The following is a 72,089-nucleotide window of genomic DNA, read 5'->3' as shown; positions in this document are numbered from 1 at the left end:
CCCTAGTTCATTCTTACCTCATACACCACCATATCATAGGTACGCCGTCCTTTCATCACCTGCCTGTTCATCCCCAGGCTTTTTAACGTGCACATTCCATCGAATGTGCTCATCAAATTTATTTTTTCAAGGATAGATAAGGGATTGGTCGGGTGGGCAATAGCAAAATATAAGTGTGGGAGGGGGGCTTGAGGGGTTACCTCCCCCAAAAGAATAAAAAAAAGAAACGATGAGCCCATTCGATGGAATGTGCACGTTAAAAAGCCTGGGGATGAACAGGCAGGCGATGAAATGACATGGAACCATATCCAAGAGGAGTTTGAAGGATTGCAGCAATATATTGAGTGCTGCAAGTGAACTTTTGGCCATTTCAGAAGGTTAATTGAATTAATCATTACTACCCCCAGTCAGATGTGACATAGAGTCTCGAGTTGGAGCACTCAAACAGTCCATCAAACCTTTAGTTGTCTATATTTCCTGCTCCAGGCTCACACATGCTTCAAATATAAAGAGATTTGAATCCTGTTCTACCTGTGATAGAACTTGGCCAGCGACATCAAAATCCGTAACATCTTTATTCATTTCTACTGATGACTTGCTGTCCATTGCCCCCACCTCCCTTTTGGAATGGCCTATATATACTTTGCCTACTCTTTTGTGGGATAAAAGGCTGACATTTTCTGCAAATCCTTAACAACTGTGTCCGGCCCTTGTTGTGGAATTGGGATTGCTGCATCCTCAGATGGCTTCTGCAATCTCTCACTCCTCAGGGGGTATCTTTTATTATTTCCTTGCATATTACTAAGATTTGTGATCTCCCACGAATCAAAGGGATTAACACTGCAGTCTCGGCTGTTTGCGGCAGAGTCAAATACTAGGAATGCTTGGGAAATTGCAACCGTAGACTGAGGCACCCAACAACGTTGAGTTGCAGTCCCTTCCCTCCATACGGACACCCCAGAAAGTGCAGCCTCACCTTTCCTTAGTCGTTGTACTACTTTGTGTTCTCACCTTGTACTGCTTTCGACGTGTCTTGATCTGCTTTGAAACTGCGGGGGTTACAGTCTCAGTCCACGGACTCCCGCAGACCACGCAGACCACTTTCTGCTACTTGTCCCACTCCACGTTCCGTGTTCAGGGGAGTTTTTAACTGCTGGCAGGTAGAGTGTCTGCAAGCCACACCGCCAGTGATAGTTGGGGGAAAAAAGACCAAATCACCACACAGACCACTTTCTGCCACTTGTACCGCTTGGGATGTTAGGGTTACAAGTAAAATCAAAAACCCCCAGAAATTCACCATTCATGGTAAGCTAAGCAACCACTGTGCACTGCTAAGACTAACATCCAGGACATCAAAGATGACATCAAATATGCCATTGATGAGGCTAACTTGGTGAGGATTTGTTGAATGGCACCAATGTTATAAGCCACCCAAAAAGTGTTTTTCCTATGAGTTGAGCAACTTAACCATAAATACAGGGCCACTATAGCAGGTTGTGTAATATAAACATATATGTATATTGCCCACCCCTAGATGAATCCTCACAAAACATTACAAAAGTATATGGGCCCGTCAGTTTGATTCTGAAAAGTTTGGTGAGGTTTTTTGGAGGGGGTGCAAAGTTATATGGGGGGGGTTCCCAACATTTTTGTTTTTTCCCATAGACGCAATGGAAAATAAATGTGCTCACACCTACAGCCCAAACCGCTTTAATGGATTTTCGCTAAATTTGCAGCAGGAGCGGCGGCATAAATCTAAATTTCATGCTAACGTCATATGTCTGTTATTTGGTGTTCAGAACTACATTGTGGGGAAAGTGAGCACGTTCAGAATGGTCCTGGCCTGTGCAGGAGCAGTCCAATCAGCAACTCAAGTCCTGCATCACACCATGGGCAGAATAGACATGCGTGATGGGCTCATGCTCACGCAATGGCAGCATTATTTTGGTGTAGTGCCATGGTGTGGCGAAAGCGAAGAATTACAGTGGCTTATACTTTAGGCGGGTTACAGAGAGGAAAATGAAAAGGTCACAGAGAAGTGGGATTTTGTTTCCTGCATTGGTGGAATTTTATTTTTGAAGTGAACCCAGGGGGGTGGTCATTAATGAAAACAATAAAATATGATAACCTTCCCCTTGACCAAGGATTGTTCTGAGTTGGCCCAATAGGTTCATTGACACACTTTATCCAGCTCATTGATCCCAATGAGGCTGCCTCGTTTTCAAAAAACATACCGGCCAGTGAGTTTCATTTCTTGTGCTAGCTGAATTGAATGTACCCTCCCTCAGAGATACATGAAAGAATTGTGATAAAATAGTTTATGTGCCCCAATCTGGAACTGCAAATTCAAGGTATGGTTGATTTAGAGCCCTTCCGCCCCCACACCCCACCCTTTGTGTTCCTGCTATGAGTTTGAAAGGGGGAAGATTAAGAGGATCTTTCTATGTTTTTATTGGCATTTTATAACATTAACAATCCCCTTCCCAACTCGTCCCCCTCCCGCCAACCCATCGACATCCCTCCCCTCCCCATCCCTGGATCGCTGCTAAGCACGTCTATCCTTAGGTCACATACAGCGGGTAGAAGTACTGGTCTATAGGATGTCCAACAGCCTGACATTTTGGGGGCACCATTGGTCGCGCAAGTCTTTGTGGAGGAACACCAAAACCGTGCCTTAGTCGTCCCAGAATTTGGCGCCATCTCCCTGTATGGAGTAGGTTACCCATTCAAGCAAGGTGTACTGCCAGATTTTAGCTATCCACTCGTACTCATGGGGGATCTTGGCTTGTTTCCATTTCTGAGCTATTAGGGCAGGGGTCGCCACACTCAGAACCATGTACGCTTTCCTCTGGGGTTTAGTCGGGAGTATGTCCAAAACATCACCTAGACACAACAAGGGTTTACCACTCCCCCTCCATATTTGAGGGCCAAGAATCTCTTCCATTGCCTTATTCATTAACACGGGGATCTTTTGCCACACCTTCCACCACTGTTCCTCTGAGATTGGGAGGGGTAGCGCATCTGCCCATTGTCTCATGTAGGTCCACTGGGTGTGGCCTGCTTGAGGGGAGAATAGTTTGTACAGTTTGCCTATTATCTGGCGGTCCCCTGAGTGTGTCAGCAGGTATTTTTCCAATGGGGTGAAGTCGCTAGTTATCGAGGGTTTCATACCGGGGAAAGGAGCCACTGCCTCAACTGAGCGTATCGAAATCTATCCTCCTCCTTGAGCCCCATGGTCTGTTTACATTGGTAGAAGGACTTTACCTCCTGCTCCTCCATCATATCCCTCGGCTTGAGGCAGCCTGCCTCTTCCCAGCTTGTCGAACACCCCCTTTTCCTGCCCTGGAGTGAATTGTGGGTTTCTTAGCAGAGGTGTACATGAGGAGGGGTATTAAATTATGTCTGCTTTTTTGACCATGCTGTCCCAGACTTCACCAATGAGGGCTGTTATCCGTCTCCTATACATGTTCAGGATCTGCCTCCCTGGGACGCCACAGGACTTCCTCTAAGGGCCTGCCCACCACTGCCCTGTCCATCCTCTGCCAAATCTTATCGGGGTTCCCGTTCAACCACATGTGGGTGATTCTCAATTGAGCTGCTAGATAGTGCATTAGGAAGTTCGATGCCAAATTCCCCCCACCCCTGTCGGCTCCATCATCGCTTTCCAAGTCGCCCAAGGCCTTTTCCCTTGTCAAATGAAGTTGCTAACCAGTCTGTTCAGGGTTTTAAAGAATTTTTGGGGAACCACCAGGGGGAGAGCCTGGAAGTAATAGAGCACCCTGGACAAACCACAATTTTACCACGTTAATTCGGCCCATCCAGGAGATGCTGAGGGGGCCTTTGTCTCCCAGCCAAGTCTTTATCGATTCCAGCAGAGGGGGATAGTTAGCTTGATACATGGTGCCTATGTTGTCTGTTATTGTGACCCCCAAGTACCAGAGACTTTCCTTTGCCTGTGCGAGTTGTCCCATGGGTGGTGGATCTGAGGGGGGGAGCATTTCCCCATAGTACCAGTATTTTCGATTTTTGATTATTAATCTTTAGTCCTGCTATTCTACCAAAGTCCCCCAGGAGTGAGATCCTTTTCGGGAACGAGGAGCCCAAATCCGACATTGCCACTATCAGGTCATTGGCAAAGGCCATCACCTTGTGCTCCCCCCGAACACAATCCCTTTTATGCTTGCCGCGCATCTTATCCTAGCCAAGAGGCGTTCAAGATATATCACGTATACAATTGGAGATATGGGGCAACCCTGCTTGGTGTCCCTGGTTACTGGAATGGCCTGGGATAAGTGCCCATTGATGGCCAGTCTGAAGCGCGGCATCCTATAGTTGGCCTTGACCAAGCGGAGGAAGCATGGGCCGGGCCCCATTTCCTCCATAGTACAGAACAAAAAAGACCATTCTTCACGTCGATGGCCAGTAGACCTGCCATGTGGCCTCCTTTGTTGTTTTTTTCTATCAGGTGGGATGGGCGCTGCACGTTGTCAAATGTTTGTCTCCCCCTAATAAATCCAGACTGGTCAGGGTGGATCAGCTCGGGAATTATTTTGTCCATTCTAGTTGTCAAGATTTTAGTGAAGAACTTTGCATCTAAATGTATCAAGGCAATGGGACGCTATGAGCCACATTGGGATTTGTCCTTGTTGGGTTTGGGAAAAAAGGACCACTTTCGCCTCTTCCATGGAGCTAGCTATTTTCCCAGATATGGAGAACGAATTATAGAGGGATGTCATCCTGGGGACTAGGGCATCTTTAAATGTTTTATAAAACTGTGCAGGGTACCCATCGGGGCCAGTGGCTTTAGATCTTATCGCCGCCTGAACATCGTCCTACGTGATCTCACTCTCCAGACCATCCCTCTGGCTTTGATTCAGTCTTTGTAGTGGGCAGGTTCCCAGAAAGGACTCCTGTTGTTCCCCGTCCGGACCTTCGAGGAGTACAGGGTCAAATAAAATTCTATGAAGGCTTGGAGGATTTTCCCTGACCGTGTGGTTTCATTGGCCACTTACAGTCGGATGCAATAAATTGTTCCTGCCGCCTCTTTCTTCTTTACCTGCCTAGCCAGGAGGTGATCAGCCTTGTTCGCCTGGACATACTGCCGTTGTCTCAGGTAGAGCAATTACTTTTCTGCCTGCTTGTTCTGTAGGGTGTTGAGTTGCCCTTTGAGGTGTCTATATTCCTTCCTAATTGTCACCCCCTTGTCGGTTTCCATTCTTGTCATCACCTCTGTAGGCGGTTTTCTAGTTTGGTTTGCAGGGTCCTTACCTGTTTGTTGCACAGGGCTGCTTTTGCAATTAGTTCCCCCCACAGGGTCGCCTTGAAGGCTTCCCACCTGACCTGCTCTTGTAGGGCTGGGGTGTTGTTCTTTTTTCGAAGAATTCAGAGATGAAGGACTAGATAGCCTCACTTATCACACCGTCCCTCATTAGATGTCAGGAGAATTGCCACTGCAAGAGCCCCAAGCCGCCCCTTTCCCATTGCAAGTCCAACCACAGGGGAGTGTGGTCCGAGAGGGCTATGGGACCCAGTTCCAGGCTCTTGACTTGGCCTAAGAGAGCAACGGTCACCCAGATGTAGTTGATGATTGAAAATGTTCTGTGAACGTGAGAATAGAATGTGTATCCCTTTGATCCCCCATGTAATTTGTGCTAGGTGTATACCAGGGTTAACCAATCCATACTACCCATTAGGGGCCGGGACGGGCCCTTTGACATGGGGTCTTGTCTGCACTTCTATCTTCAGTGGAGTTCCAGGCCATGTTAAAATCCCCTGTTATAATGAGCTGCCCCTTTGCAAACCAGTCTAGGTCCTCCATTACCCCCGCAGGAACCCCTCCTGGCCCGAGTTAGGGGCATATACTGTTGCTATTGTGAGTGGTTTTCCCCCCCATTGGAGTTGGACAAACATGAATCTCCCTTTCATTATCTGCTGGTGCACCTAGGTGTCATGGCCGGCCTCCACACTGTGTTGGCTGGCTCTTTGCTGCCCCTTCTCACAGGCTCCCCCCATTCTCTGGGGCCAGAGATGGGTTGTAGCACTGGGGCTTTCACTCCTGTCCCCTAAGCATGCTGCTGTGGATCCCGACCCGGGTGTTGGTCTGGGATGGGTGCCAGCAGCTGGGTTCCTTGAAGAGCCTGGTGGGCCCCTCTTCCGAGCATCTCAGAGGGGGAGCACAGGGGACAATCCATTGCAGTTGGCAGTCTGTCTTTAGGTGTCTACTGTGGCACCTAACCATTGCCAGTTTCAGCAAAAGGACAAGTAAACAGCTTTCTGTCTTCTGTTAGACAAAGTGTGAAAGGCAAATTGCCTAAAAACGCATGCAGCATTAAAAGAAACAAAGCTTCAAAGTACATCAATGATTACAATGCAATCATTGCCCTCTTGTGGAATGCAAACATAGATGTACAACATATTGTAGACAATTCCACTGCTGTTGCAAGATATATCACAGTAAAGCTGAGGAAACAGAGCCAAAAGACCTCTGGGATGACATATCGTCTGACAAAACACAGTCACAAACATTTTACAGCTTTGGCATAAAAATGCTGTCCCATAGAGAATGTGGGTGCTACTAAGTTCCAGACCATTTAACAGTGACAGTCTTATATGGCAAATCTGAACACATAGGCCCTCATTCCGAGTATGGTGGTAGTCATGGCGCTATTTGCACCATGACTGCCTCCCATACCGGTAACGACTCCGGTTTGGTTCAATGGGGACTTACCGGTCCATTCCGACCTTGGAGGGACCGGTAAGTCCCCATTTACCAAACCATTCCCCATTCCCATGTGAGCCCCTATAGGGCTCAATGGGAATGGGGAGGGCGCAAATAACGGGCCGGCATATGCTAAGCCCGTTATTATCGCGCAGGTCCCTTAACTGGTCCCGACCTTAATACCTGGTCAGACCAGGTGTTAAGGAAGGGACCCGCTAAGGGACCTCGTAGTAGGGCGGTAAGGGATTACCCGGTATCCCTTACCGCCGTACTCGGAATGAGGGCCATTGTCTGTCTAAGCCTTGGTCCAGCTGCATCTAGAAAAAGAGTGCTGAAATCCTTCCAAGACATAGGCCCTCATTCCGATTTTGGAGGTGAGTACCCTCCCTTACCGGCATGGCGCAAATGGTGTTTCCATGCTGACACCAGCCCGCTAATAAAGGAAAATTACGACTTCGCAGGCATGAGCTTTGCACCATGCCGCTAAGGGACGTAGCGCCATGCCACAAAAGGCCCCCAAAAAGCCCTTACCGGCATGAAGCTAGGCGCAGATTACACCTCTGACATAGTCCTAAGCAACATTAGCGGTGACCGTAAATAGTGGTGACCGTAATAGCGAACACCGCTATTTATTGTCACCGTTAAATAGCGGAACCGGAAATAGCGTCATCGCACATGAACGGGGAGGAGCATGGCGGCCATCTTTAAAAACACAGCCCATTGCCATCCTCAGCACACAGGACCCCTGGGACACTGGTGATCGACCGAAAAGCACATCCTACCACCCAAGAATGCCTAAAGCACTCAAGAAGGGATCTGCCCGCCTCCGAAAGGAGAGATTCAGCCAGAATGAACTGCAGATGCTCGTCAACAACTTGCATGAGCATGCAGGGACAGTGTTCAGCAGCAACCTGAGAAGGGAGGTAGTGTTGCGCAAAAAGGAGATTTGGGCTCTAGTGGGCTAGAAGGTCAGTGAAGTGGGCAACACACCCCGCATGGCGAAGGATTGCCGGAAGCGGTGGGATGATCTGCGGATGAGGGTACGGAACATACTATGGGTAAATCGTACCCAGGCCTTGGAAACCAGAGTAGGACCAAGTTCTCCCATTAAGATCACCCTGTGGGAGGAAACATGTGTGAGAATGATTGGCCCAGAATCAATAGAAGGCATAGGTGAAATGGAGTGTGGCACCACGACATCTGCTGATGGAGGTGAGTGTTCGAAGTAAAAACTGCTGAGCCAAATCTGATGAAAGTCAATGCCAATGTCTGTCCAAAGAGTGACGCCATTGGTCGGCCACACACACACTCCCTGTAAAATATGTCGAAGCAAGTGAGACACATGCCGATGCCTGGTGCTAGGCCATAACATACATGACACATACCACACAAAGGTGGAAATTCAATGAGGCACACAGCGTGCATGACCTAAATTGTGAGCATATCAGACAGCACAGTACCTGGCCAACATCAGTGACACCGACATATGTCTGCATTTACCACCCATGTATGAAATGACATGCCCTTCCCAACACAAATGCCTATTACCCACAATTATGTGAATGTGCAATCGTCCCTATGTATGTATGATGCCTATCCAAACATCACTCATGCCGTCCCTCTCTTTCACCCCCACAGGCAGTGATCATGACAGTGAAGTGCAGGACACCACCCCTGCACAGGCCAGACCCAGCAACTGTCCGTCTACATCCAGGGGAAAAGGCAGGGGGCGCTGTGTGCCAGCAAGCAAGCCACCACAGGGACACATACCACCTGCAACACCGAGGCCTGTGGAGGGCACACCGCCCCCACCCGACACTGCTCTGCCTGCAGACACCTGTCCGACAACCCGTTCGGAGGAGTCCAATGTGGCTGGGGAGGTGGCAGCCACGGCACCCCTCGCAGTTGAAGACAGCCCAGATGACATCTGGGGCACCATTGAGGATGATTCAGTGGATGTTGTCCACACCCCAACACAATTATCATCCCCCCAGGTATCCATGAGTGATACCGTTGATATCAACACCCCGGAGCTCTCAGGGACATATCAGTCCGTTATTCAGTCTCGGGGAGGATGAGCAGGCTGTGCATGCCTGCCAGATTCCCAGCACGGCCACAGGTGCAGCCGCAGGAGCACAGTGGGGTGACCTGCTCACTGCACTGATCCACAAATTCATGCAGGACAACCGTCAGGCCAGGGAGGAGTGGCGCACGGAGTTGACAGCACTGGGCAGGTCCATCACAGATAACACCAAACGCCTCTGCAAGGTGCTAGGGCGCATCGCTGATGCTTTGGAGGCAGGTCTTCCTGCCCTACAGCCTCAGCATGAGGCCACACCATCCACCAGCAGTTCGACACAAACCAGCCCGCTCTGCTGGTCGGCCCATGTGCTGTGATGACGGGACATGCCACCCCCTGGCAATGGGAGTGCTGAGTGACTGTTCTGGCAGCCTCAGGTAGGCTTTGTGGACTCTATGGGACTTGTGTGGGGGAGTTGTGGGGTGAGATGGAGGGGCGTGAGGGTGTGAGGGAGAGTTGTGGGGGAGTGGGAGAGGGTGAGGGTGTGTGGGGGAGTTGTGGGAGGAGGGGGTGAGGGTGTGTGGGGGAGTTGTGGGGGAGGCGGAGGGGGGTGAGTGTAGTGGAGGGTTTTGTCATTCACGTTAATATTGTTACTTTTAATACACCGGTTGTGTAAAAAAAATAACCAGAGTGGAAATTTATCATTGCGCATGTGTCATTTAATCTTGCACAGTGCATAGTTTACATGTACCCCCACACCCTGTGCCCTATGTCCAACCATTAAGTCACCCTCTGCTGACCTGTATGTCAGAAATATTGTGCGATCACTGACTGGTGCACAGCACGTCTCTCCTGTGCATCGCCACCGTGATGATGTCCATGCAACATCTTCATCATCCCCTTCATCATCATCAGGTGGTAGCAGTTCCATGTCCGGATGCAGGGACACGTTCCGGCGGATGCACATTGTGCAGAATTACACATGCCATGGTGATCTTGGCCATCTTCTCATGTCTGTAGAGGAGTGCCCCACTCGACCGGCTGAGGCAGCGAAATCGTGCCTTCAACAGGCCAAAGGTCTGCTCGATTACCACATGTGTACGGGTATGGGAACGATTGTAGTCCTCCTCAGGCCTGTTCTTTGGGTTTCGGACAGAGGTCAGGAGCCACAGCTTCAAGGGATAGCCACCATCACCTGCATGAGGGGGGAATGAAGGTAAATGTTCACAAATTCATGTTGGACAACTTTACTAGTCTCACAGGCCTGCAGGTAATCGGTGCCCACATGCACATGTCCATGGATGCATGGACCCCATTTCAGGTCCCTCTATGTGTCCTCTGCCATGGACTAATGGTGTTGGTTGCATCTTCAAGATGATACATGGTGTGCACTGACATCTTGTTGCACGTGCATCGTATATGCATACAGCAGTGTTGGGGTCAAATTAGTGATGTGTTGAGTTCTGTGAGATTTACTAGTAGGGAGCGTTGGCAGTAGTCTGTACAATATTGGGCATTCTGTGCTGATCATTCCCATGGTGACATGCAGCACTCCTATGGGTGTGCCGACCCGGTGACACACTGAGGAATCCCTAGTTGGTTCAGTTCAATGCACTCCCAGGGATGTTTGTCCTGTGTGGTGATATGCTGGAAACAGCAGCATAGTGCATATGCACTGCATGGTGCAGGATGGCCTTACTGTGGGTGAGGGCCACTGATGAGTGGTGCATGTGTTGTGGGATGTGGGGATGGGATGGGCTGGTTACCTGTTAGTCATGTAGTGATAGGTGTCGATCTTTCTTCATCACTATGGGAATTGGGTGTCATGTACCGTTTCTGATGCTTTGGGGCACAGTGTTTGGTGATGTGTGAATTTTGCAGTAACATCAACATTCCCACCCAGGTGGAGTATGCACCCCCCCATTCCCACCCAGGTGGAGTATGCACCCCCCCTCATTCCCACCCAGGTGGAATATGCACCCCCACCTCACAACCCCCATCCACTGCCATGGCCCAGTCAGGCAACTCACCAAGCAGCCAGGCACGTCGTCCAGCATGTCGCTCCATGAAGAGTGGTACTGTGGAGTTCTGCAGGACCATAGAGTCATGAGTTGATCCGGGATATCTTGCTGGCGTCGCATACCATCTGCACATTGATGGAGTGGTATTGCTTGCGGTTGCGATACATCAGCTCCATGGTATGCGGGACCACCAACTCCACGTGGGTGCAGTCGAGGGTACCTACACAATTTGGCATGCCTGACAGTGCATGGAAGGCAACTTTTGTATTGAATATCTCCTGGGGAGTCCATGGTAGGGATATGTAGTCCCTTGTTTGCTTGAGGAGGGTATCCAGCACTTGGTTCAGAATCCGGGAAGATAAGGGTTGTGATATGCCATGCATGTGCCCCACTGTGTGCTGGTAGGTGCCTGTGGCAAGGAAGTGGAGCACAGACACTACCTTCAGTAGAGGGGGATGGCGGTGCGTATTTCTAAGAGGCTCACTATGTCGTCGTGTATCAGGTCCACTATGGTGGTGATGGTGTCCCGGTCAAGCCGGTACAGGGTGTGGATCTGCTCAGGGGTTAGATTGAACGGACTGGCTCTGATGTGAGGGATTGTGGGCTGCTGGGGTGGTAATGGTGGCTGTACTGGTGGGGCATGCTAAGCCTGTCTCACCCTCCTTCGCCTCCTGCGTCTCCTCTGTGGTGGCGGCTGTTGTTGTTGTTGATGTTGTGGCAATGCAAGAAAGTCCTCCAGCTCCAGTAATGCTACTATTATTGGAATCATCTTGGTTTAGGAGGGGGTGTGGTGTGTGGGTGTGCTCCTTTTGTACTGGGCCTGACTCCATTGCCTCCACCTGTGCTGATTGTGTGCACCTGTGGCAGTTTGGGACACTGCTCAGGGCTTTTTACGGCATGTCGGCGATGCCTGTATTTACCCGGGCTTCATGAGGCCGTTATTTGCTTGTCCGCCTCACTTGTGATCTACTCCGGTTTACGGCATGCTGCTAATGCCGGCATGGTGGGTCGCGTGCGCACAACCACACCGCTATTAACTACATCGTACTTTACGATGCCGTTAATAGCGGTCTGGTTGGTCGAAATATGCTGTAGCACGATGCCGGTATTCCTTTACCGGCATAGTTTTTCCCTTTGCATCAACCTCGGAATGAGGGCCATAGAAACAATAGCCAGAAATGATCCCAATAGCCAGGACATTTTTAAAAAAACAATTTCTTAGACACATGCTACCCAAACAAATGTACTGCTTTGCAAAACATGTGCCTATACCACAAAGCCCAGAACTACGCCTACAAAAATAATGTGAAACAGATGAAAAAAGTGGAAAATACATGGTCTCATCTTCTGAAGAAAGCCTTGTGAAACATTCCAAACGCAGCCTAATTAATCATATAAAATTATCTTTTAAAACTCCTCAACATAGAGACCTTTGTAACATGGCCCTAATACAACTTTTTCAACCATGAGAAAAGAAGAAGATATATCAGTTAACCATGACTAATTTGAAGCTGCATTCAATGCAAATGACAGCAGTATAACAAATGTCAATTTCAAGCAATACAAACACATGTTGGACAATGAACGCCAACAAGAGGAAGAAGTTCAAGTACAACTAGATGAAGACACTCCTGAGGGCAGTCAGCCTTCTCTTACAGGAAGCCAAGAGCCACTTGGAGAGCCGCTCATTCTAAATGAAGCAGAAATAGTCATGACTGAAGTAGAAAATACAATGTATCAATATGATGGATCCTATCAATTGGGATCTGCCTCCCAGTTTCAATTTCCATTCAGTCCTTGAACACTTGCTGCATGGTCTCGCATTGGTCTTGGTCGCTTAAGCTTTCCAGTAGCACCTTAACCCTGATGTTTGACCTTCTGGAGTGATTCTCAAGGTCCTCCATTTGGAGCTCGAGGTTGTACGTGGCGACTGCAAGCTGTTAGGCTATGACACCTATCTTGCGGTTATCTTCCGTAAGTTCCTGGATGGTATTTTCATTGGTGTCTACTCTGCCTCCCAGATCTACTATTTCACCTTTGATCTCTTGAAGGGATTGGGCCAAAACTGTCCAAATTAAGCTCAGCTGAGTTTGCAGGGAGTCTCTCGTTCTGTCGCTGAGGGCCTTGAAATATTGTTGAAGTAAGTCACTTGTGACTTCTTGCCCTTGAGTGAGTCCTGGGGTTCTTACATCCCTGATTGCTCTGAGGGCATCTGTCCTCGCTAGTCACGGTTGCCCCTTCCTCCCGCCACATCTTCTCCAGTGTGCCTTCTTGTTTCTTGGAGTGCCCGGCCGCTGGGGTCCCTTCCTTGTGCTCCTTAGGTTTGTTTCGTGACATTCCCACTGTCTTGGTGGGAATGATGAGGCCCCGGTCTCTGGTCCCCTACCCGCTGATGTTGTATTTGCCTTCTATCACGACAGGAGATGGCTGCTGGTTGCGGGTACGGGGGCCTTGCTTTCTGGTCTTTATTTCTTAGTCCTGGGGGCCCTTGATTTCATCCTCTATCTGTAAATCGCGGGGGGGGGGCGTGTTGTTGAGTTTCTGTGTATTGGGGGCCTCATCTTCTGGAGGGTCTGGTTCCTTCCTTTGCTGGAATCTTGCCGGGTTGCGCATGTGTGTCGGAGTCTTTGGATGCGGGGCACTGTGGGTGCACCTAGGCTGTCATGGCTGGCCTCCGCACTGTGTTGGCTGGCTCTTTGTTGCCTCTTCTCACAGGCTCCCCCCATTCGCTGGGGCCAGAGATGGGTTGTAGCGCTGGGGCTATCACTATTGTCCCCTAAGCAGACAGCTGTGGATCCCGACCCAGGTGTTGGTCTGGGATGGGTGCCAGCAGCTGGGTTCCTTGAAGAGCCTGGTGGGCCCCTCCACTGAGCATCTGAGAGGGGGGGCACCAGGGATAATTTGTCGCAGTTGGCAGTCTGTCTTTAGGTGCCTACTGTAGCCCCTAACCATTGCCACCCTTGGCTGTTATATGGGGGTGCATCTGTCCCAGGGGCCGGTTCCAGTGTCCCTCGGGGTGCTGCCACACCCTCGTGGGCAACCTCCAGGGCTTTGTTGTTGGGGGTTTTCTTTTGTGTGCCCTGGGCCACTTCGACCTGGCCAGTCTCGGTTGCCAGGTGTCCCACTTCCTCTACATGATATAGCCCGCGGGGTCTCTCCTCCAGGCTGGGTGTTGATGGGGCCGGTCTTCAGGCGCTGCTGTGCCCGGGAACCAGGCTATTGTTGCTGTGTTGCTGATGTCCCCAAGCTGGCGGGCTGCTGGGCTGCCCGTTCTGATTTGAGGGGTGGGAGTGCCATGCCCAGGCCCTCCTCCTTATGTGTCCCATTGCCGCTCACCTCTCATTGCCTGCCGTTCTGTAGCTGGGCTCAGAGAGGATGAGCCTTCAGGTGCGGCCCACTCCACCTCCTGCCTGATGACTCTGGGCCGCATCAGGGTGGCTGAAGTGTCCGGTCTGCGCCCCACTCCTCATGGGCTATGTCAGCTGGTGCCTGCGTGCCCGGTTCGTTTGTTCCTCTTGGGGTTGCGGCAGCTGCAAGGGGTTATTTTGGGTTAGGGGTCACCACGCTCGCTCAGGGAGGTCGCCCACAGGGGGGAGGGGGAGCCTCCCTCATCCACCTTTGGCGCTGTAAGGGTAAGGCTTGCTTGCCTCTCGTGGACTGGGTTGCAAGTGGCCCTAAACTGTCCCTCACTCTGGCGCTTCTGGACGTTTGTTGTGCGCGCTGCATATCGCCTTGGGTTTCTGCTCCGGATCGCTCCTCATAGAGGTGTTGGGGGGTGGCGCGTCCCTTGGGGGTGTCAGCCACCTCTTCTGCTTTCGGGATCGGGGTTCTTTGACCCGCTTATGGCTCCTTTTTGTGGGACTGCCGGGAGGAGCGTGGTCCTTACAGTGGTGGTATCACGGCGGGCATCTTGGAATCAGCAATCTGTATTTTAAAAAGGAGAAATAATTAATGTTTAATGGCGTAATCTGAAATAAACAACATTGAATTAATTGAAGAGAAGAAGGGCTGGCTGTCTGCTGGTCAATTAAAGCAACAAAGATACAATGCAAAGGATTGCTTTTTATTTCACTTTCAACCAACAACCTTACATTTCCAGTGTTTCCACTTGTCCAGGGCCCTCTTACACCCGTTTCGATCTCAACCCTTCACAGATTTATCTTTAATTTAATTATCTGAGCTCCAAACCGAGAGGCACATACTTCCCAGTTTTGCCCTTTCTTTTTTAAAAATGCACAACTGCGATCCCACCCCTATAAAATATGAATTTGCAGAAAATGCAATCTTCTACTTTTTTCATGTTGCTGTTATAATGGCCCTGCAGAGAGTTTTTTCATCTGCTTCCTTGATGCCACTTCCGATTCATGGGATTAAAGGCAGGTCACAAAATGGAAAACAATTGGAGGCGGAAAGATGCGCACAAAATATGACAGCAGAAGGTTTTGGCTAGGAGAAATATGAAGAGCAAGGAACACAATCATGTATTCTTGTCAAAGCTTTATGTACCTTTTAAAAGCCTTGCTGTTCTGTTGCAGCTCACACATGAGCTCATTTTAACTATGCTTAACTTTGTTTCGTCCCCATTGCACATTTCAGTTACTGTTCCAGTCTGCTCAAATGCATTAAATATTCACTCTAAGAATGCTTTTTTAACACTGATCATAGGCCAGCCAGGGTCCTCTTTTTAGGAGTGTAAAAGGTCAACATGTCGATTTTAATCAATAATTCCACTTTTATTTGTATATCCCTGTGGGGCATTTAAAAGTATTTATCAAGTTTAAACACACAGTGAATTCAATGGAATTGAAATGAGAGAGCACTGTGAGAATGATTGAATTGTTCCATGTTTTGCTGGTCTCTCCCAAACACACTGAATGATGTTTCTACAGAGAGCAATCCTGCCACCCCCCACACATATGCCATTCTAGCATTACAAACATAATATTTCCCTGCTCGCCTTGCAGTCTTGCAGCAGCAGCCAAGTCACGCGTGCATGTGTGTATATATTTCTCATGCCCAATCCTATTTTTTCTTTCTGCAAATTGGTGAAAGGCATTGGCGTGTCATAGCAGCTCACACGTCTGGTCATTTGAGCTATTTTTGATTTTAATTTAAGCATACGAAAATAATCTGAGAATGTGATGATAGACGTGATGATATTGTGAGCTCTTTTACAGGATGCAGTTTGGATCTCTCATCCAACGCATTATAGAAATGCCATTTACAAGCACAAATAAGAAAACACACCCGTGTGCTCACTGTCAGTTCATGTGCCACAGCCAAGGCCATCCATATGCATATCCCCTTCAGACGCACTCTGAACTGGGAAAGAAACAAATAAATCAAATATAGTATTCATTCATATTAAATGGCTTGCAATCTTACAAGGTACTGCATGTAATTAAATGTACTACCGGTGTATCACATTTACTTTGTTTCCTTAGGTAAGTAATGTACAATTCAATAAATACATACACAGAAAAGTGAATCAATATTTTCTTTCATCCGCTGGAAAACTTGTTTAAAACATTTACTAGACCATGTGATTCGTGTGCTATGTCTTGAGCGGTTACATGCAATTGTAACTAATGAAATAATAACTAATGAAAAATAACACATACAAAATAACTAATTCCAAAATAACTAATTCATTTTTTTGTTGTTTTGGGGGGTTCCCACCCACACCCTTCCTTTTTATATTAATACTTTTCCCCCAATCCCAAAACAACTATTTCCTCTCACAAGTTTTTTCAGTTTCAGATGTAGTTATTTTGGTATTAGTTGTTTTTTCATTTGTTATTTTTTCATTAGTTGTTTTGTATTGGATATTATCACGGCATACTGCCTTGTGCAATCGATAATTGTCTCTTAAGCCACATTATAACATCCCAGTAAAACAGGAAAACAGATTGTGCCTTGTAACCACCCAACTCTTGACAATAGTGGGTACACACCAATTACCTTTGACACCACATACACCTAGATCATCATTATGAGTATGGTGGTAATGGTAAAACATGATATTTTGTGCACCTTTTATTTTTAAAATGCTATGTGCTTATGAATCGGATTCACATGGGATATTTAGGGCACTGGATACATAGAAAGTACTGGCCCTGTGCAGTACTTTCCATGCACCCCATCTGGAAAACATCCCACATGGTCCTTATTCATAATTAGGTGGTATTTTAGAAACACAGTGCTAAAAATAGCATATGATTGTACTGTTGCCACCATTATTATAATGAGGCTCACAGTATGTAAAGGCAAATTAATGCATTATTGACTGTTAGGGAGCGCAGACATGTATGAAAAAGCATCTCATCAAGTTTCTGATGCGTGATATGTAGGCACATGCCCACGTCATGCTTCAGAATTTTAAGAAATAGCTAAGATGTTAAAATCATTGGTATACAGAAGACTGATTATTTATGTATACAATTGTGGTGTAATTTTATACTGGAAAAAGAGGTTTCCCTGTTAATACTGATACCACATATTTTAAAAATAAATCTGAAATAGTTACAACAAAATGTTCAAATGTGGTAACATCTATTTTATTTGCCGTCTGTGAAGTGCAATTCCATTTTTTTATTTAAAGTGTAAGAAAAAAAATATTATACCTAGAACAACATGTTCATAAACACAAAGAAAATTATGGATTTAGGGCAAATTCCATAACCACCCTTCACAGCATCACAACAATCATAGATGGATACATTAACTGTGTCGCAATCAGTCGCAAGCAGTTTGTATTCAGTTGTAGCATTCAGTGTTGCTCTCCCACATAGGCTTGGGCCTGTCCTCTTGATCCTGATTAGCCATGGTCGCTTTCTCCCGAGTGGCCAACTTCCACATCTCCACCAGGCCATCCTCAATCTGTAGATTTTTTAAAGTCCAGATTCTTTCGATTCTTGGTAATTTAGGAGCTTGTGTTATCGGAATAAAGAGGATAATTAATGCATCTCTTTCTTCTTATCTGATAGCCTGTTAAAAGCTTTACTATCAAGAACTTGCTTCCACAAGTTCTCCCCTTTGGTACAAGCAACAAAGAGATAGGAGCAGCTTCATGTTGCTGTCCCACATTTCCAAGAAAGGTTGATGCTCAATAAGTGGAGCTTCTTCATCCTCATAGGCATCCTGTGCACGCAATAGCACATCTTCTGTTCCATCAAACGCCCACTCATAATTATGCTGGTCTTTGGTATGTCTCTGTGTTTTAATGACGAGGTTTCAGAAGATATCTTAATCCCCAGTTCATTCCACAAGCTTTACCTATTGTTGGTTAAGCACTCAATGTATGTTTGGTGTAAATTGTGTAGATCTTTCGTATCCCTTGTCTTGCAGTTCAACTTTTTAGAAAAAAACAGCTATGGTTAAGAAGCTTATATTCCTTTGTGTTATGTTTGGTAATAATACAATTTTAAGTTTATGACAATTCGAAATGTTGCTGTCCTGTAGGACATATATTGTCTTGGGTTGGGAGAAAAACACTATTTTACTTTTACAAGTTAAATAGCCTCTTCCATTTTGCATACCAGGGCTGGCCCAGAGCCTTTTTGAGCTTGCTGTTGCTCCATAATTGTGTGTGTATAGTCTCTTGAATATTCGTTCAAGTCGTTCTTATCACCAACTTCTGTATATTCTGTATCAGAATTGTTGTCTGCAAGGGCATAACTCTCTTTTTCATGATCCCATCCTGAGTATACAGCCTCACTTTGCCATCTGCCATCAATTCGTCTTCCATTTCTACCCATAAGGGCTTCTCTTTAGGATGCTGACCCAAAGAGCTCCAGCTTGAACTAGAAGAAAGCTAGCAGGGACGTCATTTCACCAAAATGCTAGGGGTAGCAGAAGTGACATCACACGGCCCTTGACCCCCTGATGACATCACAGGAAGTGATGTCATTTGACCCCGCCCCTAAGTGATATCGCGGGAAGTGATGGAACACAACCTTTCACCTGTTGATAGCACTATAATGTGATGTACATTTCATACAAGAATGGATCGCCATATGTATCGTTAAGATCAGTGTCTATAGGCCCATATTGCCAAATTACTGTGATTGCAAGCAGACGTCCATGACCAAATGATGTGTTATTATGCAGCACTTATGCTCATGCTTAAGTGCTTTATATAGAAAAAATATACACCCAATATCATCCAACCTGTGTTGGTACTCATTTATCTACCTCAGAAGGATGAAAGGCTGAGTTGAGGCGTTTAAGACCAGACTAAATCAGTGACTCACCTCCTGAAGTGCGCCTGAAATAAACCTTTAATGAGTTTAGCAATTATTGTATGGCATTCCAGAAAGACACATTATTTGGTATTCCTATTCTTTCTTATTTAGGGTCAGTGCTGAAAGTGTTAGACTTTTGGCACTCCTGTTCTTATTTTTCTTCTTTTATTTAATGGGCCTGAACAAGAAAACCAGCCACTCCAGAAGTAAAGAGTCACATGGTGCTGGCCACATCCCAGGAGCTTGCATTAAAAAAAAAAAAAGTTTTGAATTTTTTTAAACATTTTTTAGAGGTCGCAAGGGAGGGCCAAAACCCCTATTTCACACTACAGTGCTTAACCTTTTAATTGCCAGCTTTGGTTTCTGCCTGTCCCACATAAGGCCCTTGACTTCTAGCCTGCAGTGGCATCTGGATGGTACCTGTGTTAAGATGATGTTTAAAAAATATAAGATCTTTGGAAGGAATATCCTTTGTATTGGGTACATTTTTCCTACATGTTCAGTTTCAGTGCACTCCAACTTTCTACATCTATGCACATATTACCCATACATTTTTCAAAGTCCTCCTTCAGTCTTGGCTGTCAATGCCTTGCAAAGTCCATACGTAGGAATAGGATATGTTTCTTGGCTTAACTGAAAAGACAATTCTCGCTGTTCTCAGAGTCTTCTTCTTGAAGATATTCATCATCTATGACCATTCCCAATTCTTCTTGCACCTGGCAATCTTCCCCAAACCATTCATTGTATTCGAGATCACTTGTATAGCTGTGTCCAATTTTGAGGCAAGTAGGAGCATATCATTAGCCCAGGCCAAGGTTTTCTCTCACTTTCCTTCCAATTGATTCCTTTTGAAATCAGACTTTTCCCATTGGGCAATAAGGTGAATAATAATAGCGATAAAGGGCAACCTTTTTTTGTCCCTCACTCAATATTATACTTTCTGAAAAAAATGCCATTCGCTGCCACTAGGGCCCCAGAATCCTTGTATAATGACATTACTACATCTCCAAACTTCTGATCAAACTTCACATGTTTGTTCCATACACTCTTAGGGCATTCCAAATGAAGTTATCTAAGGTTTGCTCCACTTCAGCACCCGCATGTCTCAGCTTGCATGCTCGGTCATGTTTGTTAAGCTTCTCGTGTTATCGCAGCCATGCCAAGACCTGATAAATACCACCTGCTCTTTGCCAACAAGGATAGTTATTATTTCAGCCTGCTAGGTGGCCAATATAAATGACAGTAGCTTATCATCCATGTTTATTAGTGCCACTGGGCAGTAATTGTCACTGCACAGATGGTACTTACGAGGATTTGGGATCAGCAATATTTTCCGCTAAATATCATTAAATAGGTCCTTTAGCAGCAAAGCCACTGTTATCTTAGAACTCTAGTAAAATGCACATGAGAACCTATCCCGACCGTGACCCCCAAGTGTTCATCTTCCCAATTAACCTGCTTAACTCTTAACATGGCATATGCTGACAGAAAAGTTCCTTCTTGTGGCTCTGTCATTTTGATAAATTAATTGAGTTCAACGTATCCACATTTCCCTTCGTTTTTCCATTAGATCATTTTGTAGAATCCTTTAGAGCTATTTTCTATTCCAATCTCCTCTCTACTCACTTGCCTTATTTTTATTTAATGGATAGTACAAGGTTTTGGGGGTCTTACTGTTTGATTTTGTGTACAATCATTTGGCCACACTTCTCATCATGTTACCACAATTTTTGCCTAATGCAATGCAAACTCTGCTTTAGAATTTTTGAACATCATATCTCATTTTCACCAACATTGACTTCAGCAACACATTGTTAGCTGGGCGAGCAAATTCTTTTTCTTTTTTTTTTAGTTCTCTTTCTAGTTTCTCTAGGCCAGCGACTTTTTCTTTCTTCTTTCGTGAACACAGGAGATTATTTTCCCTCTGGTGTAGGCTTTGAGTTTCTGCCACAATATGCCAGTTGTAGCTTTTGATGGACTATTCAGTTCCAGGGACTCTGATATGTCCTTCCCAATTTTCTCGGCAACAATGTTTTCTCTTAGGTGTGTTTCTCTTAAGTGTGAAACATTAATTCTCCAGAAGTTAACACCCTGTGTCGAGTTTTGCATGCTCACTCCAAGCTCTACCAGTGCATGGTCATACAAGTGCCCACAACCAATCTTGCAAGGTATGTGAACTTAATTAATTAATTCCTGTGTCCAAAGGAAATAGACTATCGAAAGAAAAGCCCAACTACTGAGTAGTCTTTGTCTGTGGGTTTACCACTCTCCTGGTAGCTACCAATCCCATCTCTCTCATAAGCCTCTCGACTGACCTGTTTCTCTTGATATTAGGTCTGCCAATATTGTTCCTATCCAGGACTACATCAGATACGTGGATGAAGTCTACTGTAAGTACCACTCTCCTGTCTTTGTAGCTGGTGATCAAATACAATATGCTGCACAATATATCGTGCAGGTCTACATTCGTTAGGTTGACATTCATCAGAAGTAATCCATGACTTGCTTTTTCGCCAAAGGTTCAGGTATCTCACCTCTGTGTCTTTAATGTCATTTTATTGTTGCAGATGACGTTGCTTGTTTATATACTCAGCCCTCTGGGCAAAGTATTATTGCAGTTGTGGAACTCTCTCCAAATCCATTGTTTTTAAGAGTTCTCCGGCTTCATTCACATGTGTTTCTTGTATGAACGATATAAAATTCCTGCTTTTCTTCTAGATCAATACGCATTTATTTTGCTCGCCAGTGTTGTTCAGGCCATTCACATTCCATGCACAGCACTAGTTACATGCTCTAATTCCTTAAGCTTTAGCCTGTATGATGTGATTTCTGAGCAAGGTCGCTCCTCTGGCTTTGTTGCCCAGTTTACAGTATCCTTTGCCAGAGACTAACAGAACATGTAAAAGGTATGAACCTTTTTAAAGAAGGAATAAGAAGAAATGAAGATAACTCTAATGTTTGTCTCAGCTAAGACTCATTCTAAAATCCTAATTGGTGTCTAGTTTCTTTACTGTACTTTAAAGGGCTCCATATGTTAATATCCCTGCAAAAATATCGCCATACAAGAATGTTGCCATATTTCTGCGGTAATATTAACCCATGGAATCAGCGGGGGACAACCCCAATATTTTTTAAAAGGGAGTGGGGCACACCCCCGCATGCCCAGTCTCATTTACCCCATTAATTATCCCCACTAATAATATTGCCTATGGCCTTACCCCCCGACCATATATATGGCAGTATTATTGGTGGGGATAATAATACCTGATACCCTTTAAAATGATCTCTATAGATATTATTTAGATGTACCTCATCACTCCAATGGTGTAAGGTGTATGTGGACTTATGCATAAAGAACATTCTCGGGATTAGGTTAGAGGAGTATGTTGCAGAGGTCACTTGCCTCTCTATAAGCTCCCAAACCACTCCTTTTAGATGTTCCAGAGTTTGTGGTGTGATTGTTCACTTCCCCTCTTGTGAGCACACTATAAGTAAATGTTCGATACTGCTATTGGTCACTTTGCAGTGATTTCCTATATCCCACGTTGGATCAGGGTAATGCGCTGCACCACAGTTCTTTTGTCCGGAGAGTCATCTTCTTTCTCCCAGCATCAACATCTGATTAACAATGGGCCTCATTACAAGGTTGCCGGTCCAGTATCAATGGTACCGGTAAGCTTGCTGGTACCGTTGTTAGCGGAACGGAGACTCAAATGGGAATGGGGAGTAATTTGTACCGGCAGACAGCAAAGGAGAATTACCGGGTCTGGCGGGGTCGGAATGCCCCAGTAAATCCCCATTGCCGGGTGCCGGTAAAAAACTGACTAACGCTGCCCTTCTGAGGCCCAATGGCTCTTAATTAGGCACTGCACCAAGGTCGCAGGTCCTCCTGCTGCCACCGCACATCCTCATTGTTACTATGACTGCCATTCAGTTATGCACTTAGTTATGTGCCTATCGTGTAATGAACCCATAAAATATCATCTACTTCTCTTCCGAACACATTGTCCCTCTGAGCCCAGCTCTGCTTCCTATAGTCTCAATTGCATAAACATAGGACTTGTCCAGTCAATTTGACTCTTTTGCCCACAATCGTTCTAACAGCCTCAACTCCCTTCCTAAAGCTAGCAATGCATGTGAACTCCGGAAAGCCAACAGGAGACCTAATTGGGAGATGCATGAGTGGGGTATTTATTTATACTTATCAAAATGTGTGATTGAATTTCTCAGTAAGATATATGAGGGCCTAAGAGAGGGGAGACATTAAACAAGAGTCTAGGGAACAATAACGCGTTTCGAAGTGGGGTTATGCCTACTTAAACAACATATCCTGTCATCAATATCCTGCTTGGATTATCATCCATTATCACTTGCATGACTTCCTTAGATGATCGGGCAATCCACACACCTTTTTGCAAAAATCCTTTTAGTGCTTTTGGAGACATAAGGGTGGTCTTTTTGTTTTGTTCCTGGGATGAATTCAAACTTCATTGAATTATTTCACTGCTTTGCTTTTTCTTTTCCATAATCTTTGAAAAGGGAGAGTTCATGAACTTTCCATTTAAATCTTCCCTTCGTTTTCGCTTCCTGTAGGAGCATGTCTTTTTCATTATTGTATTTATGTATTTATTGTTTGCTTGTTGGATGCTTATACAAGAAATACATTCTGTTTCAAAGTGCCCAAAGGGCAGCAGGGAGGGAACATGGGATAGCAGTACAATAAAATACAAAAATAAATACAGTGGGAAAAGGGACAGCCAAACCTACTATGCCTTGTAAGTATTCAGAATGTGCAAGTGCAGCAAGGAAGAGGACAGTGGGGTGGGTGCTGTGGTGTCCATGCTCGAGGGTGAGCCTTCGATGAAGTGCAAGGTATGTTAATTGCTATGTGACCAGAAGCCGCGTTGTGTGGAAAGTGCAAATCTCCAGTGCGGAGGGTGAGACGAGGCAGGTGCTGAAGGTAAACAGAAGCTGGGGAGATTAGGTGTGAATGGTCAGAGGTACCGAGGATGCATAACGGTCCAAGACACAAATCACAGCAATTGTGAGATTAGCAGAGGAACGAAGAAAGGAAGGAGGAGGAAAAGAGGAGAGTCTTGAGGTGCTTTCGGAACTTATGAACGTCCTGCTCAAGAAACAGAGGGAGGGAGAGGCTGTACCAAAGGAGGGACCCAGATGAGGAAAGCGAGTGGCCTCCTGCTCTCTGTTTAGCGAAAATCTTTACACTCAGAGATTTGGTGCCAGAGGAGCATAGAGGTCTAGAAGGAGAGTATTTGGTAAGAGAGAGTTGCAGATAGTGTGGTCCCCGGCCCCAGACAACCTTGTGGATGATGCAGAGGGATTTGAATTTGATCCGTGCAGAAACCAGGAGCCAGTTTAGGCTTTTTAGGGCAGGAGAGATGCAGTCCCTGACTTAAGGCCAAGGATACGTCTTGCTGCTCTATTCTGGATTACCTGAAGGGGTTGCAGAATGGAAGATGGTAGATTGAGGAGGAGGCTGTTACAACAGTCAAGTCTAGAGAGAACCAGGGCTCTAGAAATAGTGAGCTTCTGGGGGAAAGTGAGAAAAGGGAGAATTCCTTTGAGAAGGAAGAGTTGGAAGTGGGAATTCTTGGCAATGTCCTTACGTGTGAGGGAAGAAGGATATAAAAGAGTCAAAGATGATTCCAAGGTTTCCGGCCTCAGAAGAAGGAGTAGGGGGAGAGCCCAAGCTAAGAGGCCAGAGAGAAGGGAAGAAGGAGGGAGCAGGAGTCCCAGTCGGAAGGATCTCACTTTTGCTGGCATTGAGGCAGAGATCATTGGAAGTGCATCAAGCCTGAATGGCAGACAGGCAGTCAGGGATGAAGGAAGGTGCAAGTGAGTCAGTAGGAAGTCTGAAAAAGAGTTGAGTGTCATCTGAAAAACACTGGAAGTTGGGGAGAAGGAGGAGATATGGGGTGACATCTGAGCAATGCAGATTCTAAAGATCCAGGGATAGAGGATAGTTCCCGGAGGGACACCACAGATGGAGTAGGAAGTAGGAGAGCAGAAGGTGCCCAAGATGACATGGGAAGAGTGGTCAGTTAGGAAAGAGGTCAGCCATTCCAGTGCTCGTTCCGAGATACCAAAGGTATTGTGGAGCCTTTTTGTGAGGATTGAATGTTTGACAGTGTCAAAGGCAGAAGAGAGATCAAGTAGAATTAGGACAGCTGGGGAGTCTGAGTCCAGGGATGCAAGCAGTTCGTCACGGGTGTTCAGAAGAGCAGTTTCCGTGCCTCTGGATGCTCGGAATCAAGAGTGATGATCCTTGAGACTATCGACAAGTTCAGTGTGTGAGTTGAGTTAGGGTAAGGCCAGCTTCTCCAGCAGTTTCCCCAGGAAGGGTCTGATTGAAATAGGGCAGTAGTTGGATAGACAGGTAGGGTCTGCTGAAGGCCTTTTCAATAGTGGGTGCACAAGGGAGTGAGCTTGAGGGAGGAGGGGAAAAAGCCAGTGGCGAAAGAGTGGTTGCAGAAATCAGCGAGTGCGGGTGCAAGAAAGCCAATGTTGTTATTGAAAGTTCTGGAGGAGCAGGGGGGGAACCGGTTTGCAAGAAGCCTTCATAGAGCGGACAACTCTGGTAACTTCTTCAGGTGTGACAGGGGTGAAGGAGGAGAAGGCAGAAGGAGGGGGAGTGGCCAAGGGAGGCAAGGGTGTGTGGGATGGGTTTGGTGGGTGAGTAACAAATGTGTTTTGGATGGCCTGAGTTTTGTTGGCAACGTTTGTGGCCAGTGCATTGCATGAAATCTCATTTTGTAGATCAGTATCTGTCTCAACATGGCAGCTTTGCTTCCCTTTCTCCCATCCCTGTAAACTCTGTAGATGTTAGGCTTCCCATGTAAGATATGTTAAGGAGATCAAAGAGTAGGTTTTCAGTGAATCTGTAAAGTGCATCTGTGGTCTGCTCTGCCTCCTCTACTCCATTACACGATTAACAGTCTAACAACCCCATCTCACCCCACACCAACAACACACCAAAATGGCTCACAACTCTATTACCACATCAGTCTTTCTAAAATCATAACGACTGTATTTCCAACCTCTGGTGCCATCTGATCACATTATATGGCACATACAACTTTACTATGCTAGTAAACAACCCCTTGCAACCATAAAGGTCCCCATGAATCCTTACAGACCCACTGTCAGAACCCCATGCATCATTCACAAAATCAGCCCATGCCTCATGCGTCTCGCCATACTTCTACCTCCTTGGTACAGCCCCAGGATGCCACTGCCCCAACACTCACATGACACAGAACCCCAACAATTGCCTCTCCCTAAAATTAGCCCAACACCTCTACCCCTGTGAACCTTTCTTCCCCATTGGTGCCATCTGCCTTGGAGGGTATCTAAATGGAACTCTCAGGGACTCTTATGCCCTACAATCAATTCTTTTTTTTATTTATAATGTGTATAGTTCATACAAATATTCACATATCAAAACATACATATAACCCCCGACATATTATTTAGTTATAAAATACAATACATTCAATCTATTAACACATTACACTACAATCATACAAATAACACATTACATTTCATCTATTGGCTGTCTATTTAGTTTTAAAATCTAAATTCTAATCTAATCAGGACAACACTAGTCGGTGTATTGAGCTTCCCTGTCACACCAATCCAGACATGGTAAAGTGCATAGATTTATTGTCTGTATTTAGGCAGTAGCACCAAAATGAGTCATTTTTTATGTTGGCATGATTTGTTACAAAAGCCCATAACAGCTTCATGTAAAGTAAGCCATGCTCTCTTCATTCTGTTAGAACGTGGCGTGCTGTTTCCTCATTTTCTACAACACTGCACACACGACATATCCTTGCATCTTTAGCAATAGCGAGTTCTGGGCCAATAATCGTCAAGACTGGTAGTTTATTTACCCTTAAAAGAAGAAGACATTTGCACAGCGCAGGGAATGGACATATTTTAGGGTACCTCTGAGGTCCTTTAAATTTATGGGTTCGATTTTTCATTACTGATTGGTAATTCTTCAAGTTGCCAGATGGGTATAATTAACAAGCCAATTCCATTGCTCTAATTTGATGACACATTTCTTTTGCAAAGCTTGAAGATCTTCATCCCAATTAGGGCTCCAGTCTACGGCTTCAAAAGTCTTTCTGACCAGCCATGTGAACTGGCTGTTAACGTTAGTGCTGATCTCCTTTTCCAGTATTTGGAATAGGGGGCATCTCAGGGATGATCTTGATTTTAAATATAACAGGCATCTTATTTTCAGAGCCTGAGCTACCAAAGATGTTAAGCCCATTTCCAATCTTAGTATTTCCATAGGCACACTTGGTCCTAACCCTAAGATTTTTCTTCAGAATTAACCTTCTATGTCTTTCAGGCAGGCTATGTCGACTATACATAAAGCCTCAAGACCATACAAAATAGCCGCACAGAAGCTCTGTTTGTATAACATCAGTATCCTATGCAAGCTGTATCCAGAAACTTTTCTATTGTATCTAAAGATCATTGACGTCAATGCTATGGCTTTTCTTTTCTTTTCCGTAAAAATTGCTAGATAATTGCATTTGGTTAACTCCAGGCCTAGGAATTTGAAGCACTTAACATGCTCATTATGGTTTCCCGCCACCAACATCCTTGGTATTGATATATACCCACGGGCAAAATGCATCATCATGGTTTTCTCATAGTTAATCTATAGAGCATTTGTGTTTGAAAATCTTTGCAATTCAGTCAACGATCTTTTAAGGCCTGTAAATGTGCAATCAGACAGTACGAGGTCATCAGCAAATGATATGCACACCACTTTCTCACCAGCTATGCCCGAGGGATAGTAATTGGCACACCGCAGGTGCTCAGGCAAATATGCTATATATATATATATATATATATATATATATATATATATATATATATATATATATATATATATATATATATATATATATGTCGAAGAGCAGGGGCGCCATCGCACATCCCTGTTTTACTCCTCTCCGGGTTACTATTGGCTGTCTGATGGCACCCCTACTATCCAACCTGACCTGCACGGTGGGCTTCTCATATAGGCCTGGTACGGCACGTAATAGATCTTCCGAGCAGCCAAATGTTTCTGACCACAGTCTATCTCCATCTACTGTGTCAAAGGCTGCCAGGAAATCAATCATGGCCAGATGGAGGTGGGGATTACGCTTAGTCTTTGTTTCCCTGGTGAGGGTGTCTATGAGCCAATCGCAGTGGGCCATGCCGGATCCTGCCCTGAATCCCATTTGATATGTATCCAACACATTTATGTAATAAACCCATTTCTCCAGGCGATCTAAAATTAGAGATGCAAACATTTTTCCTGATACATCAAGCATCGCAAGAAGTCTAAAGTTTGCAGGTGTAGATGTTTTACCTTTTTTATAAATAGGCACCAGGAAGGATCTCCACCAGGAGGAGGGTATATTACCCTCTTCGCAAACCTCAGAGTATAGAATAAAGAGCAATTTGTCCCGAAATTCAGGCGATCTTTTCAATACGGGCCCTGTTCATGAAACTTTTTGCTTGGTTCAAAGTCACTTTTCAGCAATGCAAAGTCACTTTGAATCTTGCAAAAAAATCCATGAATCGGGCCCATCATGTTTGATAGGCCATTCGAGCCCTGTGCTCTGTAATCTTTAAGCTTGCAGATTTTCATTTCAATACCATCCTGGTCGAAAGTGATTTTATATCTTTTCCTCGAGAGGGCATCCACTTCTAAGAGTCTATTGGCGGGGGGCGGAGGGGGGAGTTAAATGTATTACTAATATGTTGACCCATTTTTATTCCCCAATGCTGCAAGTTACTTGCTTTGCTTTGGACGACTTGAATTTACCAAGCAATTGCCACATCTTTCTAAATCTTTGATGTTAGCTACCATTTTCAGGTGCTGCCATTGGGTGTTTCTATGGGAAGATACCCATCCTTTGACCCATCTCCTGTACCTATTTTTGATCGCATGCATTGTGGGGTTTGCTCTTTGTTCTTAATACACTGTACCTCACTTCTCATAGCCCTTTTTGCATCTCTGACAGTCTTATCGAAGTATTGGGCCTCATTACGAGGTGGCCAGTAAGGGATTACCGGCACTGGTAAGGGCACCGGTGCCGGTAATCCCTTACCGCCCTACTACGAGTTCCCTTTGCGGGTCTTTCCCTAACGCCTGTTTTTTTCAGGTGTTATGGACAGGACCCGGAAGTGGACTTTAGAGCTAATAACGGTTCTGCAATTTGCGGTACCGTTATTAGCGCTTTCCCCATTCCCATTGAGCCCTATAGGGGCTCAAATGGGAATGGGGAATGGCCCTGGTGAATGGGGAATTACCGGTCCCGCCAACCTTGGAATGGACCGGTAATTGCTCCATTCACCAGAGCGGAGTCGGAACGAGTTTGGAGGCAGCCATGTCGCTAATAATTTGATTTGTGACATTTCGAACGGGTGGCAGTAGAAGCCTGGTCTTTTTTATATGGGGCATTTTTTCCCAAATTCTAATTATTTTACCTATTTCTTAACTTGCCCGGGATTGGTGAATCTCTCTCAGTATTGCTAATATTGTACGTAATGAGATGAATTATTGCAGTGCTTCGTCACACTGTAGACTCGTGTGGAAGATGTACATATCAAGTTAATGTATTTTAATGACAGCTGACTCAGGTTTAATATATCAGCGCACTCTGCATTGTCCCGTTGTGTTGGGTAAGCAAGCAATTAACCCTACATGGGACTTCTTGGGAGCCGCTTGGGGACATTTACCAGAGTACGGCAAGCTCCAATATATTAACTAATTACCACAGCGCTCAGCAAACAAAATGTATTTCTTACCAGTGTCTGCCAACTATTGGCTTAGTGTCGACTTTAAGGGTTGATTTCTTCTGCCGAGACAAGTTCTTTGGAGCTCAAATAGTCTGTTATGGTATCACGTCCTGGCAATTACTATACAGAATGTGGCTCAACCGTCGACCAGTGCAATGTCATTGGTCTGAAATGTTGATGAGCTACGCCACATAGCCACGGGAAAGACCAGGAAAGACTCCCACAACACTCTGCAATGCTCGACTTGAGCGATGCTGTGTTAAGTGCTTTGCTCCTCCTTGCAATGGTCAGAAAGAAGAGAATATCACTTCCAGGCCAGGGAAACACCGGGAAACATTTCCACAACACTCTGCAATGCTCTGCGTGAGCAATGGTGTTTCTAAGTGCTTGGCTCCTCCTCGCAATGGTCAGAAAGAACAGACTGTCACTTCCAGGCCAGGAAACACAGGGCAACACTCCCACAACACTCCTCAATCGATTATCACTCATAGATAGGTACATCATTCATTTGCTCTATGATGCCCCACTTCACCACAACACGTAATCTGACCATCAAAGGCGAACATTGATACCCATCCAAAATCCGCAAAACACACACGTGTTAGACGTCTCACATAACTGTACTCACAGGGTCACAGAAATGTGGGACACCTAGAGACAATGAAGTACTAACTGATATCAACACTGACATCTTTCATGGAAGGCATCTCTAGCATTGACAAAATCAAGCAAAAAAGCCATGCTCACCAACCATGTTTCCGGGAGCCAACACATTATAGAAATTACACACACCACGTGGAGTTGCCATTAAACACCACATGTGGGTGCTTCATAGAGCTGCAAACTTTAACACTCTTAAGATCAAACTTATACCATCATAGACCCATGGGAGTCACAAAAGGCATCTTGAAAGACTGACCATCTCACGCCAATTAAGGGGGTAAATCATAGAATTCAGTGCACAAGTGGCACCCGCGGCTGGTGCACAGTGTGCGCGTGCGACAGTCTGCACCAGCCGTGTGCGCCAAAATCCATTTCCGCGCACAGGGTATTCATGGATTTTAACATCCATTACCAGCTGCGGTGCAGAGTGGTGCAGCGACCCTGCAGCAGTGCCAGTTACGCCCCCAATCCCTCGCTGTGCGCCATGTACAGAGCACAAATCCCGTACATGGCGCACAGGCCAGTGGACCAGCATACAGGCCCCCAACCACGAAAACGCCTGTAAAACTCCCCGCGCACCCCTCCAAATACAATTACCCCACTGCGCGGGGAGAATCACACGCAATTGGCACTGTGCGAGCGGGGCACGTGTATTACTGGGGTTTGCGGGGAGTTTCACACACGATTGGCCCTGTGCGAGCGGGGTACGTGTATTTCGGGGGTTTGCTGGGAGTTTCACATGTGATTGGCCCTGTGTGAGTGGGGTACGTGCATTTCGGGGGTGCGCGGGAAGTTTCACACGTGATTGGCCCTGTGCGAGCAGGGTACGTGTATTTCAGGGGTGTGCGGGAAGTTTCACATTTGATTGGCCCTGTGCGAGCTGGGTACGTATATTACTGGGGTTCGCAGGGAGTTTCACACGCGGGGAGTTTCGCGCGCGATTGGCCCTGTGCAGCGGGGTACATGTATTTTGGGGGTTCGCGGGAGTTTCACACGCGATTGGCCCTCTGCGAGCGGGGTACGTGTATTTCGGGGGTGCGCGGAAAGTTTCACAAGGGATTGGCCTTGTGCGAGCGGGGTACGTGTATTTCGGGGGTGCTCAGGAAGTTTCACATGTGATTGGCCCTGTGCGAGCGGAGTACATGTATTTCGGGGGTTCGTGGGGAGTTTTACATGCGATTGGCCCTGTGCCAGCGGGGTACTTGTATTTTGGGGGTGCGCGGGAAGTTTCATACGTGATTGGCCCTGTGCGAGCGGGGTACGTGTATTACTGGGGTTCGCGGGGTGTTTCACACGCGATTGGCCCTGTGCGAGCGGGGTACGTGTATTTTGGTGGTGCGCAGGAAGTTTCCCACGCGTTTGTCTCGGTGCGAGCGGGGTACGTGTATCCAGTGGGGTGTGCAGGGAGTCTCACACGTGAATTGGCAGTGTGGGTCCTCCCAGGTGTGCCCTCTACCCTCTCCACAGCCCCTGCAGGCAGCCCACACCACAGGGGACTACACAGCACCCCTGGTAATGTCCCGCAGGCAGCCCATCCACCATGGGCATGCCCCCCCAGCCAGCCCAAATGTCACCTTGCACTAATGATCACCAACTCTTATCCTCTGCACCCTCAACCCCAGCAGTGAGGGGCACCTGCCAGCAGGCCCCGACTCCAGTCCCCCAGCACCCCCAGCCCCCAGCAGTGAGGCTCAGGCCCTGACACATGTCCCCCAGCATCCCCACCCCCCAACAGTGAGGGGCACCTGCCAGCAGGCCCCGACTCATGTCCCCCAGCACCCCCACACCCCAGAAGTGAGGGGCACCTGCCAGCAGGCCCCGACTCATGTCCCCCAGTACCCCCACCCACCCAGCATTGACAGACACCTGCCAGCAGGCCCCGACTCATGTCCCCCAGCACCCCCATCCACCCAGCATTGAGGGGCACCTGTCAGCAGGCCCCGACTCATGTCCCCCAGAACCCCCATCCACCCAGCATTGAGGGGCACCTGCCAGCAGGCCCCAACTCATGTCCCCAGCACCCCATCCAACCAGCATTGAGGGGCACCTGCCAGCAGCCCCCGACTCATGTCCCCCAGCACCCCCATCCACCCAGCATTGAGGGGCACCTGCCAGCAGCCCCCGACTCATGTCCCCCAGCACCCCATCCACCCAGCATTGAAGGGCACCTGCCAGCAGGCCCCGACTCATGTCCCCCAGCACCCCATCCACCCAGCATTGAGGGGCACCTGCCAGCAGGCCCCGACTCATGTCCCCCAGCACCCCCATCCACCCAGCATTGAGGGGCACCTGTCAGCAGGCCCCGACTCATGTCCCCCAGCACCCCATCCACCCAGCATTGAGGGGCACCTGCCCGCAAGGCCCAGACTCATGTTCCCCAGCACCCCTATCCACCCAGCATTGAGGGGCACCTGCCAGCAGGCCCCGACTCATGTCCCCCAGCACCCCATCCACCCAGCATTGAGGGGCACCTGCCAGCAGGCCCCGACTCATGTCCCCCTGCAACACGAAAGGAAGCTGCACAATCATGGCCCTTATGTGCACCACAATTCCACAGCACGCCACCCCACTCTTGACATGCAATGATTTCACCAATCCACCACACACCGACATGCCTATGTCATGACACAAATCAAAAGTCAACCATGTACATCAACACATAGCGGTCACACACACACACTGTTTGCCATAGATTGTGCAAAACCACAATTTGACATGCATGAACCCAATGAGTGAATCCCACACATGGAATTAAAATATCAAAATGTATTGTTAACAAAATCAATGTAATGAAATGAAAGTCAAAAAAAGAATACAAAAATGAAATGAAATGCATGTCCAAAAATATGAAAAATGAAATGTAGATGCAATCCAAATAAATCCAGAAGAAAAATGGTCCAAAATCATTGTCCACCAAAACAAATCCAAAGGAAACGTAAAAATGAAAATCCATTGCCCCATGGTGAAATTCAAAGAAAATGCACACATAAATCCAAAGTCCAACTATGTACAATCAATTTTGAAAGGGTCCATGAGCCAAACGAAAGAAATGAAACCTATCTAAAAAACTACCTAAGAAAATAACTATATACAAAAGTGTGGGCATAGTCCAATCACCCCAAAAGAAATGAAAACGAAAAGGAAACCTAACACTAAAAACTGGGTACAAGGATTGTGGACTCGCAACACGGTACCTGTGCGCTGTTTATCACTATAGGAGTCTGCAGTGGGGCGGTGTAGGCAGCAGTCCAATCCCGGTCAACCTGGCCACACAGGTTGATACTATATTAACAATTTGTGGGATAAGGGGGATGGAACTGTGCTAAACACCATTGGGCTAAGAGACAACAATCAAAGTACAGTATTTTAATGGTTTGAAATGAAGAACAGCCGACATGTGTTTCGACACTTGCGTCGTCTTCAAGGCTGGATGGTTAAACCACATTCAAGTATCATGTACAATAGACAATAACATAATACATCAGCATATATAGCAATATAAGGTACAAAATTGAATAACAGATATGTGAGACATTCACAAAAAAGGACATATCCAACATGAAAAAATGAAAAAAATAATGAATAAGTGAGGGACATACCATATCAGGTAAGAAGCGTAGGACAGCAGTAATGGATCAATATAGGCACATCACAGAAGGAACAAGTATATGGAGAATGTACATGAGCATAATTGTAATCAATACAATATCATCTTCAAGTGCAGTTGATGCCACACACACCCTCGCAAGGCCCCCATGCAAATCACGCACCAGCACAGTGCCATAAGTACAAAGTAGTAGTGTCAAGCCAGAAAAGTGGTCCTATCGGTAGTGGTGCCGATAGTCATCAAAGGAAAAAATAAATATATAAATGGCACCCTTGACAGAAGTTGCAGGATCAATACAAAAGGTACTAAGGAAAATGGCTAGATCCAGGCACAGCGTCCATTGGAGAGTTGCCAAATCCAGTGAAAACTATTACAAAACTATTTACAATGGTGGCAGGCTAGTCCGACTGCTCACTTTCCGATGTCCTGGGCCAGGGCATCATCGAACTCCTGGTCATTGTCCTGGAGGCAGTCCTCTTCCATGGCCCCAAGGGTTTGCAGGGACGATGCCATGTTGGACTCCAACTCCTTGTGAATAGCCTCAAGGCACTCGGCCCACCTCAGTGCCCTCTGCATGGAGTTCTCCGCCCTGACCATTGTGAGCCGTGCCTCTTCTGCCCGCTGCTGCTCCGCATCTATACACCGGCCCAACCGCTGCCACACGGAAGACACACCCATTCCAGGGTCCTCCTGCCCTGTGTCCGATGCCTGCCCCTCTGATGTCGATGGACCAGAGTCATCATTGCTCCCACTTAGAGCCTGCTGCTGCTGCTGCTGTCCATGTGCCCTGTCCGATGATGCCTGCACATCCTCCATCTGCTGGTCTCCAGTTGTTGTGGTGTCCCACCCCTGCTGGACCGCTGACTCCCGACTGTGGCAGGGATGGGATCTCCACCAAGCTGGCTGTGTTGGTCAGGCCAGGTCACAGGGGGCCCTGGTGGAATCTGGGCCAGAAGATGGCAGGGCGAACGACTGGTGTATAGTCTCCACAGAGGAGGAAAGGTCCGCCAGAGTCCGCGACACATGTAGGAACCGACCGACCAGGGCCCCTCCCAACAGTGCCACGTCGCAACGCTGCTCTTCGTGATGGCGTGCGTGCTCCCCCCAGGAAGCACGCATGTCATCACGAATGTCACGTGTGCGCAACGCGACACCAATCAGGACGGAGCCCATACAGTCATGGGACCACTCGTCCACAGGTAGTGGAGGGGCAGATGACGTGGGCCTCCCCCCTACCTGCGGACGGGCCTGGGACAGGGCATCCCTGCTGGTGCATGGTGGTGCAGTCACAGGGTCAAGGACAACGACATGCACAGGCCCCTCTGTGGTGACCTGTGCTTCCTCCTGACCCTGGCCCTGGACTGCACCACTTGCACCAGTGGTACTACCCCTACCAGGCCCCATGTGCGGCTCAGTAGCGGGATCCTCCTCCTCTGTGGAGACCACCAACCTGGATGTCTCCACACCGTCTTCCGCCATTGCAAGCCCCTGTGGGGGCTCACCCGGCCCTTCCGCTACAGCCGTAGTGGCAGACATGGCACCAGTCCCATCGCTCCCGGATGATGGCAATTCCTGGGAGGGTGGCTGGGCCTTTCGTCACCGCCCGGTGGAGGCATCCCCGCCGCTTGGCTCCCCAGCGCCGTCTCCGCCCTCTTCTTCACTCGACGCTACGTAGAGGGAGACATAGAACACAAGCATCAGGGTACAGTACAATATTCCCCTAGACAGGAAGCAATAACACATGAGTGGCACTGTCCAATGTCACTTCCATCCTGTCCCTCCACAACACATGGGTGAATGCACGCAACACACATGCAGAAACAGGCACGGCGCCTGCAATCAACATCAGCATCCATGTACTAGCGCCTCTTTTAACCAAAATGTTGCCTTCAAACTCACATGCATCATGGCTCATACTGATCCCATGCACACACATCACCGCATGGTAATGCATCATGGCTTGTACACCACAGACACAGTGGATACAACGGTGACCGCACTGCATGAGTGAATCTACACATCATCACAGACATGTGTCATGCATCCATGGCGTTTCAAAGTCACACACAACACACTTCTCAGACACACACACATGTGCACCATACATGTACATGAGAACAGCACCCATCCCTCACCCTCCCTCCATGTCCAAGAACAGAGACTGGCATGCATTCATGTGTGCATTCCGCATACAGCTCCCCATGTTGCATTGGAACACATGCACCATCCATGTGGTTCACACATTACTGGTCTCACATGCATGACCATGATGTCCCTGCACACACACATCCATACATGGCCTATGTTACACATACAGGCAAGTATCAGACTACCAGCACACTGCAACATGCCCTGTCTCACACAGCAATGCTTGGCCACTCACCGCTCAACTCCAGGCGGGTCTGCCTCCGAAGGATCTGGGCGTGGAGCGCTGGGCCTACGCATTCCAGGACCCTCATCTGGATGTTGCTCATGCTGACCCGGCACCCCTCTGCATCCTCTGCCTTCACGAGGTGCCAGGCCTTGTAGAGGGTCCTGGACCTGAAGTCCTCCGAGCGCTTCTGGACGTGTTCCTTGTTGGCGCGTGAAGTTCCGAAGAGGGCATCATAATGCCCCAGGACATGCTCCACCAGAGCCAACTTCCTTCTCACTGAAGCTGCTGGCCCTCTGACTGCCTCTCTGGCTGGGGGTCGCCAGTGGTCTCAGATGGTGTTTGCCCCGACATGGCGTGGGTGGGCAACTGGGTCCTGGGGCTGTGCTGTGGAGCGATGGTATCCCAGTCGGGAGTCTTCTGTTCTAGCAGGGGTGGACACAGAAACTGGACCCCTGCAGATGGCTGACGTGCAGGCACCAAATAGCAGGGCACGTGGGCAGTAGGCAGGCAGCAGCAGATGGCTGGTGGGAGCATGCTCGGGGATCTTGGGGGCAGGAAAATGGCCTTTTGGGCAGGAGCGTGGTCTTCCGTGAAAAAAGTGCACGTCAGCGTGAAATCCGAGGAAAGGCCCTTAGCGCGTAAGCGCGTAAGTGAGGTTGCACGTGTGGGCTGGCTTAAAAGGTACAAGTATCACGCTATTTACTTGTACGTGCTTTTTGTGGAGAGCGAGCGGGTGATTCTTGTACTTCTGTCGGTTCACACACGATTACTTCACAACGTTTCCAGTTCGTACTCCCTGTTTCCTCAGACTGTATTCTTTTCTTCTTTTGGCGGGGGTGTTGCCAATGCGCTCACGTGCGTCTTTTTTTTGTACGTTCTTTTTCAAGGCAGACGGTGAGTCGCGCATATATTTTCCAACTGTGGTTGCCCCCGTGTGTCGCGTACCCCTTCAGAGGTCATTGTAGGCTGCGTGTAACACGCGTACGCTTATTTTTGTGTTTCTGGGTGCCACAGTGAAGTGCGGGTTCATTTTTCCACACACGTGGTCTACCAGGGGTTGCGTGCACGTGTACTTTTGTTTTCTGGGTGCCTGTGCGTTGCGTGACCCGTCATCTTCCACCATGGGTCACAGACAGCCTTGCTAGAGCACTAGGGTACGAATTCCATCTAGTACCCTACTCCTTTCACCCCAATTGCCCAGGACAATTGTTTACTGCAACTTCCATGCGCACAACATCAGTGCCATGGTTGGGAGGCGACGAAGCAGTAAGGGGGGCAAAGGTGGCCAATCTCAAAGAGGTGGGCATGGTGGGCGTGGTAGGGGACGTGGCCAGGATTTGCAGAACCCTAGAGCCCTAGAGCCCCGTGTGTGGAGGACCAATCGGGGCCACCTATGCCCCCCCCAATGGTTGTGGGAATTGTAGCTGACACCATCCCAGCTCAGCCCTTGTTGGACCGGCCCATTTTGTCAACTGAACCGGCACAGGATGACTCCCAGGCTGACTTCCAGGTCAACAAGTCTAAGCTACGTGTGGCAGTGAAAGAAGCTGTCACCAGGCCACATGGATCTGGGGCAGCAATGTCATCTACTGCCCCAAGTAGCCAGGGTGGGGAGGCTGCAGGGGCAGCTGCAGCTCAATCGACCCCCAGCTCCGAGTCTCCCAGCCAGGACAGTGTCGGTCCAGGTCCATCACACCAACGTTGGCCCTGCCTTTGGTCATTGTGCCTTTACAGGCTTCAAGTACCCAGTCCACCTTTGCTTCTGCCCCTACTGACCAGAGCGGCGTAAGCCACTCAGGATCCGCACCACCTTTAAAGAAGAAGAAGAAGGGTGCTCTTGCACTACAGGCTGAGACCCCAGACACGGCTAAACACTCCGGCACGTCAAGGAAGCCTAGCTTTAATGACGCCGAACCTGATGCACTTGTGGCCTATGTGTCGGCACATAGCCGCGAAATGGTGGTGACTGCAGGGTGCAAGACTACGCCTGGTCAACATAGGGCCCACTGGCAGACCATTGTGGACCACATTAGTGCCCTTGGATTTGTGAGGCGCACAGCTGATAATTGCTACAAGTGGTGGAATGACCTGAAACGCAGAGCAAAGAACAAGCTGGCTTCAAATCATGCCTCTACTCTGGTGACTGGCGGTGGGTCTCCACCAGAGGACGACCAACTCACTGAACATGAGTCTGTTGCTGGAACCTTCATCAGAGAGGAACAGATCCAAGGCGTGGGAGACCTACCAGATTACGACCCATTGTCCGGTGAGTGGCCATGGATGTGTGTGTGATCCATGTGTATGTTGTTTGGGTGACAGGTTCTGATTGAGTGCCAGGTGAGGGTGTGTACTCCTGAGTGGTGTGGGTCACCCATGTGCTTCCTCAAAAACATTCACCGGCCTTGGATTTGGGTATGACAGTATCCCTTCTGCCCACAGTAGCCAATTAGCGCCACATTACTTCAGTTGCCCTTGAACTGTCATCTTGCTACAACATTGTTCTGGATTTTTCAGTGTTCAGTCAGGCTGATTGTTTCAATTCTCCCATTTTGCAACGCATTTTTCAGCCCTAAAGCCACATATGTGACATGCTTCTGTCATTGATTACACCCCACATTGGTCCACATTTGTTGCCTTTTTATCTGAATGATTAGACCATTCAGGCTGATTGAGTAAGGGCCTGCTCACATTGATTTTTGGGGCCTGTTTGAATGTGGAACATGATAGTTGTTTCCTGTCATGTTGAAGTGACCAACCATTGAGGTGTACATCTGCCTGCGATCACTGTTTTATTGTACACTGGATGTGTTGCAGTGCGTTGCACATGCGTATTTTGTCACACTATTTAGCATTTTTCATCTCATCTCATCATGTCCATCTCACATGGATGGGTGACAGTACTCATTCACTGACATATGGCTGTACTTTTCAAATGTACCATGGCTAGGCTACATGCCATCTGTGTTTTGGCATGTGTCATGTATGTGTATTGGATATGCCACTCACAGGCTAATGTGTGATGCCAGTGCTACCCAGCATGCAGCAAATGTGTTGCCTTTCCATCTTGGTGTCCTCAGTGTCTGCTTTTTGCCTCCCCTTCCAACTCATTGACAGTGCATGCATGCCAGGGTTATAGTCATGTGGGACAAGTGTAATTCATGTACTGGATCTCTGGCTTGTCAGGCCTATGTGTGTGCTATGGTTGGATAGAATCTGTCAGAGAAGGAATAGCTGAGATATGTGTTGTTGGCAAACTCCAGGAATCTGTCGTGTGACTCTGAGCTCTGGGGTAAAATCCCGTAAGGATGTTTGCCTCGGATGTCAGTGCAGGATCTACTCTTTATAACGTGTTTAATTTGAAACGGGATTGACCTAACACTTGGTTTGCTTATCAGAATAATCTCAGATGTTGGCCTGTTGAGGGAAACTAAACTTTACTTTGTACAAGAAAAATGTGGTGCAGCCAGTCATAATGGTTGGTCTGCTTCACACACTTCTTTAAAGAAAATTTGGATTTGTGGTTCACCATTGCACATCTGTAAATCGAGATAGGAGATCTCAATAAGTTTGTCCAGCAGACTCCTATATGCATTTAGTAGGAGAGTTAAAGGGAACATCCCTGTATAACTTTCTACAAGGAGATGTCAATGGGCTCCAACCTAATCTTCACTATGTTATGACAACGAAATTAATCCATTCTAAGACAGATGCAGATGCTCTTGCTCAATCAGTTAACCGTTGAATCCAAATGTTATGGACCACAGTGGCATAGCCATCTGTCTGACAGGTGTAAGTGGATAAAAGCGTACTGATGGCCTTCATTCCCTGACTTGAGGGTTTTTTGCAAATGTTTGCTACCATTGTTGCAATTCTTCTCATTTTCTTGAAAACAGATTACGGTTCGTGGAGGAGGTTGTGTAGTCCTGACGTTATCTTATCACTTCTTTCTCCCAATTCTGCATGTGAATGTGAGGTTTGACATTGGTCTGCAGTTTCTTAGGACCTTGGGATCAACCAAAGATCTCTGTAGTGTATGGGTGGTTTTGCTTTTTTCAAACAGTCCAGGACTTCCCCTAGGGAGTGCCATAACATCTGTGGCCAACGTTGGGAAGAGATCCTTGATGCATGCCTTTGGGCACAGTTCAGTTGGCATACTAGTAGCTTTGTTTTGTTCACTGTTTTCATGGCCTCTCCTCTTCTCATGATCTCCTCTTAATTGCTCTGCATGCGAGAAAGATGTTACTAGAATCGGAGGTGTGATTGAGTGGAAGGTGGAAGAGATTGTTCATAATTTCATATTGGATATTCTCTATTTTGAACTTAAAGAATGGCAATTGGTCCTTAGAGTTTGATTGGGTGGTGCTGGGGGCGCTTTTCAAATGATGGGGGTCACATAAACACCAACCAATGTATGGTGTCGAGGAAGTGCAACACTGCTCCCTCTCAAAAACAATCCATGAGGAAAAACCCAGTATGCCATATCACTTGCCTATCAACACAAACAGCCTTCAAAGCCAATCGGCCATACCATTGGTGAAGGTTACAATTGACATCTTATATAAAATAGTATATTGTTTAATTGAGCAATGAAAAACGTTAGCACAATTGTATAAATCCATACCATTGAATGACAAATGCAAACCAATTCAAATGATTTGCCTTCCTCTCTGTACACAGTATCTACCCACCTACTAATTGCTGCGCTCAGGTATCTAGAACTATTTTAGAGTTGACCAGCTTCACATTCTTTTTGCTGAAACTAGGCTATTGCTTGAAACACTGAAGCAAAAAGGCTGATGGGGCCTAGATGAAGTTTGCAATACGTTTCTACCGGCTGTCTGCAATAAACTATAGGAGCTGTTAGGCATGTAATGATGTCCTCTGGTGAATATATTATTTATTTATACTGGATTAAATCTGTGTTTTCTCACTTTTTCTACCTAGCCTAAATATAAAGTTCCTCGTTATGACCTTGGATCGAATTCTCAAAGCACAACCAATGCAAAGAGCACAAATCTTGCATGCGAGTATTGAAAATCAGTGTATCAGTTTCTTGGTCCAGGAATGGAACATTTGAAGCAGGACTGATGCCAAATATGAAATTACTCTGACCTTTTGCTTTGCCAACTCCAGCAAAAAATGAGCTCTCCCCAGTGACTAGGTAGTTTTGCAGCAGGGGCCCTTCTCAGCATAGACTATGCTTTGTTCCTGAAGTATAAACCAGGCTCTTCAAAGGACGTGTGTCTCTTGCAGATTTTCATGGACAATGTTTTGCATTTTCTATACTTTTTAAATACATCATTGGTGCATAGAGCCCTGACTGAAAAGACACAGAATGCAAAGTTGCAGACAGATTACACTTTCCTGACAGAAGAGAGAGAGCAATGCATTCCATTTGGATGCACAATGCGGAATGAGCGCATGGAAATAGTGCTTGTTTTTTTATGTGCGAGTTCATTCGAAACATTAAAGTTAGGGACTTTTTGTTACAGAACACTAATTGTGGGTGTTGGATGATGTGACGAATCTAGCAATTTTGTCACTGCTGCCCTACGGAGAACCTCCCCTCATGTGGCCAGGAAAAGGCAAAAGCTACCTGATTCTGACCCTGGGGCTCTGGAGGAGGACAACATGGGGGAGACAAAACCCAGCGGACTGGAGTCGACCTGCTGGATAGAACAGGTTATGCACCTTTTCCCTTGGGACCTAAAACTCCTTTACCTTCAATTATGCAGGACATACTATACAATTGGAATAAAACATCCAGCTTTGTCTAATAGTAAAGTGCATGCCTATCTCCAGTTGACAACAATCTTTCATATTCACATATGAAATTAACTGGCAGTACTGAGACGAGGAGGAGAAGTGGAGAAAACAAGATTCATTGAGCCGGAGAGCAGGGTGTGCACTCTGGTTGTTTTCGAGGCTCTGATAGCTGGAGTGAGATTTAAATATGGCACACCTGAGAAGGAGAAAAAGTCCATTCCTACTGACACAGTTGGGAAACATGAAGGAAGCAGACGGTCGCGTGGAAGTTAACGGTTTGAGGAGACAATGCTCAAGGAGGACCTGCAGAGAGAGGAACCCTGGGTAGACATTGGGAATGAAGGACGAGCAAATACCCTTCAGATGCCACTGGAACCATACTGCAGGAGGAATGCCAGCCACCCTCAAGGACTTTTAACCGAAGGGCGGAACAGGCAGTGAAGCAGCAAGACTTTCAGACACTGCAACCCGCGGCTATCTTGTTCTGATGACGGGGAAGGAGCAGACTCCAAAACGCCATCCAGAGATGAGACACAGCATGCAGAGAAGCGGAACCGGGAGAAGTTTGCCATGTCTCTGTCAACGGCAGCTGGAGCTTCCGCACACTAACGAGGGGAAGGTGGAAGCAGAGTGGCTTGCAGAACTGACTGTTAGCAAGCTGGCCAAAAGCAAAGCTATAGGTGAAATGCGAGAAACACTGAAACAGCCACAGAAGACCAGTAGGTCCAGGGAGAGTGAAAAGGTTACTGGGGCACTTCAGGTTTAATGCCATGTACAATACACAGTACGTGATAGCCCAAGGCTAGGAAGTGAATCAATTAATAGCAATACAAACATTGTCACGAGTCTACGTAAAGACGGTATAGTTGATACCAATGCAAATATTGAAACTGATACGAACATTATTAAGAGCCACATTGTTAAGAGCCAAAGCAAGAGAAGTAAAACTGGTGCAAACATTGTTAAAAAAAGGGTTGGTGACCCAGCATATGAAAAGTATTGTTTTCTGGATAGAACAGAGAGTAAATGAAAGGTGGAACAGCCTTGGCAGGATAGTGAACTAGGCAATGTGACAAAGCCCTGGCAAGATAGCAAACCAGGCAATGTGCGAATCTGGGACCTGCACCCAGAAGGTTGTTCCATCCTGACAGGCGAGTAAACGAGAGGCAAGAAGAAGAGTCAGAGAGACAAGGGATTGAAATCCCAATCTGAAATTGTCGAACATTGGAAAACAGAGGACCCATACCCCTTTCTATATCCAAGTTTTAAAGTTGCAAAACCCTGCAGGAGAGTACACCTGGGACAAGGAAAAGACTGAGAAAGTCCTGGGGTCAATACCCCTCTGTGAAGTTGTGAAAACAGTTACAAGAGAGCTGTATGTACTTCAAGGAGGTTCAAGGGAAAGGCATTCTCCCTTGAACAAACCATTCAAGAGAACTGTGTGTATTCAAGTGAATTCTGTGCTTTGAAGTGAATTGTGTACTTTAAAGAAATTCAAGGGAAGAGCATTGCCCCCTTGAACAAACTGGAACTTTAACAAAGTGACATTTGGACAACTAGAGGAACGTAAAACACCTTTCCTAGTGGAACTCTGTTGTTTTGTTTTGCTACACCTTCGAACTTTATGTTGGTAATTTGGGAAAGTTACAAGTGTTTAGTTACAGAAAACCCCATGTACACATTGTATTAAGTTTAGCATGTAAGGGTCATTTTAGAGATTTTACACACAGAACGGAGGGCGCGTTATGGTTTAACATCCTGAGACGGATGTTCCTTAGTTTTGTTGAGGAAGGGAAACCCCTTTTAGAATTAGGGACAGATAAGATTTCTCCAACCCATTTTCTTTTATGACAAATAAAAGTATGTAACCCACACCCAAGGTGCCACTACGACCGAGCCTTACTCTTGACCCCTTACAGTGATTAGTGACATGGTCTCCAATTGCTAACTTCTGTAATATAACTGGTAGAGGACTGAGAGGATGGGCTTGACTAAATACTGAGTACGAAGTATTCTGTGCTATCTGTGTCCTTCTGCATGCACAGAAGGTTGTTGGAAAAGAATACACATATAATGGGATGCTGTGAAGTGCACATTTCCAAAAGCAGGAACACAACACGGTAAACCAGTACATTATAAGGGGTAAAGATGAACTGCATCATCAAAGGTCTTTTTAGTGCCCTCCTCAGATCCACAATACCTGGCCATTGATGTGAATTCTCTGGCCTGTAATGGCAATCCTTGGAGTTAGTGCCTGGGACTTTGATGGTCAACCTGAAGTGGTGTTAATACATTGGCTATCAAAATCACGCCTTACCTTGTTGGTGTTTTCTTAGGTTGATTGTGGTGTTCTATTCCGGGGCAGCCACAGTGACCCAGGTAATGAAAACTGGATGCCTGGCTCTGCCCAGAGAATGTGGAGTCCATTAGCGGGACAAAGCTCACTCAAGGGTAAACTATCTGTAGCAGAAAGTTGATGGCAAGTCCTTGGAATATTGCAGACCAGGTAAGCAGGAGAAGTCCAATTCAGTCAAATGGGGAGCTTCACTGGCAGATAAACAGTCAACTCGCAGGATGTTAAGGCAGGGAACTTTCAGGTTGACAAGACAAGGTACTTTCAGGGTGAAAGGCAGTGAGCTTCCAAGGCAGACAAGCAGGGAACTTTCAGGATGTTAAGGCATAGGGACAGAGGAAGTGACTCCCATTAGTAGAACTGAAAGAGGCAGCAACAGGTGAAGCCAGGAAGGGAAAAGAAAGGGAAGAAAACAAAAGAATCAAGGAAAGCTTACCAGAATGGTAAAGAGTGTTATATAAAGTAGGCAATATTGCAACGTGAGGAGACCGTGATTGGAGGATCGTCATATAGTGCTTCAGCTCGTCCGATCTTCCGGGTACTTGATGTCAGGACAGCGACTTTTGCCCGTTGCCTGGAGGATCCGCCATGTTGGAATGGGCTGGCGCGATGCTAGCTCCAGCATCGCCATTGTGACCAACACACAGCTCTGGGCTTGCGGGGGTGAAAGATGACATCATGCCCCTGTCCAACCCATGTCCCTCCAAGTTTCCAAGGAAAAGAATGTTGACATTTAAGCGCTTTACGCCAAAGCGCTTTACATTACAACAACAAAATTACATTGGAGGCATAAATATTAAACTAGAATCAAACAATCCATAACAGTATGCACAACAATTAACAGAGGACAAGGAGTGAGGAAATGGAGGAAAAGTAAGGAGGGAGTGAGAGGAGCGGTCTGGAAGGAGGATTAAGAAGATGAGATTTTAAGGAGGAGCGGAAGGAGGGGTAGGAGGAGATGGAACGGATATGTAGAGGTAGAGAGTTCCAATGAAGGGGGCGAGGAGCTGAAGAAGAGGGGGAATGGACATTTGAGGCAGGTTCCCAGGTACTTTCACTAACCGGAATCCCCTTCCAACTGATCAGATACTGTAGTCTACCGCGATGGTATCATGAGTCACAGCTTGTCACGTGTCATAGAGCCACACCACTCATTTAATTGTGCAAGTGGGGCGTGTATACAAACTCTGCAAGGCTTTGTGCCTGCACTCAGTGGTACCGCTGGTTCTGTAACCATAGGGTGTATTTAATTTGGCAGTTGTCATGCAGGCACGTTAGGCTTCCCACCCTCTCTCTTATAATAGGAGGCATGCAAATATACCTGACCTTTTCCTGGAAGGGGCATTTGATGAAGTTAATCGAGGGCCGAAGACGCGCTGTGCACTGTGCACAAACTGAGGTTATCACAAGCAGGGGCGTATATGCACAACTACCTGTACCGAATATTGTTTCTTGGGGTGCGCTGATAGACAGAAAGGAAAGATGCCGATGGAGGTTGCTAAATTGACTGTGATACATGCTCTGACATACACACACAATGGGCCTCATTACATGGACAGCGGTGGACCAAGGTGCTATTAGCACCTCGGTCCATGCCAGTAAAATACTGGCACCGCCTTGGTGGAAAGGGGAATTACCGCCCTATTACAAGGTTAGTGGGGTGGTAATTCCCCCTTCCCCCATTGCCCTTCCCCATTCCCATTTTTGCCCCATAGGGCATAATGGGAATGGGGATGGTGCTAATTACGGCACCGCAAATTGTGGTACCGTAATTAGCTCCCTGGTCCCTTTGCGGGTTGGTTTTTAATGCCTGCAAAAAGCAGACGTTAAATTCTCCAACCCGCAAAGGGACCTCGAAGTAAGGCGGTAAGGTTTTACCGGTACCAGTAAAACGCCGGTACCATTAAACCCTTACCGCTGTCCGTGTAATGAGGCCCAATGTACCTTTAGCAGCTCACAAACTCCCTAACATGAGGAAATAGATAAAACAGTGCCCATACTCTACAGAATGCACGCAAAGCCACACACTTACAGTGCACACATATCCTAAAACACAGAATTCACATCCTGAACAGTCTACAACACACATGTAAAAACACTTTAATCACAAACCATACAACATTTTTTTTTTCAAATGTTTTGCCATTAACATTCTTGTTTTTTGCTTTGATTGAAAAGCCACACCCACCTACGATACACAAACTCTGCGGCCGGCGAGCGCACTGCTTTTGTATCACCACGTTGAAAAGCTTCTTAGGTTTTAAAAACCCTTTAAGTGCCAAGGACGAGTATAGACGTCCTTTTTAAATAGACTTCAATAATAGCCTGGCACTTAATGATAAAGCCTTTTTTGAGCTAAATCCGCATGTTCTCTGAGAATACATGTCCCCTTGATTTACACTTTACCATATTAATGTAAGGCACACGCCTCTCTGCGGCGCCTAAAAAGTGATATGGTCACTGCCCACAGCCCCGCCGCCTCTTCATTCCGCTTTACAAGCAAATAGATTTCTAATACATCATTTCTGAAACCACTCTATTCTTTTCCTCTTAGATAAGATTCCACGCACAGTTTATCAAAATGCCACATCCTTCATATAAGTAATGAATATTGAGTTTTAAATTATGTCCATTTTAATTGGGACATAAAACATCTTGATTGAGGGAAAATGCCACTGGTCTCATCAGTGTTCCATGGCTTTATCTGTTTGCTTTAGCATCCCCTGTTCTCACTTAGCTTGAAATGCCACCTGTAATGTAATACTTATTTGTTGACCTCTCAGATGGTTCAGTTCACATAATCATTATTCTTTATGAGATGGTTCACTGCAAACATTATGGTGCAGAAAGAGTTCTGTTTGGATTTGCTGGCCTTTACTATTGATTTTTTTCTTAGTAGCTCCCTAATACATAAATACGTTTTATATCTGTCTATTATTGCAGATGGATTTCTTATAAATCACACCATCGTGAACTATTCAGTGTTGACCCCAAGCCTCTCTTCACCTTTGATAATTCCCTAATGGAGGACAAAATATAACTTGGCAAAATCCACCATTTTGTTTTGCTTTCATGAATTACAAAGATATGCTTTAGTGCTTCTGCTTCTATGATCCTATATTTCCTGCTGTTTTAACAGTTCAAATGTATAGGAATTGTGTTTTTTACCTGTGGATGAACAAATGATGCCAATGGGAAAGGACCTTCAACCGCAAAAATGTAAAGAACAATAAAGGCCCGATTCATGGAAAAGTGCACAGAGATCCCGCAAAGGCTGAACAGTGAGAACACGTCCGCACGAGCCTGCACACAGAAGCTATTCTGCGCACTCCACGTATTCATGGAATTGTTTGCGCAAAGTGACTGTACATGCAGGTTGCGTCCGGAACGTCCCCCAACACTCCTCCGCGCAAAGCAAAAACAGCAAGATACAGCTAACTTTGCATGTTCCTCAGGCGCGAACACATGCACCCTTGAAAACAGGTGTGCACCTCGGTGACACTGTGCGGTGTCCCCATAACTATTATCTGCCCCCTGACAACATGCATACAAATTCCCGTAACTCTGTAACATCTGTGTGTGAACCCTCGTAAACCATTCACGAACCCGGCTACCCTGCGTACGTGAACCCCTACGTTAGCTCCGAACCCCATCTGCGTGCATGCATCCCTTAATCCAACATGCGATCTTACCGCGCGAAGGTGATTCCTATCTGCAACTTTCTGTACACCTGCCTTCGGGTGTTGGATAGATTGAGGCCTTTGCGTGGGCCTTTCCACGAAGAGAGCTTGCACGGTCAGATCCATGAATACGCTTTGTTCCACGCATTTGTGGGTGTGCGTTGGACTGCATGTGGCCCATCCCACGTAATGCGCACATGTTCCCATGTTCCCCCATTTTGCTTTTTCCGCCCCCTACACCGGCCTCTGCGCAGGCCACGCCCATGCTCTGTTAGGTGTCTTGCGATGGGCGATCAACTGCATGCGGTGATGTGTCGAGCCTGCGCGAAGCCCCTGCAAAGTTCAAAAAAGTCTATCAGTCAATTCCATGAATCGACAATGGGATTTCACGTGCAGTTTGGCGTGCACGATCCCTATTTAGCACACAGAAAATTCCATGAATCGGTCCGAAGGGTCTGATTCATGGCATTTTTAACATGGTACAAAGTCGCTTTGCACTGGTGCAATGTCACTTTCCACTGCCAACAAACACCCTGATTCACGAACCGATGCAAAGTGTATTTTTGCAGTGTAACGTGACTTTGCACCAGTGCAAAGTCAGTGCAAAGTGACTTTGCACTGCAAAAAAACATTTTGCACTGCTCTGTGAATCAGGGTGTTTGTTGGCAGTGCAAAGTCAGTTTGCACTGTGCTGAAAATCTCAGTGTCCTGTTGGACCGTTGCAAATAGACAAAACAAAACAGATGAATATTATCATGTCATGTCAATTGTATTCTATTATTTTATTTTTTTAATGTAACTTCATTACGAAGTGAAGCAAAATATTAAGGGCCTGAGTTGCAAAAATGTTTTCAATGAGGCTTTCCCATGTTAAAACATTTTTGTAAATCAGGCTCTAGATATTTATTAAAACCGCTTCTAACCATATTTGCACAAATCAGCATGATCAGAATTACTGTAATAAGAAGCAGCAGGACAGTGTAAGATGTCTCTTACTCATGCCAGGACAATTTGACCAAGGTAACTTTACCAACACCAAAAAGGAAAGACAAAATCAAAAGTTAACGAATGTCCCTGGTGGGTGAAGGGAGGGAGTGACAGCGTGAACACCATATGCATATATGTGTCTCTGGCAATTAGTTAAAACATCAAAGGGAACCAGGAAGTCATACAAAATGTATATCTGTTTTTACAGCGTTTTTTTCTTTTTTGGCACATGTGATCCACTCTAATAAACTCCTCACTTCCACGAATGATCTGTGTGTATCTCAGTCCGCTAGCCAATGGAACAGCCAAACGCTTCCCCTCACTCGAAGACAGGTCAGGATCCACTGTTGCTTATCAAGTCCGATAAGATAGAGACGGTAATCATGGGAGGCAAACATAATATCCGTCACCCTGAGTTTTGACCCTCATCTTTGGGGAGCTGTGTGTTCCAGTTCTTGTTGTTAAAAACCTCAGATTCAAGTTCCCAGATTATCTTTTGTCCCCCCTCCCCCACTTTTTATCAGGTGACCTACCAGCCAGGAGCAACAGCAACAATGAAGATTTCTCTGCAGACAACCAGCGGTAAACGGTCCACATTGGAGGAAATGGTGGAGGAGACGTAGGAGACATATGATGGTCCAGATGAGCAGCAGAGGCAAGCAGTGGTATCCCACAACACTTCAAATGATGGTATCTTCCAATCTCACGGTGCTCGACCAAGATGGCAGCAGCCAAGAGAAGAAACTGGAGCTAAGGCAAAAGATACAGACACTAGCTAGTTTGACCAGATATTGTCCTAAAATTGCAGCAGCAGCAGCTTCATAGCAGATTCCTCCAGCAGGTAAGTACACCTGCAGAATCCCAACAAAAAAGAAGTTGAGGAATAGACTGTGCCTCCCCAAGATATACCTACAATCTGCCAGTTCATGCCAATGCTGCTGGGACACGGATCATTTGAGCACTCTCAGATAATCGGAAATATGAAATGGCAGATCGTCTATGGCGAATGATTTTTTTTATTTTTTATTTATTTGCATTTTTAAAGTGCTCACACAGCTCATGGGCATGGAGGCGTTGTTACAGGAATACGTCTCTTAGTTGTGTATTTATAATGCGCTTAATACACAGGTTTCTAAGCGCAGACCTGGGAATCGAACCTGTGCTTCTCCGTGTAGCCTTGTTTCCAAGGCGAGCACGTTGCGCCTGAGCTATCCTCCCTCATAAAGGTGATGAATGGCATATTGGCCTGCCCATGAACACTTGTAAGATAAACTGTCTATCACAATTCATGCCTGCGTTTTAAATGGTATAGACCAGGGACCTATGTATACCTTTGACTGATTCTGATTTCTGTTATCTGTCCTGTGTTTTTTTCTTTTCCCTTCCTTCTGACACTGCATTATGTCATGGGTATGTTTTTTTTCTCTTTTTGCAATGGATAATGTGTGACTTTGGCATTTTGGTGTCTGTGATTCACAACACTGTAAATGATTATGGAACTATGATGTATATGTTGTAATGGATAACAAACAGCCTTGAGGATGACAGGGGGTCAAAACACGTGTCGGCTGTGATCGATATCTTAATTAAAATTGGTTGCGCATTGATGGCACTTGGAGAAATTAATTGCATACATTGAAGGATATGAATGACTAATATCATAGCGCTGGTTGTCAGCATCCTACTTTTGAGGCACCCTTCTAATTACATTGATTGGCATGGAAAGGCACTTTATAATGGCCCTATATTCGAGGCAATACATTTATTTCATCTACTAACGTCACATTCTAAACTACACATCGAATAGGTAGAACCAAGGTTATGGAGTAAAGTCTGGTAAGTCTGTGTTCTACCGACAGGTGTCAAGAAAGGTGCAACTAACCCTGCAGGACTTCAGAGGAGACTGCATGAAGAGTTTCACTTCCAGATTCGAGGACCGGAAGTCCCCGCCAAGAAGGAAGCAAAGCAGGATTCAAGCCAATATAAGTCACTGGCCAAACGTGCTTCAAAGAGGCCGGTAGAACTCAGCGCACATGGAGCATCGAGATTAAGTAGCACGAAAAAATCCACGGGGTCTGGGCCCAGAGATATGTACACACAGTTGTTGTTCGCAAAATGACAATTTAGGAATGGGGAAACAACCCTATAAGTACAGGTTTTATTTTGCAAGTGCAGTTTACGGCATCCTGTCACCCAGAGACTTGAACCCCTGACCAAAACGACCCAGAAAACCCAAGAGAAGATCAATAGCCCTACACAGAAGTGTCTCTCATCAGCCAGGACCAAAAGCAATGATAGAGGTGGCCCCCAGGAAGGGGTATGAACCTGACTAATGAGTTCCCAGAAAGCTCTGAGGGTAAGGTGTGGCAGCCAGCCTGCAGAAAGCGCTCTCACAAAGGGGGGCAGTGGTCAAATTGAACCTGTGTAGCCCGTATGAACCGCAGAGGTAGAGTAATGGTGTCCCATAATCCTTCTGGATGATGACAGCATCCTACCCCAGGGTGCATGACCAAAGCATATAGCTGGTAAGATAGCTCAGCAGGTTGAGTGCATGCTGCTGTGATCTGAGCGTGATCTGTAGGTCGCAGGTTCGGTTGGGTGATATTGTATGTATGTTATTTTGTACTGCTGGTGACGAGCTGCGCTTTTCAGAAAGCACTTTTTATTGAAGCAGCAATTCCATTTGTCCCTGCTACTTCACTGAACGGCCGCACTGCGAGCATTCTGCTCTTGCCGCCTAGAGCCCGCACACAGCTGCCAGAGCGGGGAGGAGCCTCAGCGTGTCACGTGTTGGATCACGTGACTGGGAAGGAAGGATATCTTCCCGACACGGACGCCTGAGCATTTGTTATTTTGTACTGCTGGTGACGAGCTGCGCATTTCAGAAAGCACTTTTTATTGAAGCAGCAATTCCATTTGTCCCTGCTACTTCACTGAACGGCCGCACTGCGAGCATTCTGCTCTTGCCGCCTAGAGCCCGCACACAGCTGCCAGAGCGGGGAGGAGCCTCAGCGTGTCACGTGTTGGATCACGTGACTGGGAAGGAAGGATATCTTCCCGACACGGACGCCTGAGCATTTGTTATTTTGTACTGCTGGTGACGAGCTGCGCATTTCAGAAAGCACTTTTTATTGAAGCAGCAATTCCATTTGTCCCTGCTACTTCACTGAACGGCCGCACTGCGAGCATTCTGCTCTTGCCGCCTAGAGCCCGCACACAGCTGCCAGAGCGGGGAGGAGCCTCAGCGTGTCACGTGTTGGATCACGTGACTGGGAAGGAAGGATATCTTCCCGACACGGACACCCTCGCGGCGTAAGCCCTGGTGAAGAAGGGCTGGTGCTGTTTGGCTGTTCGGCGTGGGCGGCGGCTTCGGATTGCCAGAATACAGTAAGCTCCATTCCTTAGCTACTGAGTAACCCGGATATCGCTGCCCACATTTTTCAATTTCATGCCCTGGACTTTAACCTTCATTCTGGCTTTCCTACAATCCCATTGACATTTACTCCCTGCTTGCTGTGTACACCAGCTTCTGAAAAAGCAGCTGGACCTGTCTGTGGCTGTTTCTGGTTTGCGGTCGGAAGCGGCTGACACTCTGTACACTCATGGCTTGTGGCTCGATCGTACAGTTCCTCAGTGCGGCTTGACTGCCGGTGAGGCGTAAGCGTGTGTGTGTGGGTCCTTTCCTCTAGTAGGAAGCCCCAGGAAGTCCCAGGAGATCTTTTCATTTTCTTGAGCAGACGGTGAGCAGGCGACGGTGTCGTCGCTAAAAGTGGAGAACGAGCTCAGACCGGCTCAGACCGGGCCGGCACTGAGCTTCTACCGATATTGTGTTTCGTATATCGAGGCATAGCTGCGAGGCACGTACCTGCGTACCCGCGAGGCACAGAGGTGTGTTTTCTCAGTGGCTTGAGGCAGTTTCTAGCCCAGCGATCCCGCAGAGGTGCGGCGTCACGCTTGGAGGCACCATTTCAGCGGCAGCCACTTTGATCTGCTCCACAAACACTGACAGCGAGACAACGAAGGGGTAAGAAATGGCCCGCTACAATTTAAGGAGTGGACAACACGTTGATGATCTAAGAGCTCCAGAGTGGGATGGTTCCTATATTGAAAAGTCCCTGCATGAGGATGTGAACCCCGTAAGTTCTCAAACTCCGATTGCCTCGACAAGAAACAACATAGTAGAGGCACAAATTCATCAAGAACTTCAAGTAGATAAATTAACGGAGGGAGAAATTTCAAGGGACTTAACAAGAAATACCCCATTTAGACATTCGAAAGACTTTACTCTGACATCAACGAATATAAAAGGGACTATTGATTATTATTTCCAGAAATCTGTACAAGAAAATATAAATGGATCTATGCCACATTCCTTAAAACTTTTAAATCAAAATATCAATTTACAAACGGAGAACAGTGGATCTGAACTACTCATCCCAGTTATGGAACTTTCAAGGACCCCAAATCATCTGTTGAGCTAGGCTCAGAATCTACAACCACATGAGGAAAGATTAAACTCAACAGTGGCATCGAGAGGGGACACGGTCGTGTCTGATGGAATTTTACTAGATCAACCGGTGCAAATACCAAGCATGACACAGGGAAATAAGAATCATGACCCTAATGATGGTGATTCCTCTTTCTCGGCTTTACATTTTGTTCTAAATTCCTTGGTGAAGGTTTTCGACCTTCTAAAAAGAGATGTGCAGACCCATACAGGGATTTTAATGGAAATGACAAAGGATATTGAACAACTTGAATTTTCAGTCGTAGGCCAAAATAATGTAATAAATTGTTCAGTTCTGCCCATGATGATAAAGATGGAAGATGGCTCCACAAAGCATAGTGGAGACCTAACGGAAATTAAGCACCAAATGACTTCTCTAATGAGGGAGAATAAGGATTTGTTACTGCAAATGAATGAAAGAAACATATCGACTTCTTCATTAAACCAAGATCTAGCAATTGAAACAAAAGACTTAGTTCCTGAATTGAAGACTTTTGCAGATGATACTCCCTTATCCGAATCAGTAATGGAAGAATTCTGCCGATTGGCACAGATTGCTGAGTCAACGGTGGAACAGCTGGCGGAAGACCGACGGGAAGCTATTGAAAATCACAAAGAAGAGGCAGAAAACAGCTATATGTGGAAAAAGAGTTCGCAACAACCCTATAAGAGACGGAGAAGAGAAAGGCGGAAGAATCAAAAGCAAAATAATACAGATTCAAAATCACAAGGTCGACAAGTAAAGAAAACAAAAAATGTGAAGAATATCAGATAAAAAAAATCAAAGATAAATAGCTTTGTCAAGGGAATTTTAGATCCTGCGAAAATCAATGAGAATCAAAACATCCTAGATAAAGATGATAGGAGCAAGGGTAATAACTCTCTACAACAAAAAAGAATTGCCAGGGTAAATAAATCCAAAAAACAACAAAGGAAAAGACTTGAGACTGATAGAATTCCCGAAGCAGAGGGGGATGTACATATGGTAAAGAAATCTATGAGTACTCAAACAGAAGGAAAAATTGCAGACCTGGACAGAAATCAACAACATGACTCGATGAGATCAGAGACTACAGGGAAGTTGTTAAAAATAGCTCCTATATTTCTTCAAAAACAGAAAAATGCTTTTAAAGTACCAATGCAGACCCAGATTGGTTTAAGAATTGCTCCAATATTCAATCAAACAAAAACAAAGACTGGAGATTTGGTGGTCACCCAAAGTTCTAGGAGGGATCATGCAGAGGACACAATACGTATTCAAACACCAATATCGAATACGGATTACCAAGATCAATCCTAAGAGGTTGGAAGAGAAGAGACTGTGAACGTCCTGGTGGGAAACTCATCCTTCGAAATGGTAACTGAAAGAATAACAAATCCCCAAGATGATCCGAATCCATATGCAATCCCGAGACTTTGGTTTACTAGTGAGGAAAATCGAAAGTGTGGTACACCACTGAATAGGAGCGCGATTCTATTACTGGTCAAAAAACTTCCAGGATTATATTTATTCTCAACAAAAGACATTGAATATGTTCGTTTCCCTAAACCAGAGTGTTTCAGCTTAGTTGAAGTTGGATTTGTTTCTAAACTGGGGGTAAAAGCTTTTCTAAACTTACAAGAAAGATTAAGGGAGGTGGGTTTGGAAGTATATGAGCAATTGCCATCTCTCGCAATAGAAACGATCGAAACTGAGGAATATGAGTTAAACCAGGGAAATATTTCCTCACTGCATGAAACCCACCGGGGAAAAAATGAAAATATCACCAATGAAGGGTTACAAACACCATCTTGGTCAATGTTACCAGAGATAATTATGCAAGTCTGCCAGAAGCTGGGTGTATCGCAGAGATCTCTTTAATAGTGACAAATTGAGGATCACTAGTTGGAACTCTCGGGGATCCAGTTCATTTAAAAATAATAAAATGAGAGTGTTGTTATTTGGGGGGAACAATTTGATCCTGTTACAAGAAACATGGTTAGTAAACACCCCGGAACTCGAAGGCTTTAAATTGATAGCACAACCAGCTAACTGTAAAGCCAAGGGTAGACCGACGGCAGGTCTGCTGATCGCCTGTAGAAAGATTTTATTTAAAGAAATATCAATGTTATCCTGCAAACAGGAAGGAATTCTGGTGGTGAGAGTGGTCACTCCCCTCAAAAGCTCTCAAGCCAAGGAGATAATAATTGTGAACCTGTATTGGAACCCCGTGAGGGAAAAACTCTTAGAGTTTCTAGAATCAATTGCGGTAACCCTCTGTGATATTAATATAACGTACCCTGGGGCGCATATATTGGTTGCAGGAGACTTAAATTCGCAATGTATTAACTCCAAATGCCATACAGGGAAAATGAAAGAAGTAACAATTAATGGGAGAAAGTGGTCGAACTTCTTTGAGGATTGGGACTTAAAATTCCTAAATGGCTCCATAGAAGGTGATGTTCCATCGGTCACAACGTGGGAGAGGGGTTCATCAGAATCGACATTGGATTATATGCTTTTATCAACAGAGTGCTTCGATACTTGTTTACATTTTTCAGTGGTCGATGGTGGAACAAGTGACCATAAGCGATTAGTGTCACATTTAAATTGGTATAGTGAGGAAAAAATAAAGATTTGGGACCAGAGAGTAGAAGTTAATGCACAGAGAAATCGGTTGGTAAAATACAAGAGGGAAGGGGAGCGGTTAAACAAAGCCCTGGATGGATTTTCCAACTGGGGAGATCAAAATATTTTGCATCAGCATTGTGACCCATCACGGTTCCATGAATTCCTGTGGTCAATTGACCCCCCTTTAAGTACCCAGAAGGGTTTTCAGCGAGTGCACAAACACTTTTTTGATGAAGCAGTTTGGGTAAAAAAACGCGAGATGCAAATACAGTTAAGACTCGCTAAGAAACGGGCTAAAAGCTTATTAGAACTAGAGAAGAATCAAAAAAAATTAAAAATGATCTAAAGAGTTGGTCTAGACAACATAGAGAAGAACTATGGCAGAAAGATGGGGAAGAGATGCTGCGTGCATTACAAAATAACTCCTCGCGAAACTTCTGGTCACTAGTAAACGCTCCCCAAATACACCAAACCATTGCTCAGACGAATAATGTGTCGGAAGCAAGTTGGCTAACCTATTTCGGTGTAAAATACCAGGAACCAGTGGGAGGACAAAAATATATAGGTGATAATGGAAATTGGGGTTTAAACTTTGACAAAGAGGATATTTTGAATTTGATCATAAAATCCTCGGCGTCGAGATCCGCGGGCCCAAATGGTCTAACTTATCAAGTCCTCAAAGGAAATGGGACATTGTGGGCGGAAATCCTATATACCTTGTATAAGAAAGTGATTGCAAATAGAATAATTCCATCTTCTTGGAAGACCGCAATTATAATCCCGATTTTTAAGAAGGGGGATCGCAAAAACCCTATTAGTTACAGGCCAATTACATTGCTTGACGTGGAAAGCAAGTTGTTTACTAGTCTGATATTAAGAGAGCTTGAAATATGGGCGAAACAAAACAACATAATCCCTAAACAGCAGACCGGATTTAGAAGAGGCCATTCAACCTCTCTGAACGGTATAATATTAGCCTCATTATCAAATCTGAAAGATAAAAATAATAAAGGAAGACTTTATGGAGCCTTTATTGATCTGTCAAGCGCTTTTGACATGGTTAATTGAGATAAACTTTGGAGTAAATTGGAACAGAAAGGGGCACCGAAAACTCTAATTAATATACTAGTAAAACTTCACGAAAGAAATACAGCCAGAGTAAGATTAAACATGGACGGATATTTGTCAGAATATATAAGTATAGATAGGGGGGTTAGACAAGGTTGTATGGTGGCTCCATTTCTCTTTAAGTTTTATTTAGGAGATTTTGGAGCCGCCGTAGAATCCTCATCATTAATAAGCCCAAAAGTGGGGTCCTTGGCCGTAAGATGGCTTATGTATGCGGACGACATAGTCCTTCTTGACAGGACTCCCATCGGTTTACAAAGATTGTTGAATGCCCTCGACAAGTATATGAAATTAAATGACCTGGTTGTAAACCCTGACAAATCCAAGATTGTAATTTTTGAGCAGAAAGGTTGTAAAGAAACAAAATATCGGTGGTCAATTGGTAGTAACCAGATACCATTGGTTAAAGAAGTAACGTATCTGGGCATTACTGTGTATGCGACCCCTACAGTTGGGAAGCAGTATGGTGAAATCCTGGCCAAAGGGACACAACTAATAGCCCAGATGAAGAAGATTGCCAGCCTTTATGGTAAATTTTCGATTATGCCTGTTATAAACTTCTATGTGGCCAAAGTAATCCCTGTACTATTATACGGAATTGAAGCCAAACCTTTGTTGTGGTCAATAGATTGGCAAAAAATAGAAGGTTATATTTGGAAACAGGTACTAGGATTGCCAAAAGGATTACATACGATAACACTCAGATATGAGCTAGGATTAAAATCTTTAAAAAACGCAGTTGATTGGAAACTTCTTTCCTTGTATAGGTCAATTATTGTGCCAATGACTAATACACTATATGGAAATCTCCTAGAAAATATGAATCTTGATTCCTCACTAACTTTGATGGAACTCAAAAAGACGGCTGAAAATCTGCTGACTTATTGTGAATCAGATAAATTAACACTGAGTTCAAACCCGTTGAAAGTTAAGAAGTCCTTATCTTTGAGAGATTGGATTTCAACAGGGGATATGGTGAGATCATCCTCTATTCCTGAAGGGTTTTTTAAGTACGGGAAAAAACAGGGTATTGTACCAAGATTCTTGATGAAGTTCCCTAACCCAAAAGGAAGACAAAACTTCATGAGGGTACGGTTAAACTTGATCAAAACTGGATCAGAATTAACCAAATGGGGAGTCACTGAAGGGACCCGGAGTCTATGCATGGAATGCTCAGACTTAAGTAAACAAACTCTAGAGCACCTGCTAAGATTCTGTAAAGGCACTTGGAAAATTAGGGTGGAACATTTAGGGAATTCAGTTGGGTCACTGGATAGATTATCCTCTGACACTTTCTGGGAAAGAATGATTGCGGGCCATGAAATAAAATTGACCCTAAATATTTTAAGGGTTTTGCAATTGACAGGTTTTATATCGTCAGAATACTGTTGATTGATTGTTGAAGTAAGGGGGAAAACTGTTTCATAGGAAAATTAGATATTGATGTGATGAATTCAATTTTAATATGTTAACTTTATAAGACTGTGATGAATTAGTGTTAAATGTTATCTAGATATAATATATAGTATGATGTTTGTATGTATATACATTTTGCTTATGAATGTGTAAAAAACCCAAAGGTGGTTATATCACAATAAAGAAAAAAAAAAAGATATTGTATGTAAATATGTGCTCTGTAAAGCGCTTTGGATTAAGGCTCTATATAAATAACACATCATTATCATTATTTCGCAGAAGAGGCAGGCGAGTGTCCCAGAGGCGTACAAGCAAGGGAATCCCAGCCCTTCCAGCGAGGAGGACCATGGGGAGGTCAAGTGCAGCCCAGGGAGATCACCCAGCAAGCACCTGAAGAACCTGGAGTCAAAATGTGGTGCTTAAAAACCCCAGTGCTCTAGAACCCATATGGGCTATCATAGAACAGCACACAAAAAAGGTTTGCAGAGGCGAGGGGCTCAGTAGAAGTCCCTCTGATCCCAAAAGCAACATCAATGAGCCAGGAAAAAACAGAGCTGTGTAGGCTAGGGAGAACAATTTAAATCGAATCCTTGATTCAAAGAGGATCCAATGTAAAGAAGAAGGAATGAAGAAGCTGATCAAACTTTCTTGCACCCACTAGATGTCGATCAATGGTATGGAATGCTGATCTATTTCTTTGACCTCAACGGTCTTGGCACACATTTGGGGGAATACCCATCAAAATGATATCACCAGCATCAATGTGTGATCAAAAGCAATGTCTGTAATACTGACCTAAACTCATCAATCAGTCAACAAAGCAGTGGGGCATTTGACCTATGACCCCGATGACATCATATGACCTCTTGTCACATAACCGTTGTCCAAGGTGACCACCTAGGATGTGACATTGTGGAGGTTAAAAAACAACAACTTTAAGTCAGCTTAAAATAATAAAATCAATTTGTTGTCAAAGTTGTCATTGTAGCTCAAATTCATTACACAGACTCAAACACACACACACACCACACACACACACGTGTGTAGGTCACAAAAATACAGTTGTTGCATAGAGCAGAACACAAAATGTACATAACCACTTTTGCTGATGTTTATTACTGCTAATGCACATTTGTCAAAAAAGAAAACATGCAGAGCCATGTTTGCATCCCATTTGCACAATCACATCCCTCCCAATAAAAGAAAAAAGGTTCACCAAAAACGAACTAATTAGTTCTAATAAAAGCAATTAGTAAATGACCTCCAGTGTTTCAGTATGAAAAAGTGTAATTATCACAAAGCAGACCAAAGGACGTATTCATATTCTTCCATTCACGGGGATGCAGTCAAACGTGATTTACAGGGAAACCACAAGAGAACATGAAACAGGGTGTGGAAGTGGCATACTGTAAATCCTGCTGCCCGCGGCACATGGCAATTCTATTCTGACCTGGAATAATTGGCTTGCGAGAATTCATTTCAGCAAATAGTGTTTTATGGGACTGTTTCTCTGCACCAATTTTCTTGGATCGTCAGTCATATCGTAGTGGAATTTGATTTTTCAATACAATTGTTTTCAGGGTAAAAAGAAAATAACCATTTATCTCACTAATAATCACCAATACGTAAAGACCTGCAAAACGTGATTTGCAGGCATTTATTTGTGCCTGTGAAAATCTTTGCAACCTTGTAAGCTTCCCAAAGTGTGCAAAGATAAAGTCCACAACCTCTCACAGCCCTTGTTACCACATCATCATCTAGCACTGCATTCTCTTTGCCTCCCTGTGCAACAAGCAAAGGAAGAGGGCGTTCGTTCAGCACTTGTTACGCCTGGTAAATTTGGAGAGCGTCCCTACAGCATCCCCCGCAAAGGTGAGTGGCATCACGGATTGGGCATAGAGAGGGAACTGTGACATAGGACCCATCTATTCATCTGACAGTGGGGGCTAGACCATGTGTAGGCAAGTGAAGAGCGATTGCAGAAGGGTGTTGCCTTTATTCTTGTTTGATTGTTTGCTATTTACTACACTCTGCCTGGACCTCTTCTGAAAGTCGAACATGTCTTTCTGATCAGCCGAACCTCAACCTGTTCAGCATCATAACCCATGCAATACTTTCAGACCTATACATATGTGAATGCCAGCACTGCCATCATAAATACCCATGATCACAGTGTGAGACTCTGAGCCCCTCAAGCTCCATAGACTTACCATCTTCAGCCCATTGCGATATTTTGATATAGGGTAACCTTTACTTTTCACTGTCGTGCCTTCCACAGCTTGCTCCTAAATTCCAGCTTGTCAACCCCGCTCTAGCCCTCTACTTTTTTCTTATCATGATAACATAAACACATCCCCTGACTTTTACCCCAATACCTCACCTTACTTCCCCTTTTTCTCCTCCCGTCCAAGTCAGGATCCTGAATCTGGCCGCTGGCTTAGCTGTGACAGCTCGTTGGCATTTATGTCTCTATTTCACTTTCACTTTCTTTTCTCTTCTCTTCTCAAAATTACACTCCTGGATGTGGTGTCCATCTTAGCTGTGATGGCTTCCTCACCTGTCCATGAGTGCTTAAAAACAAGAGGGATGGGGCAGACCTCCCATAAGTGCTGATGAATACTGAAGAGCAAGAGGTCATGGAGAAACGAAGGACTTGCTAAGAATAGGTTTGGATCTTTCTGTTGGTCACTTCACTGGGCATTGCTTTCAATACTACGGTGTCCCTGGAGGGAAGCAAACTTATTAAGAGTAATTTTACAAAATATATGAAATCGCACCACAGGTGCCTGAAGCACCCAGAGAAGCCCATCCTTGAGACTGCCTTATTATTTGTAGGGTAACCCTTCCTCCATATAGGCCTCTGGTCTAACCCCTACTTTGAACTACTGGAAAATAAAATGGATTTGAACCAAAATATCTTTTTCTTCACTTGTGTCCTTGATCGACCTTCCTACAGGCCTCAATACACACATTCTGTCTCCTGAGTAAATTGAAAATGCAGCTTTTTCCCTCAAAGAGTTTTAAATTGACATTATAGGAGCTGCAGGATGTAGGTGATTTCACCGAATCCATGTTTTCGAAATAGTGAAGGGACCGACATTTCTTTTATTGTGGGGGAGAACCCCCGCAGGTCCCTATCCTTCTCCCTACCTTTATTAATATCCCTTCCCCCGGCCCCACATACATTTTATTTTAAACAGTTTTTTTTTAATAAAAAAAGAAAAACAATTCCGTTACTTCTTCCTCTAAAACATTGGATTTGGTCACTTCTATGGTATCCGGATCTGCAGACTTCTTCTGTATCACAGAATCCATGCCCACAAAAGCAGCAAATGCATAATATATGGAGACATCTGAGAACATGATTTCTATTCCCAAAAGATACACAGTGGTCTTACCCAGGTAGAGGGTGCAGGTTAACACTGCACGTCCCTCCAGTAGTGGCCGCTTGTCTCTTGCAGTGCTTTGTGAGGGTCCAAGCAAGATAAGGCTGTCAGTACAGCATAAGCCACACTGGGAAGATTAGCTCAGGTGAATAGCAGACAGCACTGAAAGCATGTATTACCACTCCAGAGCACTGCAACATCTTTTTTGTAGTGGGGTGTAACACTTGGGGCAGTGTTTGGAACAGTCTATGCCTGCTGAGCTATGCTGTAGCCACAGCTTTTTTAATCTGCCCTTTAATGTAGAACAACCATTGCTTAATACTCACGTGCTCTTGAGTCTATATGAAAAGGGCCTATGTAAATATGTAGCAGAAGTAATTCTTTGTTGTTCTTCACTTTACCAAACTTTGGTCATACTACTGAATTTCTAGACACCTTTCCACACATAGTGACCTTTGTTCATGAACCATAAGAACCCATTGCTATACCTTTTTTTGCTTTTTGACTTATTTTTCTGCAGAAGAATAAAAATGACACTAGCTGTACCCAGCGCATCATATGCTGAGCCAGCGTGTGCTTGCGCTCTTTCTCATTCTCACACGCTTTCTAGGTGTGCAAAAACAGAAAAAAACTGATATCTGGGGTGGGCAGTTGAGTCTGGGATTATGTAAAAAAGCTAGATATTAAAAAAACAAAAAGGACATTATTTAATTAAACATTTTCGTTTTAACACTGTACAATGCTTTTATCTACTTATCACTTCCAGTATTTGTTATCGCCATAAAAGACACATTACACTTGTCTTACTGAGCAAATAACATTATCACAACTGTACTGTCTAGTACACTCCCATTACACTTTTCCCAAACACCCCTGTACTCTTTTGAAATACCCCCATGAGAAAGGGGAAGCAGACGCATTGCACCAGTGAGGGTTGGAGCCTGCTTTGCATGATATCAAATTGCACTTTGTAGTAAGTATATAATACAGAAACATGGTTAATGCCCTTTTAAATGTTCATATTTACCATATCATAAATGAAGCATATGCACTGATTCCGACCTCTTGGGGGATTGGATATCAGGACAAAATGGCTGCAACACCAATTGCTCCATGTGTATCCAGAGGGTATCTAGACATGATGTTCTCTTTCGCCGCACACAATTTTCGCTGGCTCTTAGGGTCATGGTGGCTGTGCTCATAATCTTCTCCAAATGCACAACCTACCAGAATGATATGTATACGATGACCAAAAAGGTCTTGACGACTTGCCGAATTTCCTATGACAGAAAGATCAGCCCACGTCCACTTGCTACCCCTTTTTCTTTCTTTTTCAATGGTTGAGACTCTCCCCTATACTAACCGATGTCGAGGGATATTGTAGAAGAACGACACGGTAAGACTTACCTAAGTATACTTAGATACTGTGGAAGTAACACAGCAGTGAAACGTTCATTACTGACTGCTGTTTCTTGTTATTTTTCCCTCTGTTTTGCTTTCCCAGGTTTTAAAAAAAGTGTGTAGCAAAGTGACACCCCGCAACATTCTTGTGTTGGGTGGCATATATCCAGTTGAGTGAAGTGTTGTACAGTGGTGAACCCACCATAGATGAAGAGACATGAGATAAGGGAATAGATGGTCCCCCTGATGAAGTTCTGGTATAATATATGAAATGGAATGAAGAAGAACGAAACATGTTGGGCAATTCAAATGTATTGTGATTTAGTGACAATACACTAACAAAATAATATATCGAGTTGTTTTCACCCCAGTATAGCATTGATTGGGGTCGAGTGTATTTAACAGATGGTATACTGTACATGTGGTATCCTTTAGTCAAGAGGAACCAGTGGGCTATCGACCATTTTTTGTCTTCTGAGACAGAGTGATCTCTTTTTTTGTATATGGTTTAGCTTTGTATAGGCAGGATGTCACAGGGTTGAGCACAACAGAGATTGTTTTACATGTTGAAAATGGTTTTAGGATACACTTTGTGAAATGAATTTTAGAATTGTTTACAAATTTTAGGAGTTGTTCTTAGAATGTTGTGATATCTGGTATTGTGATTTATATGAAATAAAGATGTTTAATATAATTTGTGTGTGGTGACTTAGCAGTTACTTGTTAAAATATACTAGATAGCATTGACCTGGGAGCAAGAGAAAGGGGTAGCAAGTGGACGTGGGTTGATCTTTCTGTCATAGGATTTTCCTGTAGTTGTTCTCAAGGAGCCTGGTCAAACACGTCGGTAAAACGGCTCTACGTCTCTGTTTGTATTGTGTATGACTTGCCGAATTTCTTCTGCTTGTGGGCTGTAGTTTCAATACTTTGATTAACTCCACTTCTAATTGGTTGAGCGTGATCATTGCATTGGGGCATGTCTTTGGTTTGCATACTCTACGAGGGCTATTCAGAGTAAAGGGAACAGTTCTCATGTGTGTGTTTTTTTCGTTATATCTTGAAACATGTACTATTCTAAAAACCTATCATCATCATAATAATAATGATGATAATAATAATAAAAATCATCATCTTTCGTCAGGCACGAGTTGGTGATATACAGCACATACTCAATAGAATCTAGCCCTTTGACATAGTTTTTTATTCCCACTTTGTACATGTGATGTATTGCTATATTCTCGTTAAGAGTTTACTTTCCATTTAAAAGTCTATTCTCAAGAAAAAATATTATATTCTAGTGCTGTTCCACGTAGGAGTGATGAGTTATTGTTCTTGGGCACATGCATGAGTAAAATGGGTCATTCATTTCTCTTGAGACTACTGCATAGTCAAGCTGAGAGTATTGATATGATATGATAAGTCATTTATAACGTGCCAGTACACAAGTGTTTCTAGATGCGACAAGACAAGGGAGGGTAGACAGAGGGAGGACAAAAACAAACGATCTTACAAGGGCTTGTGTCATTCAGATTGTGCAAGTGTGGTAATGCAAAGTGCATGGGGGAGGGAGAGTGGAAGTGCCAGGGGGAGGGAATGGGGAAATGCAATCAGGGCAGCATTGGTCTCTCTGAGTAAGGGCAGCCAGGGCAGCGCGGCTCTGGGTAAGTGCAAGGATGCAGGGAACTGTAGGGTTCCAATTACAGCCGCTAAGTGCACAGTAGGCCCGGAGGCAGTGCAGGGGCTACTGTTTGTGGAGGAGCCTGGTACCCTGTGAGACTCTGAGAGTAGGAGAGACAGAGAGAGGGAGAGAATGCAGAGGTAAAAAGGAAGGTCTTGAGCAGTTTACAGAACTTCAGGTGGACCGGCTCACGTTTGAGAGGGGCAGGGATGCCATTCCATGGGGATACACCTGCAGAGGAGCGAGATCCACCCCCCATTATCTTCCTGGAGAAGCGTCTGCCCCTCAGAGATTTGGAGTTGGCTGAGCGAAGGGCTCGAGAAGGAATGTGTTTAGGAAGAGAGAGTTGGATGTTATGCAGGCCCTGGCCCCAGAAATCCTTGTGGACGATACAGAGTGTCTTGAACCTGATCCATGCAGCCACCGGGAGCCAGTGCAGAAATGTCAGGGCTTGAGAGATACCATCCCTGGGCTTGAGGCCAAGGACAAGTCTTGCAGTCCTGTTCTGGATTAGTTGCATTTGGACGAAGAGTAGAGGAAGGCAGATCAAGAAAGAGGCTGTTACAGTAGTCCAGCCTAGAGAGAACCACCAGGGATTGGGAGACAGTGAGCTCCTGAGGGAAAGTGAGAAAGGGAAGAATACCTCTGAGTAGGTGCAGCTGGTGGATGGCCTTCTTGGCAAGGTCCTTGATGTGAGGAGAGAAGGAGAGAGTTGAGTCGAAGATGACACCAAAGATTTTGCCTCACAGGAAGGAGAAGGAAGAGGGCCCAAGGAGGGCGGCCAGAGTGAGAGAGGGAACGTGGGAGCAAGGGTCCCAATGAAAAGGATCTCAATCTTAGTGGGATTAAGGCAGAGATTGTTGGAAGCTGTCAGGAAACAGAATTGTGGCAAGCCTCGGCGACTGTATAATAAGAAATAAGGCAAGAAACTACATTTCCCAGTAGGCTGAGGGATGGGGGTATTTCAGAACTCCTCACGCAATTCACCAGCTGCTGGTAGTGAGGCATCCGTGCACTGGTGCTGATAATTGTTGATTGTGCAGCACGGGTGGCCACAGCGTTTCTACAGGAGCCAGCGGGAGAGGAGCAGGCATGCAGGCGGGTACTTAACCTTCAGATCGGTGAGCGAGAGCCGCTCAGCATTCAGCACTCGGGAACTCTTGCCTGCTGTAATGAGTAGCTGAACTGGGCAAGCAGTGACTTTGGAGCTGGTATCCCGCTTCCTTCCGAAGCGGTGAGCGTCCTGTCACGGCGGGCTGACAGCATCATTCTTGGAGGTCCGGGTGTTCTTACGAGACACCTGGACACACAGATAAGTGTTTTTCCTAATTTATGGTCATTTAATAGGACAAGTGGGTGTCTATGTTCTGTTGGGGCCTGGCTGAATTAAAGCTAGTCCGCGTATTAAGTTACACGAGTCATGCGCTCGTCTTTTCTGGGCATTTTGGTTAATGAGGTGACAATAAGACCCTCCATAGGGGCAGGAACATTTTGAGTATGAATGAATACTCTCCGGAGAAACTACACAACCTGTGATGAGTATAATATAATCCAGAAACGTGGTACAAGAGTTCATGTTATTTTGCTATGCCTTGCAGAGGGGCAGAGCCCTGTCGCAGTCTCAGTTTCATGTTGTTTGTTGCTTTGCTAGCCCAATGGGCCATGTGTTCACGTTCAATTCATAATGGAAGCAGCTTCTTTGTTTGTGCCATTAAGCTTGCTGTCATTGTGGGGTCATGTCATTGTTGCTATCTGTGCTAATCATTCATGTTCTATGTGATATGCAAAATCAGGTTTCGGTAGGAGGTTTGGGAAAACTATGAAAAGTCTGAGATAGGTGAGGGTCCAGGATTAGGAGTACAGACTTGGTGGTATTATTAGTTTGTGATGTTAGACAATTGTGAATTGTATGTTGTCTCCCCATCTTTCCTTTGTCATTCCACACCCTTTCCCTAACTCCGTCTTCCCCCCATTGGCTGCCACGTGGTTCTCTGTGACATTATATTCAGACGCCCGTGCCAACAACGGTGGGAGGGTAGATCTATTCGGCTTCTGTGGTTCGGGAGAGGGGGTTGATCCCCTATCATCCCTTACGGTTTTGACAGAGGCACTCCACTCCTGAATCGCGGCTAGACATTTAAGAATGAGCGAGAGAGGGGAGGAGGCTAGGGGGAACCTGAAAGAGAGCTGAGTGTCATCCGCATAATACTGAAAGTTTAAGGAGAGGGTAGAGATAAAGTGGGCCGAAGGGGTTAAGTAGACATTAAAGAGCCAGGATGAGAGGTTAGAGCTGCTCTATGACTAATGGTAAGAAACAGAATATATTACTCATTCAACACTCCCAGTACTTTGAAACACATTGTGTATAGGTGCAATATAAATAAACTATCATATCATATCATATCCCAAATTCCATTTGTTAAGATGTTGATGTAATTTATAAAATATTGTTCTTCGATGGGAAGTATAGCACACTATAATTATTGGTACTTTGTTGGCAGAATTTATAATGACCCATTTCACACTTCTTCTGGATGATGTTACTAGTGCTGTTAGAGAAAACAGAAGGATTACTCTCAGTCAAATTTAAAGAAATGTTAAGTGGATCATGATCATTTTCCAACCTTCGTTTAACCTGAAATTTGTCAAGTAAATGCCAGCTTTCCATGTTAATCATTATATAATCAATACAAGATTCAAATGTACAAGTTCTAAACGTGGGCTTTGCTGCATGTTCCTCTGGAAATCAGCCATTACATTCTCTATAACCTGCAACAACAATATTCTGAATCAATTATTCCAAATATTTAAATCATGATTAAACCAGTTTGCACAATGCTTCAGGGATGTTCCAAATAGTATTTGTTTCTTCACAAAGAAAGATATACTTCTCAATAGATTTGAGTTGGCAATAAAACCTCCTAATAGAATTATGTGCACCTTTCTAGTAGTTGAGCAGTTCTTCCTGTCCTCTATGCTATCCAATAAATCTATTACATCTTCAATTTATTTCTGTTTGGCCTAAGATAGATGGTAACTATTATATCCATCGATGGACTTTCCATCGAATTAATTTGCATCGAGGGATTTGCATTGAGAAAATATGCATTGAATGCATGTTTTTGAGGGGTAAAGGGTCACAAAATAAATTGGGGGGTTTAAAGGGTAAAAAACAGGGGATTAGAGGGGGGACCCCCATTAAAAATAAATAATAAAAAAAATGCATTTGATGCAAACATTTTTGATGCAAAATATTTGATGGAAATGTCCCTCGATGCAAAACATTAGATGGAAAGACCATTTACTTGTCTCGGGAGGATAGCTCAGCGGTAACGTGCTCGCCTTGAAAGCAAGACAACACGGAGCAACACAGGTTTGATTCTCGGGTCCGCGCTTAGAAACCTCTGGGTATTAAGCGCGTCATACATAACCAATCATATAAAGCAAGATAGATATTAGCAATGTAGAAAATATTGCTAGCATCAAAAATCAATTTCAGGATTTGTAGATCTGTTTTGGTGGGGGTATCAATGACTGAAAATAGGCCAATGGTATCGTGCACAACCCAAATCATCAAAATACCACACCATCTGCCTCTATTCCCCTTCCCAGCTGGCATGACAAAGGTCATGAATCCCTGTTTGAAAATGTTTGTTATTGACCAGGTTTCTTGGAATGAAACAATTCCACGGGAACCAATGAACTCCTGCCAATCAAGGACCTCCATTTTTCATGTCATCCTGCTATATTTCATGAAAACAGGCAAGCACACAATTCTTGAGGTCGAGCGCACAGTTTCAGCTCTATTTTCATAAAATAAATGTGCGGGCTTACATTTGCAAAATACAGGTGAGAGGGGAACAAGATCATACCTGACAGGATGATATATCAACAACAGTATTTGAGAAATATACATCAATACATTTAGATTTTCACAAAGGATGTGTTGGATTGGTCCTGCTTGCTGTCTTTTAAGACACTACTCGAGTATTCAAGCTATCAAAGCAAAAACGAGGTTTCAAATGGATAGTAGAGCCAATTGGTGGAATGGCTACAAGATCAAGGCCTTCCACACTCTAAGCTAGGCGACAGGTTACCACTGTGAGCTCTGTTGTGTTCAACATCTGTTTTGAGCTGTTCCGGTTCTTGATGGCTTCACAGATGTCTTCCCTCATCACTGATCTACAGCTCCTCACATGCCTGATTCAATGAATATATGTGTTGGTCAAAATCTCTTTGCATTCTCTTTGGTCAGGTCCTAACCAAAGTACACCAACCAGGAATGCTTTAAAATCATCCGCTTTTGTATTATATTTTCTAGAGAGGTTCCTAATGCTAGTCCAGTTCAAATCCTTGATGGGACATAGTCGCAGAGAGACACTATTTGGCCCATGTCGGTCTTTGGGAGGGGTTGATCTGGTCACAGTTACAGTATTCTTTGTATAACTAGCCTTTGTGTACACATTTTTAATATTTAGTGGTTCCGTAGATTTCTCTACCTGCAGCCTATTAACAGGAGCTGAGGTCTTGGTACAGGTTTTTAATTTGTTGTTCATGCTAGCCATATTATTTAGAGGTAAAGAGGGAGTTTTTACAAACTTGAGAGATATTTTGGAAATTCAGCTTACATTTTATCATCTGTAGATCAGTTACAATTTTGGCAACTAATGAATGTGCAGTCTCTAGGTCCAGACAGCAGTTTCTACAGTCTAAACATATTATGTTGTTGATAGTTCCTCTAAGTTTGGGCTCCACGGTATATATTTTCTTAGATGAAGGATTCATGATTTGCAAGGTTTTTTCTCCACACGTAAACCCATCACTAAATGGATCTGACAACAATGGTGCAAACCTTTTTTTCAAATAAATAAATACATTTGATAATTTACACCTGTTGATCAGAATCAGCAATGTCATCTTGGAGTACCTGGTGGTCATGGTCATTGACACTCAATCATTTCATAGAGGATTTGGTCGATATACCCGAGGTTGAAATCACAGGTTGGACTGAGTAAATTGATCCTTCAAAGCGAGCATATATAACTTTCCACTGGGACCATAGAGAACATTCCTTTAATTTGGTCCTGGCCTGTATTTACTTCGCCTGGGAGGTTGGTGTGTCTAAGATCTTGGCCCTTGAAATAATGACATGAACTTCACATGACAAAGAAATTGCACGGTTTGAAATGATGTTGGGGGAAACCAGTGGACGAGAAGTCTTTATAGGGATTGCTTACATTGATTGCCCTTTGTTGGGATTTTCCAATTCATGACTCTCTTGATTTCTTTTGGGCCTTTGAAGACCATTAGATTCCCATTCGAATTAGATTGAGCTTTAATGCTGTTCCCTTCTAATTTGGCCCACTTGTGCTAGATCCCTTGCCTTTGCCAAATCTTCCAACAGGGTTTCCATTTCAGTGATCATCACATGTGCCTCATAAAAAGGGGCCATCATTGTGATTGCTGGCTTTGCTTCCACTGGAGGGGTGAGGGGGGATTGGTGCTTGATATGCGCTTTCCCATGGTAACAACAACTATTTAGGGAGTAAAACAATAATAAAATGTCCAAAGTCATTTAAGTATGATAAATATTAAAATGTCAAAAGCATACGTTATTGTATATGTGCTCACAAAGCTCCAAAAACTCACAAAGCTCAGATGAAACCGTTGTAAACAAGCATCAATAGGGCTTCTGTGTTTCAAATGCCAAGGACCAAAAACCAGTAGGTGAAAACCGAACCCGATCACCACTAACTCAATGCGGTTCCATGTGATAATATCACCGCAAAAATATCGCCATACAAACATTTCGCCATATTTTTGTGCCGATATTACCCCATGGAACCTGCGGATGACACCCCCGCAACTCCCATATATTTTAAAAGGGAGCGGGGGACACACCTGCAACCCCCCACCCGTTTACCCCATAAATTATCCCCACTAAAAATATCGCCTATGGCCGTTTCCGACGACCATATGTACGGCGATATTTTTGTTGGGGATATTATTACCTGATACCCTCAATGCATGATAGTTTATTTCACAGAACTTGCCTTTTTCGTTGATTCTTTCCCACCAGTTCAAGTATCTAGGCTTATATTACATGTTTCTCACACACAAAAAAAGGCGGTTTCTAAGACAAGTTAAAATCAAATTTCTGCCTTCCGCCATTCCATCTTCATTAAGAGTTACTCCTTATTATGGGAATAGCTAGCACAAATCCAGTCTCATTGAAGATCAATAAGAAGTAAGGTAGCTGTGGCAATTCAAAGAGAGACTGGAAGAATAGCGGGATATAGGAGGGCAGCAGGGATACATCGGGGATACAGCAGGGAAACCGCAGGAACAGCCTGCTCCCGAGTCCCACTGCACTCGGCTTCATGCAAGTGACAGCACTTATAGCATTAGGGTACAACGCTGCAATGCCCAGCATCCTCCTCAGTTGCTGGATCATGCTGGGTCCTGGTGCTCATCAGATGGCTAACGGCAGGAACAGTCCTCTCCCTAGCCCCAAACCGCGAGTGGGAGTTCTTATGGCCTTATGGGAGAGCACTACAATGTGCATCATCCTTCCCAGCAGCTGGGTCCTGGTGCTCATCATATTGCTAGTAGTGGGAACAGCCTGCTCCCCAGCCCTGCTCTGCTTTGGGACTGGTAGGTCTACTTTGGACAGTGGTGTATGCTTAGACTCCCTCTC

Source organism: Ambystoma mexicanum, chromosome 5p (genome assembly GCF_040938575.1).
Source record: "Ambystoma mexicanum isolate Mex_15411 chromosome 5p, UKY_AmexF1_1, whole genome shotgun sequence".
Taxonomy (NCBI): domain Eukaryota; kingdom Metazoa; phylum Chordata; class Amphibia; order Caudata; family Ambystomatidae; genus Ambystoma; species Ambystoma mexicanum.
The sequence above is the reverse complement of the archived record's forward strand: the minus strand, read 5'-3'. Positions refer to the sequence as shown.